The sequence below is a fragment of the Solea senegalensis genome, unplaced genomic scaffold (assembly GCF_019176455.1).
Source record: "Solea senegalensis isolate Sse05_10M unplaced genomic scaffold, IFAPA_SoseM_1 scf7180000013439, whole genome shotgun sequence".
Taxonomy (NCBI): Eukaryota; Metazoa; Chordata; class Actinopteri; order Pleuronectiformes; family Soleidae; genus Solea; species Solea senegalensis.
In genome coordinates, this window is record NW_025320824.1 from 1,405 (window position 1) to 73,493 (window position 72,089).

General features: G+C 40.0%; 1 protein-coding gene across 1 annotated transcript; it reads right to left on the bottom strand.

Moving 5' to 3' along the window:
- Positions 1 to 2,242: 2,242 nt before the first annotated feature.
- acbd6 (acyl-CoA binding domain containing 6) lies at positions 2,243 to 30,352 on the bottom strand. The gene is made up of 8 exons (XM_044015421.1): positions 29,865 to 30,352; positions 29,596 to 29,660; positions 28,882 to 28,978; positions 26,351 to 26,430; positions 22,335 to 22,440; positions 20,024 to 20,113; positions 5,387 to 5,417; positions 2,243 to 3,149 (listed from the first exon to the last, which is right to left on the bottom strand). The coding sequence occupies exons 1-8, from the start codon at positions 30,141 to 30,143 to the stop codon at positions 2,995 to 2,997; spliced, it is 903 nt and encodes a 300-aa protein (XP_043871356.1). The 5' UTR covers positions 30,144 to 30,352; the 3' UTR covers positions 2,243 to 2,994.
- Positions 30,353 to 72,089: the final 41,737 nt, after the last annotated feature.

A 72,089-nucleotide genomic window follows, 5' to 3' on the forward strand; every position in this document is an offset into this window, starting at 1 on the left:
CTATGTTTGCTGTAATGAAGGCCTCAGACTACAGTGCAGTAACCTCATTGCTTTGGTAAATACACTGACAAGTCATATGTATTATCATTTTCCCCAACATAAAAAGGATAAAGAAGAACAAAATGCTGATTCATGCAGCAACACAAAGACAAATGAAAAACAGAACAATAAGCAATAACAATAATCTTAAGTGTGATGGCGATAGCTGTGCAAACTGAACTTTTATTATCTTTTGGTTTATCAGAGGTCCAAAATGTCAGGTTTCTATGTCACTGGAAAACGGAGACACTTTCTCTTCACCATAAACTACATACAAATTATTAGAAATAAGACACAGAGAGAGAAATCACTCTCTTTAAGACACAGAAAGGTTTAGAGGCAGAGGGATTTCTGCTTACTGTTGGGTTCCCAGCTGCACTTTCTAGGTGGATGCATGTGTGTGGGGATGCTGCAGTCAAGTTGGGGGGAAGGGGGGTGGGTGGCGTAAATAGTTGCATTAAGAGCTGGCCAAAGCAATGACATGGCATTGCTTTTACAGAAGAGAGAAAGAAGAGGAAAAGCAAAACGAGAAAACCAACAACAAACAGCTCACGGGCGCTGTGCAGAAAACGCAGATTAAATACAACAGAGCGCTCACTCCTGTGTCTCAGTACATTTACATGTCTTTTAACCACCTATGTTTTCCCCAACAAACAAGCTACACTTAAGTATAAAGTTGCAGAAACAAACAGGAGCACTCAAAGCAAAGTACTGGTACCTCAAAGCTGTAGTGAGTAAATGTAGTTTATTACTTTGCACCTCTGAAAATACATAAACATACAGAGCTGCTGAATACATTTAGGCCTGTGTGTGTGTTTGTCTGTGTGTGTCTGTGTGTGTCTGTGGTTTGGAGATGGAGGGAGCTGCAGTGTCAGAAGTGAAAAGCTCAGAGGAAAATTGAAGCCCCATAATGGAAGCGTAATGGGCTTAGTGTCAGAGACTTGCAGACGAGCCGGGGGGGATGCATGACTGCCGTCACCCTCTCTTACCTCAAGCCAGTATAACGTGGTTTAGGAAGCAACGAGGAGACAACAACGGGCCCCAAACAGGCTTTAGAGATACACCAACAGTCTAATGGCAGGATGTGGATGGAATTCATAACAATGAGATGATCACTGGTTGTCTCTTTGTGGGATTGTAGTGCATCACGTCCCACGACTCCGGTTGAATACTCAAAAGGTTTCTTCACAACTCGTGTAGGCTTCCTCCTCAGAATTCATGAGTGGAGATGCAAAAAATAAAAACAGAATATAGCTGAATTTTACAAAAGTAAACGGTGATACTTCATCCCATAGGCCCTTGTAGCTCATGTGATTTGTAAAGTAGGGACACAGCTACAGATAGAGACATCACATGAATAGATCTGAATTCACATCATGTATTGCACAGTTCACCTGCACCTTCTTTCACAATACGTACTGTAATATCTGTCAAGGCAAAAAATTGAATTTGAAGTGGTGCCTCTGGTGATGACTACCAATGCTGGATTAGCTGATCTACTGCTGTCACAGATCTCTGAGTGACAGACTGCAACCAGACGAGTGGAGATGGTTATCTAACACCTTGTGTCAAAGCAGATTTCTAGGGTTTTAAGTAAAACGCTGGTGGAGGAGGGCAAGCACGGGGCAAGCCAGTGTGTTAGAGAGCAGGGGATTAGGCTTTGTCCTTGCTGTTGTGTACAAAATGTGCTTTTGCATCTTTGTGAAGCTGTAGTTAAGAACCAGGAAACCAGATTTATTTAGTGTATTTTCATGTGGCAGATTGAGTGTGTGTGTGTGTGTGTGTGTGTGTGTGTGTGTGTGTGTGTGTGTGACCTGAGGCAGAGGAAATGTGCTGATCTGAGGACTGGCCTGAGGACAAACAACACAGATTTGATCTGTTTTGTGTTGTTTTTTCAGAGAAGATCCAACGAACTGTCTGATTAACAGTGAGTATGATTCCCAAGAACTTAAATTAAAACAAATCAGAAAAACAATGTAGTGCAGCAGTATGATATTGCATTTAAGGTTCACATTATAGCCATAATTTACTGTGTTTTCTATTTTTTATAAATATTTATTTATTTATTTATTGTGGTGGTCACTGGTGAGATGTGAGCTTGTATTTCAGTGAGCCATCGGTGAAGTAGAACGCCTTGTACACAAACACATGGTGAGGTTAAGAAACAGTAAAACGGCGACTATGAATAAAAAGTCAGAGAAAATCAATTTATTGAGGACTTTATTGATATTATAAGTCAAATGATAAAAGCATTCCTTGGAACATAACAAACTGAATGAAAAGACCTGCAGTAACACAAGTTTAACCAGTCAAAACAAAGAGGCCTGGCTAGTTTTCAGACCTACATAATAGGATTGAGTGACATGTAGAATATCTTGTTTGATGTTTTTTCTGAAATTCATAATCTTTGAGTGGATAAAATAAATGAATAGGAATGTTTGTTTGGTGGTTCCTCCAGGTGACATAAATACGTGATAAAACTAAATACTTATGATGCTCAAATCCCGTCATTCTGTTGGGGCCACTGCTCACTGATTTATGATATTGCTTGCAATGGTCTCATACAACAAAAGATTTTGCTACCTCAGTAAAGTAGAGTCTGAATCAGCTATTGTCTCACAGTAATCATCCTATCACCCAACCATATACTTGGCACACAATCAATATATATATATTATTTATATTGATGAAAATATACATGGGGTGTGTTTCATTATATGTGTCTTTAATGGGGGGGGAGGGGGGCTAATGTTTACACATTTAGTTAAGCCAACAAAATCAAATTCTCCAAAGTTGTTTATACATAAAAATCAATTAAAACTTCTGGAATCCTGGTCTACTGACTGCTGGGGTTCAACAGAGTCTCTTCAGGAATGAATGGATGATGGTGGGGACGTGAGTGAATGAGTGGAGCAAGGGTCAGACTAGGACACAGGTGGTGGGTAGAAGGGGGATCTAGCCTTTTGGAGCCGTGTACTGGCGAAGGAGAGAGGAGATGGCGCTGGATTCAGTGACCTCCTCAGGAAGAGAACCCTCTATGTCTTTGATGGAAGGGTCGGCTCCAGCGTTCAGCAGGAGCTCCACGATTTCAGCAAACTCGCACGCAGATGCTGTCAAAAGAAAAGACATGAATAAAAGATGACTTTGAAGGAAAGGAACAGCACTAAAGGGGAGATTACAGCACCATTTAATCACCGGTACAGCGCGATTTGGTATGGTTTTTCCATTAACATAGTATCTCCTCAACGTGGGTGGAGTCATCATAGCACCGCCGTGAAGTCGCTGACACACACAAACTAGTGACTTGTAAAGCAGTTGTTTTCGATGTACTGAATCATTAGAATCAGATAATTAAAAAGATAAGTTCAGTACTTCCTGCACGACTGGAGCACAGACTATGTCTGACACAATCACTGAACTGAAATACAATAAATTGGAGACTTCCAGTGATGACACTCAGCACTGATTAGTGACTGGCAGTCTGTCAACGTCACGTTTAGTATCAGCTCAGCTCGCTTGGAACCTCGCAGGTACTACAGAAAGTACCAGGTACCAGGTACTATGACTAAGGGAAAGGCAAAAACACGTGCCAAGTCGTGCTGTGCCGTGCCAGAACTGTATAGTGGCAAAGCATTTTTAGCTTTGCTTTGGCTGTGGTTGAGGGATGTCAGTCTGTCAGTCCGCAAGGAAATATCTGAAAAACTGGATTACCACAAAATGATGTAGCAACATTCAGAATTACCAGAGGATGAATTCTACAAACTTTCACCCCTTGACTTTTTCCCTAAAGCCATTGTCAGATAAAAAGTAAGGTCCGGGTTTCGCGGCTGTTAGTATGATAATGTCACCATTTAACCTAAAATAAAACTCTAATGTGTCTACAGCTTTTCAGAGCTGCTTGTGTTGCTGCAGTACTTTTTAGAAATCATTGACATTTTAAATATTATTCTTAACCAGATACATGTCCTGGTCAGTGATTTGCCTTCTTTTCTTCTACATATGCAGTCTGATGCAGTATGTATGCATGTACAGTGTTGCAGTTAATGAAAAGGCCATTTGAGGTCCCTGTACTGACAATGGCCTGAACCTGTGGTTTCCTTAAACACTTTTGTGCAATTTGTGCCTCGCTAAAAGGGTCTTCTCTCTCTTTATATTGAGGAAGCATGCACTCGCTTAACCTAGTTAGCAGGTCCCTGCCTTCCCAGTGCACCTCTCACCCCACCCTACTGCTCTCCCTACTGAGTGCTCTTCTCTGTTGGTGTCACTCTCTCGCTACTTTTAAAGCACAGACTCATGATTGCTGATGTCAGCAGCTGCAGTGATTGACAGTCAGGCCTTTTAACCTCCAGCCCAGGGGTGGCTCGCTCGCTGGCCGGGTGGCAGGAGCATACATGAGATATGACGATACATCGGAATGTGTGTGTGTGTGTGTGTGTGTGTGTGTGCAAATTCGAGTCCCGTCTATAAGTAAGTGCCTGGTTTGTGACACTCAAACTCTATAAGGATCACTTATCCTTCAGCCAAATCAGACTAACAAAGCTTGGCTTATTTTTTCAGCTACGCTTGCAGTCCTCGAAACAGTGTTTTATTTAGCCGGCGGTGAGTGTGCGTGTGGCGGCGTGTGTCTCGCCTGGGCCTTGAGCTGTAAAAAGTGGCTGGCCCTCAGGGGAGCCGTAGAGGAGGAGAACAATTTATGGTGAGCAGTAAACCCTCAATTAATCACTTGCCAGCTACTGTGGCCCTGTGCAAAGAGAGGTGGGAATGAATTTTCATTCTCTGCTATTTGTCTCCTGGAGTTCATCGCTTATGTTTATTAGTCATCTTTTTATGCCCCATCTTCAGGGCTTCCTCAGCTGAGTGTGTGTGAATCTCTGGTGTTAGATGCAACATACAATACCAACTCCAATGCCACCGAGTTGGGGGACAGATGGTGCAGCTACCCACACACACACACACACACACACACACACAGGCTCAGAGGACAGGGGAACCGCCTCTCAGGGACATGTGTGTTGGGGCATGAGAGGGTCAGGGGAGTCTAAGGACTGCTGCTGATTTCCTTTGGGAGGCCGAGCGATTATTACACACACACACACAGAAAAAAAGTATAATACACACACTTGCACCCACAGGACACAGAAACTAGGTTAAAACCAGTTGTAGGAATTAAAGATGAAGGATGGCAAACAGAGAAGTAGGAAGAGGATGAAAAGAAATGACACATTTGAGACAAATGCAAGAAAAGAGCGAGTCTTAGCAGAAAACGAGCCAAAAGCAAATCCTGCCTTTATGAAAATGAGTGCATAATATAACATTCTGTAGAAATTTAAAGTAGAAGTCTCCTTACCATAATGTAGTGCTGTTTGTCCTTCATTGTCCTTTAAAAGATAAAAAACAAGTCTTTAATATAACAAGCATGCAACTGGGGAGGAATAAAATATAAGACTAAAAATCCAAGAACCATATCAAGAATAAAACATACAGTATATTCAGCTATGAGAGAAAGTGGAAAATTGCTTTGCACAAACTTTCCAGAGTCAACAGGAAAACCTTTAGGTGATAGAATACTAAATACCTTCTGTGTGTTAGCTGTGGACATATTTTCATTGTACCAAAGGTGGATTATGAGAAGATGAGATATTGATTTGAGGGACACATGACCTGCAAAACAAACCTTTCAACCTGTAGGTGACTTCAAGCTCTGATCAACTTGAAATAACAAGCAACTACAGCCCAACACATGACAATACCTCCACCTGATCTGAACATCCAACATCTGACCAGTGGAGCCACCAACCCACATCCAAAACTTGGGACTATTTGCGCTAGCTTTTCTTCTTGCCCAATGAGAGAAAAAGTGCACATTGTTGTATTTACTAGAATTAGTTAATGCCAACAATCGCACAAAGGAGTATGCTACAGTATATGTGGCTTCAGACACACAGACAAAGTTTATAAGTGGGATTTATTCACCGTCCTTCCTTTGGAACATAGGAAACAGATTAAGGAGAAGAAGGGAAGGAGAGAAAATACACATACTGTGCCAGGTTTTGAAAAATTATAAAAAGATTTTCACACATGGATTGAGCACCACAGGATCTAGACGTTAACCCTACTGAGAAACTTTCGGATATTCTGGAGTAGACTGAGCACAATCTTAATATACGATCTTGGCTAAAAACACTGCATCAGCTTATGCCATTGCAGATGTACTGTACGTTGTTATCAAACATTTGAGTGTGTGGCTTTTTTTGGCCAGGCAGTGTGGAATATTTCTGCGCTCCTTCTAATTAACAAATTAAAGGTGGAATTGATGTGACTCTGACACACAGCAGCTCAGGCACAATACAGAGAAGAGTCCAAGGGTGACCAGAACATAAGTGTTGGTGGTTTGTGTGTGTGTGAGTGTGTGTCATTCAAAGTGTAAAATGACACATAGGTTCAAAGAGTCAATAGTAAAGATATAATTATTTTACAAACTGTTGGACAGAGATAGGGAAGTGTGTAGTGTATAACCACAACTACACACATATTATGCATGTGCAGGTATAATAAGACACATATGACATGCATCCTCAACAGGAGATTGACTTTTTAATCACTGCTCAGACCTGCCTTTGCACCTCATAATGATGACAAACGGTCAAAGTGTTGCCTTGTGGACTAAGAACAAGAGCAGCTGCTCAGCCAAGTACAATGAGCCAGCAGGCACGGTGACATTTGCTTCAGTGCTGTAAAATGTCACTGAACAGGAAATACTACTGAATTACTAAAACTGTTAGAGTGAATGTATTAATCAGTCTTTTGTACCTTTGCCCTTCTAACAGCGAACCCTCTTCCCTGTTCTGGTCTTTTCCTTTACTTTCTACCAATCCTTTCTTCTCTTTTTTCTTTGAACCTCAAAAACACACCTCCCTCATGTCTGTCACTGAGTCATCTTTTTCTTTTATCATTCACTCCTCTCTTTCCTCTTCTCTCTCCTCCCATTACCACATACACCTTTCTTGCTCTATTCAATTTATCATCCTGCTCCCTTTTTCTGTTCAATCCCCCTTCCTTGTTCCCCTTTCCTCCTTCATCTATTTCCTATCCTCCATCTCTGCCTGGGCCTAGTGCAGAGTGATCCTATTGTTGTCTCTCTCTCCCTCTCTCTCTCTCTCTCTCTCTCCCTCACTTTCTCTCTCTCTCTCTCTCTCTCTAGGGGCAGCACTTTGGGGACCTGCTGATTGGATTAGAGCTTTCTATTCCCTCTAGGTGGATCACAGAGCACAGATGCAAATCGCCACCAGTGTGGAAAGTGCACCATAGTTAACTCAAGACAACAATGCTGTCAGCCTGCGAGTTGAAATGTGTGATGTACTGCAGGCAATGTGTCGATCTCCCACAATAAGTGTAGAGCAATGTGAGCAGAACTGTTTGACATCAACAAAGGTACAATCTTATTTCAGCATCCAGGCCTTTTCCTTTAAGATAAAATTCCATCCTCCAAGGAGGGGAAAAATATACTCAGCTAACCGTTTAGTTTAATGCATAAAACACGCACTTAAAGCAAACTAAGCACAGAGGGACAGTGACAGATGTTTATAGCCGAGGCCACGTGAAAGATCTCAACGCACATTAATACATACAGTTATAATTAAAGTGTAAGGGGTTTAAGCCCTAATCTGCAGCAAGCGTTAATCTGGAGTTTGTTGGTCAACAAGCACATGCACACTCACACAAAAAAAAGCAAGACTTAGTGACACATAATGCACAAGAGATAGTTATGAATAGTTACGAAGATACTTGTGCTAAATAAATATGATTGGGTTATAAATAATAATAAATTAAATGACTTGAATGAAGAAGTTGCTCATATTTGAGTTTTTCGAGTTATGGACTGAAAAAACAAAACATCTGAAGAAATTAGCTGCAGTGTGGGAGTGAGGTAAAAAAAAAAGAAAAAAGATAACGGTGTTGTTGCCTGAAAATGTGCATGTTGGTGCAGAGGTACGTTGAGCATGCCAGTGTATGTGTGCAGCCCACAAGCTTCTCATATGTTCATGTGAGGGGTCAGCGGACTGTCCTCTCAGCGTTCCCTAATGCCCCTCGATCCAGGACGGAGGCTTGATGGAATCACAGGAAATTGGATTCTCTTCCATTTGCTTTGGAAGCAGCCCGGAGGAGACCCCACCCCCCCACCCCCCACTTCACTCCACTCCCACCTCCCACTCACAATACCTGTAGTTAGCAACCATAGCATGCACCCGTGCACCCCCCCCCACCACCGTGCACCCCGTTTCCATCCCATTACTGGGGCATGTCGCACCGAAACCCCTGCTTTTACATGTCATCCAACGTTTCCCCTTGCGGTGCAGAAATGCTAGGCTGGCCGTCAGCAGAGTGCTCAATAAAGCAGCTGCTTGCACAATACCAGCGGCGGAGAACCAAACCAGTGTAGTGTATCACTCTAATGGGGTGGAGCAATATGCTTAGGAGCAGCATGGATAGGGATTGATCTATTAGTACTATTGCAGTTTTGCTGAATTTAAGTCACACCAATCTATCATTTCTACCACACAAACGATGTGAAGCAAGATGGATGAAAGAGAACAAGGATTTATGGAGAGAGAAGGCAAACAGTCTTCTTCCCTTGGCTCTATTCCTTAACAGATTAAAATAATACTGTAACAAGAGGGAAATTAGTCCGAAAAAAGAAGAAATTTGGTCAGACGTGTGTGCATGTGTATGAAAATATACACTGCAGTTTTACTAAAAGTAGAAAAGCCTGCAGAGGATTTTAACAATCAGATATTCAGACTGCGGCCAACCGGGAAGAAGCAGAAATCTGGCCTGTCGCTTGGTTTATCTACACAAATGGGCGGTCAAAGATGTTCATAAACTTGTTTGATACATTAATCTGCCTCTCAAACAATGTGACAAGATACTTCAAATGCTCATCCCACTCTCTTCATACCACGATAAAGAAGAGGCTTTAAGGACTTATTTGAGCTCAGTCAGGGATACAGATAGGACACAGAGGTCCCGCGAGTCTGTGTCCGCTCAAAACTAGGATTCAGTCTGTTCATCTGTGTCTGAGCCAGGGAAGAGATTGTGGCTAGATGTCTGTCAAATCCACCACCAGCTGTGGAGTCTACAGCTGAGAGCAGTGTGTGTATGTGTGTGTGTGTGTGTGTGTGTGTGTCAGTATTTCTGTGAATGCTTTGTCCTTGTGGACTGTAAAAGCTTTCATGTTTTCATACCCTGCAAATCCAACAAGTGCCAACTGGACTCAGTATGTGGCGGGTGATGCAGAGCAAAGGCCTCTGCGAAGATTTAATTTCCTTAATACCATTTTCCTTAATGCTGCTAAACTGGGTTTCTTTTTTTGTACTATCTCTCTCATATCTCTTACTGTACATGGGAATGGTGTCATGCTTGGTAATAATCAGTTAAGTGGTATTTATTTTAAGATGGACAAACCATTGGTGCAACGTCCAGGGTTTTCTAATCAATAAATCATCGCGACAACCATTCTGAGAAATTAATATAATCACTGTATACAAATAAGACCTTAGTGAGGATGATTGGCATTCATCTTGGCCAAGCAACAAAACCTATGGAGGGCTTCAATCAAGTGTGAGATATTGCTTCAAAATCTTCCAGTAATGAGATATAATTGATTATTTTAAAAAGCTGTTATAATGCAACAGCTTAATGCTGTGGTGTCCTATACTACAGTTCATTCAAGTAGAACGTGAATACCTGTTCTGTGCATACTGGTCTGACAGTTTTGGACAAACAATACATTATATGCTATTGGGGTTTGGTCAGGTTTGGCTGGGACAACCTTGGTAGAAATCGTGCAAGTGCTTAGGTATGCATATGTGTATGTGTATATACATATACATATATATAAATGTAGATGTATACACACACATATCTGATTATAGATGTCATCTTCCTTTAGAATTTACCTTAAAAAATTAAAAAGCCTTCCACACCACTGCATCTATTCATTTCCCACCGTTACTTATTCTCTTTCTCAATCGCTCTGCTTCTCCATCTGTCAGTCATTTCTCTTTTTATTTCTCATCTTTCTGTGTGACTAAACTTTCTTTTGCTTTTTTCTCCCCATCTCTCTCTCTCTCTCCCTCTCCCCCTCATATTTCCCCCGCCTCCCCCTTTTCTCCCCCTCCTTCTGTCCCTGACAGCAACATTAAACAAGTGGGGAAAAATGGACAAGCAATTATGATTTATGATCAATGCATGCAGCAGCTGCTGACTTTTATAATGACAGTAGTCGGGGGGAGGGAGAGAGGGGGCGAGAGCGAGAGAAGGGATGTGTGTATGTATCAGTCTCAAGGGTGTGTGTTGGGAAGATGGGGGCGAATCGATAAGCGACTGGGATCATTGGTATGCAGATTCCAGTGGATAGCATTATGATGAGCAGGTGCCATCAATCAGAAAGCAGAGCACAGATCTTTGCAAGATGGAAGATGGGTCTCATATCTGTAACCAGAGTAGCTACTGAGGCACAGAGTTCACCAGTCACTCCCAGAGACTGGGATAACCCACAGATCACTACTGGGAGATTATTTTGAGTCACCAAATACATTTGTAGAATCTATAAGCCCTTTACTTAAACACGTATTATTGTGTATCCTTTGGGAATGGTTGGTTTACCAATTCAAAATAATATTAGGTGTAGAAATGCCATATTAAAAATGTCAGAAATGTTATATATTGCACAAATTAGGGCTTTCATATAAAAGGTTAAACTGCGACCAAAATGGTGAAAATGTCACTTTTCTACATGTTTGTTGAATAAGTGGTTTGATTTTTTTACAGCAATGTTTGTGGACTTTGGTCCCAACTGAAGTGAATAGGTTGTGTGTGGCAGTACAGAACTGGACACGCACTTGCATACATGCTTTAGGTACGAGCAGGTAAACACAGTCACTTCTCTACAGGTTTTTTTGAACAGGAAACAGTGTGTTTACATTTACAGTATATTCTGGACAAACAGTGACATTCCCACACTTGTGTACCCACTTAAGCAAGTATACCAATATGAGTGTGTTTTCAGAACCCTAATTTAACTTAGCAACGTTTCTCATCAGTCAAATTTGGCAAACATTATCCTGTGGGGGGACAAAGTCAGAAGCAAGATTTTAATCACTTTACAGGAGGCAAGTAAAATTGCAAAATGCAGTAGATACTGGAAAATTTCCTGATGAAAAAATTTATCGCCTGTACTGATTTCAAGATAAATAGGTGGTAGGTTTTATAATAAAGGATCAAAAAATATATTTAAAGACATGGTTTGGGAAATGTAAGCAATGTTAATGCAACATGAAACTGATGCACTCATGCTTTTACAATAAACAATACCTGAAATCTTTAAAGTATAGACAGGGCTGACCTTGCACATGAGCTTATGTTTACATATATGGTCCTGTTTGTGTTTAGCCAACAACATGTGCTTTGGAAAGGCCTGCACACTTTGTTAAAAGGATCTAGAGACTGGGGCCAGCACTAATTGAATCGAGGTCTCTCTGAGCAGAGAGAGGTAACCTTGCCACTCAGCGTGTGAGCACTGCCACCCATGGTCATTAGCCTGACTCCAAGCTCACTGCTCCTCACACCTCAGAGGAGTGTCCTTCAGGTGCCGGGGTGATCCCCCCTTTCCCTTTGTTCCCCTAGTTGCCATCAGGAGCATCAATGTGTGTGGGAAAAACCTAGAATGAATCTGTGGTCCATACAAAGATGACATGGGGGGGATAAAGGGGATTTTATACATTTAAAGTGTCAGTTGTTGTCGAGTTTGGAAGAAGCCCAAAAGTGTAATAAACTGTAAATGTCATTTATTTTCATGCAGTCCACAAAAGGCAAATATGATTTTCTAAAGCGATGCTCAGTCGCAGTTGTAAAGGCTGAACATACATGAAACCACAGCATACACATTTTCTCGACTTTGTCAAAACTGACCTCCTGTCGTTCTTTCATTTCCCCAATTCACCATCCCCTTAATTTGCGCTCCTGTTCCTTTCCTGCACACCGTCTTTCCTTCCCCACTCCCCTCCCCTCTCGTCACAATGTCGCCAAGCTTGCTTGTTCCCGCGGGACACCTTAGCCTCCATTAAGGCCATCAGAGAGGAGGATAAGGTTTAGGCTGAGTATTAACATCGCCAGAGGTCCCGTCTGTCCTCCGTCGCCTCATCGATGATGTTTAAAAAGAAATATATGATATAAATAAATATATAAAAGAGTGTAATATGAAAATCAATGGCCAGGCAGCAGGGGCTGCAGCTGAGGCATTTGGAGTGAGGGACTCATAAAGCTGAGTACTGCGGGAGACTGATGGAAGGCAGAACACTTACTTTGTTTATTCTCTCTCCTCACCCCCTTGTCCCCTCCCCTCACTGTCTGTATCCAGCTCTCACTCTCTTATTCTCTCCCCACCCCCCTTCTGTCTGAAACGGTCGAGGACAGCTTTAATGCTCCTGACAATTTATGTGGATGGTTAAGAACGATGGAAATCAAATAGTTGAGTGTAGGCAAGGCCCAGTGAGTGGCCAATAAGAAAGAAACAACAGCTGATGATGGCAAAGAGGACCGTTACCTGCTTGAATGGCTCTTTAGGCTGCACTATTACTGTCAAGTTGCGAGCTCCTTTTTGAGTGCTCATATTACAGATTCATAACTGTATCTGTGTGTCCGATAGGCCTTTTTAACAGAGCACAGCAACAGTTTTCATTTCACCGAGTCCAGCTAATGTGCAGCGCGTACTAAATATGGGTCCCATAAGAACAGCTTACAGTGAGGCTTATAAAGTGTCAAGTGCTGTGTGCGGTGGCTATGGCAAATTTTATGCGTGTGCATAAACTTTATCAAGGTGTGCTCTGATGAGATAGAAAATGATTACTCAATTCATCAATAAGCAGAAATTTGATGGTGCAACTGTTTTGACAAGTGCCAACTCATGTGGGTCAAATGCTGGCTCGTCCCAGCTTCTCCAGTGAACTCATTTGCTGCTTTAATATTGCAAACTCAAGAATTCTGCAGTACATTTAAAAGACGTCTCCTTGGATTCTGGGAAACTGCATGGAGCAGATATGCACATACTGTATCATACAATATGAAGATTTAGGACATTTAGGAGCAACAAATCCTTGTGCCGTCACAGGATACAACTATACATATAGTTTATATGTTATGAGCAGTGTTGTATTTATAAATATCGTATTTATAAAGTTATAAAGTTTTGACTTCTTCCCACTTCCCTTTTGAACATGGAGAACTTAGTTTGAGTTATTGCTTGGTCTTTTGTTGACGCTTGTTTACATTTTTTGTTTGTTGTTGTTTGTATTTTATGTATACGTTTAACTCATCATCATCATCATCAAGGTAAATAACCTCAGAGCAATGTATGTTCAGTGCATGACATACGCAAATAAATAAATCATATAAAACACTTATAATACAGGCTGACTGATATGCAACAATGCTGTTATTACAGAGATGTGATCAGAAAGGCAAATTGAGATCTATAATTGTATACGTCTACCTCATGCCTTTGTTTACTCTATCCTTCCATCTTTCTTTGTACTCCATTATATGATTTGAATTCACAATGCATTCCTTCACCTCACTTTCCCACCTCCCAGCCGTTTCTTTTTTAAGACCCCATACATTCAGGGGATAGGTTGTACAATAGACACACCCACACACACACACAAACACACACACACAATTATGACAAATCTTGCTGAATATTTGTTATGACTGGGTAGACCGAGCCATTAGTTATAGGAGGCATTGCTGGGAAAGGGGAGGGATACAAATGTGTAATAATGCCTCCACCAGAGAATTTCAATCAGCCCCCATGGACTGCATGTTTGTGTGTGTGTGTGTTTACCACTGCGATCACACAACACACAGGTAGCAGAGGACACAGACGAGAGGTTTCAGTGTTCTTTGTTTGCTACAACCACTGACCGAGCTTCACTGCAATAAGCTCTAGTGTCTTCAGAATCTGCATTACAAAGTTGTGAATATTAATGACTTTTACTGACTGTAACGGCTTCAGCAAGAAAATGTTATAAACACTGATGCTGGTTTACTTTGCCTTTTCATGAAAAATGTGCATGAACAGATGGTAATGCTTTCGATTTGTTCAGTTTGATTAAAATGGAAAATTTACTCTGACGCGCTTGATTTGTGAGCTGTGACTTTGGCATAAACCGAGAAAACGTTGTTTGAGAAGCTCTTTGAAACACTTTGAGAAAACCTTTGATATTTGGTAACTGCAGTGGTTCATAATAATGAAAGAGTCAGATGTTTTATAAATGATATAAATAATTTTTTTTTCATTAATTTGACACAGACAGGCATGAACTAGGGCTGCAAATAATAATCATTTTCATAATCGATGAATCGGTCTATTATTTTCTTGATTAACTTTGAGTACTTGTTTGATCCATAAAGTGTTGAAAAATGTTGATCAGTGTTTCCAAAACCTGGAAATGATGATGTATTGCTTTGTCCCCAAACCGAAATGATTCATTCTGAATGATTTCTTTGTTATATGAAACAAAGAATCCAGAAAATATTCACATTTAAGAAGCTGAAAAATCAGAGAACTGCTTATAATTATTGAAAAACACTCAAACCAATTATCAAAATAGTTAACAATTAATTTAGTAATCAATTAATCATAAATTAATCGAATAATCGTTGCAGCACTAATGCAAACTAGACGATAAACCTATAGGAAAAAGTGTGAGGTGTTATCTTCAGCAGTGACTTGAATAAGATATTGAACATTAAAAGAAAAAACAAATAAAACATCATATAATCAATTATTCTACTGAATGGCAACACAGTTTGAATTTTTTGATAGCATTCCAGATATTCTCCAGTTATACCTCCACAAATTGGAGGATTTTTGTGGTTTCCAACAATAGATTCTCAAACAATCTTGTAAACCACTTTGGGTTTCTTAAATGAGATATTTATTTTACAATTTGTTTCCTTGAAAAACAAATATAATGGGCAATTTCACCAATGTCTACAGTCAAATAAGCAAACAGATTCTTTCCTTTATTGAAAAATGAAAAAAGTTGAAGTGCTAAGGAGAAGTCCAAGATGTTACCTTCACATGGCATCAGTCTTTTAAACACTTAATTATTCATATTAAATGTGTGGAATCATGTTGTTCAGTTATAAATAATAACTAACCAAAATAAATGAAGGAAATGGTTAGAATCCACCATTCTAACATTATCCATCTATCTATTCATTATGTTCACAAAATCTCAAAATAAAGGTATCACAGTCGGAGTGATTTTTGAATCAGTCATAAAATAAGAGTGATCATAATGCTGTACGTTTCAAATCTCAACTCATCAAAGATCTCATTCATCCCAAATTACTTCTCTGGCATCCTGTACTGCATTTTCTTGTTTCTAGCCTTTATTCAGTCATGAATGCATTATTTTCCTCCATTATGTAGATAAATCCACCCACACCACTCACACATCCATGGGTCCATACCCTTGCAGAAAGACTATGCCTTTAAAAGTCCACCATGTTGTCTCTGACTTTGTCCCAAATCCAAACTCTCCCCAGACAACACTGTGGGATGCACATGCAGACCATGTGTATAAAGACTTGTTGTGTGCTCTCTAGCCACCAGTTATAGGCTGCCCAGTCAGATATTTATTACTATTGATCTAGCTGGTCCTGGCTGGAGACTTTTGTTCTGCTACTCGAGGCTCTGACCTCAATTAAGTTATGAATTTCTATCTGATAGACTGGGAGCGCTTGGGGCCTGCAGTGGCCGTGCTACCACGCTGGATTAATTAGAATTAGCGGTGCTGCGAGTTGCCCTCCCCGCCTCATGGATCATGTTGTTTTAATACAAAGTAGAGGCAGCGGCAGGGACGGATGGAGCGAAGAGGATGGGAGCTTGGGGTGATGAGGAGAGAAGAAAGAGAAAGACAAATAGGAAAGCAAAAAAAAAAGTGGATCTATTAAAAGCATGTGTGGCCATGAGCTTCAAACCTGCATTTCTTATTTCAATTATCACCTCTTCCAACTTAAGGCCTTAGCTACATTTCCGTCCTACCATTGTGTTTGGGTTATACCAACCTGCATCTCACCTTTCCATCCTCTTTGTCAGCCTAATCCTGCTTCTGTCACTTACCCTGTGAGTAATCACTTTAAGTCAGACATTGTATGAATTTACTCTCGGCCATTCCTGACAATTGTTGTAGTCTGAAAAACACCTTTGGGACAAAGCCCTGCCTTTTCCATGCCAGTTTCCACAAATGGGAACATCCTTTATATGAATGTATTTCCATGGCAACCAGGCGGCTTGCTGGGAGTGTCGAAGAAGGACCAAAAAAAACAAAAGTTGAGTATGTGTGTGGGATGAGACTTATTGTAGATTTGGGGTGTGGGATTAGAGCGTCTGGAAAGACAATGACCACAGGGACTGTGGACACACACACACACACACTGACTAGACCACTGAAATAACATACTATGCTATATCTAATTACGTACAAATAAGCATCTTAACCCAAATCTCCAAATTCTTGTGATTCTTCACATTTCTCAACTGCATAGTTTTTCAAAAAAATACATGTTCTCCGCCCGTGAATGTGGGTTTCCTCCGGGTTCTCCGGTTTCCTCCCACAGTCCAAAAACAGGCAGAGGTTAATTGGACATCCTAAACTGATCATAGGTGTGAATGTGAGAGTGAATGGTTGTACCTCTGTTGGCCCTGTGATGGACTGGTGACTTGACCAAGAGGTTACTCCTTGCCTTTCGCCCTTTCGGTGAGATTGGCTTCAGCAACACTCATGTGGAGTGACTGAACAGTTAACCCCAACTAGTATTTAAGCAGTCCAGCAACCTTTATCAAAATACATTGATTAATTCAATGTGTGGTGTTATTGAACTTAAAAAATGGGAACTAAAACTATAACATCGTTATATATATACACATGTAATTGCTACGGTAATCTATTGTAGCTCATGTAGGAACATTTAATCTAGCTGTAAAAATTATTTTAGACTCCACTGAACTATTTATAATAAACCTCAAAATAAAGAATATATCAGTGCTTCATTTTATCTTAACACAAGGCAGCATCAGAAGAGTTTCTTTTCTGAAATTAAACTGTTGATGGCCACAGAAGAGGGTTAAGAGAAAACTGAAATATGACAATAATGAAATGTTAAATGAAATGTACTACTACAATGTCTGCTGAATGTGAATTGTTTTTGTCTAAATCAGGAATTATCCAACAAAAAGATAAAGTAAATTATGTGAGGAGATTTCATTTTTGTTAATCAAATCATTTGGTCATTACTCAAACATTTGACACAAACTCCTGAAGTCCAGAAAACATTCATATTATTACAGTTTAAACAAATTCTACTGTTAGAGCTTTTTCCCCACTATTGACCTGATATGAAGGAATGTCCAAAACTTAAATCCATTCCTCTTAAATCCATTCTAACACACGGAAAACACAAGTCCAGGGTTGCAGCCTTCATTCTGTTATTACATGAAATGGGGTTTTATTGTCATCTTTCCCAGTTGGTACCGTCTGCCCCACATTCACCGAGCGAATCAGCTGAGGGAGCAGTGATACAGTGGGGAGGGTTTGAGGGGGAGTTAATGTACAGTACCAACACCGGGGCCTGATATACAGTTGGCAGGTGGCAGGGCTGTGATCTGTGTATTCAAACACACACAGCTACCTATTGTAGTCCCATCCTTCCTTGATCCAGGATTAACTATCAAACAAGCCTTTAATGCAAGTTACCAGGGTTTGGGAACAATTCACTAAAACAATCAGTTGATTAATTTCAAATGATTTTCCTCCTCTGCCAAGCAAATAATACTTTTTGTTTTAACTCTCGCGTCCCCCTCCCCTTTTTAATCAACAAATTAAGCATAAATCATGTTTGATCTTTATTTACTGGGTGCACAGCAGTTGGTAGAGGTCAAGAGAGATTACTGGTTGCTCTAATAGCCTGCAAACAACTCAGACATTCCTCTATTCTTCTCATGAACACATATAACCTCTAATACACTTTGTTTCATGGGAAAGGGGCCATGGACAAAAAGGACAGATACATAAAACTACTTTTTTTTTTTTTAAATCAAGCTTCAATATAACTAAGTTGGTATACTCCTTCTCTTCTTTTCATCGTTCATTCAACAAGAAAAATAAACAAAAGGATGTTCAAGTGAGTTCTAATGAGAGGCATATCATTCTGTAAACTTTACATAGTGAGATAATTTGGCATTGCAACGGAGTGATGTGATTTAGCCGACTATATTTTTCTCTCGGCCACCTCATAAATCTGCCACCAGTAACTGCTGCAGAAGTCCAGTTTCTTTAATATCCACTCCATGGCCAGCTTCCTGTGACACCAGCTAGACAGGCAGAAAGGTCCTGAGAGTCTGAATGCATGAATTCAGGTCATGTCTCTGCCCTGACTGGCTGCAAAAGCCTGACTCTGAAAACATCAGTTTAACCTTTCGGGCACTTACTTAGGCATATTTGATCAACAAAAAAAAGCAGCACTGGGATAATATTAAAAAAAGTAAAATCCATCCAAATTCTTGACATTTTTTTAATCCTCTCACTGTTTGCTTTATAACAAATGATATATAGAAAAGAAACATTGGACTGCTTCCCTGAATGCTTTTTGATACAGAATGAAGTAGAATCTCACAAAGGTGCTCGAGCAATAAATTAGAAGTCTTAATTCAGCCATCCAGTGTCACTGCCTGGCCAAAAAACTAATGTTCTCTACTTTGAATGCTGAAAACTCTTGGCATTTTAAATTTCTATATAATTCAAAATGAAACGATAGATACATGACTGCTATTACTCTACACCTTAGCAAAGGGAAAAAAAACTATACATCAATCCTGCTCTTCTGTTATTATCTTGATATGGCTTTAAATCATCAGTGAAGTGTTTCATAGTTATTCCACAGTTAAGTCTTTTATGAACCATTCGCCACAAATCCAGACCCCCTCCCTGCTGCATTCACAACAAAAGAGGCCGCGCATGACAACAAAAGAGAAAGTCATTTGTGAAATGTCCTGATTATGTGGGTTGTGCAACGTAAAACAATTTGCCTGATTACTTCCAATTGATTCAGCCGTACAGTTAAAGCTTTAGTGTGCAGCCCCGTGAACTACACTATGTAGTGCGGCTGGGCAGGGAAGAGGAGTAATTTCTCCGATGTGCAGCTGAGCCAGCTTACCACCAAAGCTAAAGCCTCCTGGATGCAGCTAAACCTTGCAAAGAGTAAACACTAGAGCTAGCTACCAGCTAACTGTGTCTGTTAAAGCCCTGGGGGATTTGTCTCTGGCATAAAGTGAATTAAAGGTGACCTTCTGGAAGGGATGGAGATAGACAAGAGTGGGGGGTGCTGAAGATGTCACTGTTTGCTTTGGGTTCACTCATGTGTTGAGTACCGTCTCCTGCCTCTGACTTCATCTACTCCAAACACTGATGACACCTGCTCATCTACACTGAAACTGACCTCAAACGTATTCTGTAGCAACTTTTAGGAAAAAAGCAAAGACATTATATTGCATAAACCTTAAACCCTAAACATTTAGTCACAAAAAACTGTCCCAAAGTAAAACATTACAATCAAGTACTGAATGTTGTGCAGTTACAGAAGTGGACTTACAAATAATAACAATAACAAATACTTTTGGGAAACCGGTTACGAGGACACTCTCATTCTGTGATTACGGTGTTTCAAATGGGATTGGGAACTTGCACCTCTTTGTGCACAGCCTCCTAGAACTTATGGGAAAGAAGATACTCTCATTCCACAATATAAAATATTCTGTCTATTTATTCAATATTTAACACCGTAGAGGTTGAAAGTCTCTATAAATTATAATTTCGTTTTAAGATTTACCTGAAGAAAGACGGACAGACATACCGCTCACCTGACTGTTGATATCTGCTTTGTGCTGCAGTAATACAGACACCAGCTCCTTGTGTCCTCTGTCACAGGCCCAGTGCAGGAGAGCCCGGCCCTACAAACACACAAGTGCACACAGTGAGAGACAAAAGCACTAGGTGTGTTGTAAAATGCACAACTTTGTAGAAAAGTTTGACTAAACATTTAACATGGAATTTTTAAAACTGTCTTTATTGTTTAAAATGTCATATCTGTTTTTGTCATTATGCCTTATGTGATTAGTTGTGCAACCACTGAGAACTTCAGACCAACAGTTCCACAATGATGAGAAACAATATGTGCGCTGCTCTTTTTTCAGATGTAAGGTGCCTGCAGAGAATTACAATACAGAAACCTGCGTGTGTGTTGGCGCTCAGCACACACACACACACTCTTTTAATGATATGCTGCTTTCCCGGGCCAAACACGGAAAGGTCTAAAACTGGTCCTCACAAAGATGGATATACAAGTAGAAAGATTCACATGCATCTTCTCCTGTGGTCTAAGATCCTCATTTTTCAGTGAGGCCAATTAGGTAAAGCAAACCTGCCGAGTCCATTTCTGTTATGCAAATGATAGTGATTCCCACAGCTGCATGTTAAAATGGATAGTTATGAGCCAGGACAGAATAACAACAAATTGTTATCTCGCTCTCTCTCACACACTCTCCTGCTCTCTTGCAGGTGTGCTGCTGTTGACTGCTCATCACATTTACACAGAAGACCTGACTTCCAACAAGACACTGCTTGCATTAACAAGAGCCTGAATGTGTCAAATGCAAAAATGAAGCCTTCAATCTTGAAAACACATTTACAAAAACTTTTGTTTGAGCTGGCAGTGACATTTAGAATAGTGAACACTGAGAAGAAACTGCTTTTTAACATGGAATGTAAAACCTGATATAAGAAATGCTCTACACACTCTACTTCAATGAGTAAGGAACAGTCTCCATTCTCCTTATTTGAAAATAATTTGGCCAACTCCTCTGCCTCTGTGTATGTATATACACAAAAACATGCAGATGTGTTGAATATCTGATAAACAGAAAAGAAATGTGAATATTATATTGTTCTACAATGTCCTATATCTTTGGAAGAAAATAACAAAGCATCCAGTGAATTTTATGTGAAAACGTGTGACGTAATTACTACATACACAGCTCAATACACAGCATAATCTGACATCATCAGTAGTGACTTTGAGAAGGACATTATTTTACATATCATACAGAAGAACACACTGTATCCTGTTATTTTTTGGCTCCATGTAAAAAAAACTATTGTATTTACCTGAACCTTTGATTTTGTGTTAGTGTTAACTGTTATTTGATTATAAATGCAAAGGTTTTTTTTTTTCTTAGGTAAATAGGTTTACAATATTTAAGCAAATGCACCCAGGAAATATACACAATTACAATCTGAATAAGTAAGCAATGCGTTAAAATTAAAAACATAACATAATGACACGTTGGGTATCTACTGATACAGAGCCTCTTTCTGTGTCTGTCTGTGTGCTACAGAAGCAGACCAGGCTACACTGCTGTAGAGAAACTTCACTATTGCCCTCTGCTGTTGAGCAGTCAGCACTGCAGGTGAACTCATGACAACAGTACAGGACAAAGTTCTTCTGCTGCTGAGGACCATCAACCATCTGCTCTGTGACTGGGAACTCACCAGTCAACTGCCTGCTTATCTGGAGAACAGCTGTGGTGACAGAGAGGCATGGGAGTAAGCCATTATCCGGTTGATAACAAATCAACGACAGATGAGTGAATTTCAGGGTTCAATCAGGAAAAAACACCTCAAAATAATAGTAAAAATTGTTTTTTTAATTTTAATTTTTTTTTTATTTTAGATACTTTATTAATCCCCTTAGGGAAATTATTGTCTGCATTTTGACCCATCCTAGAATTAGGAGCAGTGGGCTGCCACACTAGTAGCGCCCGTATACCCTTCAACCAGTGGAGTGGTTCCCACATGTTTGTGATTTTAGATCATTGCAATGCTTGTGTAATGAGTACACAAACAACACTCTCCAGTGACCTGAATTTTTCATGATACTTCTCTATTTTCACCTGCCCTCTTGCACAAAAGGTCAGAGTAGAGGAGAGTAACTCAAGAGCTGGACAGTTCAGAAAGATAAATGTTTTCCTGATGCTGGGAGTCGAACACGACTCCTGTAGTGAAAGGCTGGCTGCCCTATTCTACTTCAATACTGTACATCAACACCACTGCATTTCTCATTGCACTGGCACAGTTTCACTTTGCATATCTTTAAACACTGTGTGTTGGAGTTACCTCTTCGTCTTTAGTATTGACATCCACTTTCTGGGAGGTGATGGCCTTAGTGATGTGGTCGATGTTGTTTTCTCTGCAATAGTCGAAGATGTTCTTATCCTCTTCCCTGAGAGTGACACAGAAATTCACAGGGGGAAAAGATAGAAAAAGAGAGGGAGGGAGAGCAAAATAAACCATTACTTTTAGTGGAACTCTACACTGAGAGTGATCACTTCATATCAGGTACTGAAACTCATGTTAAATTAAAAGTCTTGCTTATTTTACATGCTTATTTTATGTGGTAAGCATTCTCTGAAGTAGAATCAGGGAAAAGGACAGAATTGTAAGGATCACATACATCCAGTCTGCCAGGTTCTGTGATATAATGCTCAAATTCCATGGATTTAAAGTGTGCGGTAAAACCTTTAACCTAGAAACTGGCACTGGTGTCATTTATTTCTCAGAAGCTTTTCCTGCCAACATGGTGCACATGATGTCCAGAGCTGTATAGGACCCACATTAACCATTTGTTTGTGTGTGGTCCATGTGTATACATGTGTATACATGTGTATAGGTGTGACTTGAATGACATCTATATTCATATCTAATCTAATTTTTGTGATTGTGTATATTATATAACCCTACACAACATCATTTGTTCATTTATATGTTTGTGTGCTTTATATAGGAAACCATGTGCCATGTGGCCGTCAGGCCAGTCTCGTTTGACCATTGACGAAAGACTGATGAGCTACAGTATTGATTAGCTGCCAGGGTAGATGGATGGTGGCCACACATCAGGGACACTTGGGGTCACTGTGGCCATCAGACAAGGAAGTGGGCGTGGCTCAGCATGAAGATTCATGAATAAACATAGAACTGGTAATCAGGAGTATGTAAATGAATGTGCTCATACATAACCTGGCCATGAAAAAAGAATAATGAGTTATTCATGATTCATCACAGGCTGATAAGGAAGCGGCAGAGAGAGAAAGAGGGGGGATGAAGAATGACAAGGAATGACAGTGAAGGAGAGAGAAAGCATGCAGGTAAAAAAGATGAAGAAAGGGAAGTGTAAAGGTTCATTAAAGAACTTTATATCTGCAGTTAGTCTTTTTGGTGCTGTATCTCACAGTAAACAGTAAAATGGGCAGGTGTATTTTCCTTGGGTGGAGCTTTAAGTTGTAGATGGTGATGTTCGTGAGGCAGCGGAGCTTACTGCGATGGAAGAACCTTGCAGTGAATCTCTGAGCAAACTGTTGGTCTTGGAATGCAGTTAGACCATTGGTTGTATTATTCCTGTTATTATTGCAGCTTTTAATTCATAACATAAGTAAATAGATTATTTAAGGGTACTCCACAGCAGTTTAGCCTTGCTATTGAAAGGACAATTATAAGCACTTGTGTTCTGATAATTGCCTATAATTGTAGACTACTTCATTACAAATTACAGACACCATAAAAAAAGTCAAATATCTGACCACTCAAGTGTTAAGACCACATCCCACAGTGGCTCCTGTGTGGCAGGACCCAGGTGTTCGCTGTGGGACATTGTGTGGCAGAGCTAGCAGGCGTCACAGTCGAGAACTGGGAGGGGGGGTTGGCCTTGAGGATGACTGACTTACAGTGTGGGAGTGGTGCAGAGGCGGGTATGTGGGGTCTCCGTCACACAATAGAGCACTAAATTCAATTAATATGAATGGCCAGCCTGGTTAAGCGGGAGGGGAAGGCGTAAAGCTCTAAATGAGATTTCACCCTTTCGCTCCCAGTCACCCTGCAGCCCCCCGTCGCCATCACCACCACCACTGCACCCTGCCTCCCACCAGCACTCAATCCAGTCCCCAATGCCAGGAGGTGATTAGAGACAGATATATAATCAGAGCTGGGAGGAGACGAGTGGGAATACTGCATATGTGATGAGCTATGTTTTTGTCATCTGTAATGTTTGTGTTTATTGATGACTACATTCTATAGCATTATTGGCCCTTACCTAACCTAGGTGCTACAGGGAAGATTCACCAATATTATATTTATTGATCTATATTACACAAACCAAACCTCTGCAGTCGAACAATCTGAGACTGTGGCCATTCTATAGAATAATTTAAGGTTTTAGTTTATTCCCTGGTTTTGAAACATAGTTATATATTATATATGTATGTATATATATATATATATATATATATATATATGTATATTTCAAGATTTCTGCCCCTAACTTGTACAATAGATATGAATGGAGCTTGGTTCCTGGTGTGAATAATCCATAAGCTCATGCTACATATGTTCTCAAGAAATGTCTTGGAAACATTGTGATAACTGACAAAAATAGTCAAGTTTTTATCCATGGGTGTTTTCTCTGCACAAAGAGATTCTGATGAAAACTGTTACAGCGAGGTCTGTGGATTATCAACAAAAGCATGGCACTGAATGGAGAAATAGATGTTACTATATAGAGCTGGGCAATATGTCCAAAAACTTTATCACAATACAGAATTTTTAAATCAGTCAATATCAGTTATCATCATGAGAAATGTCAGGCAAATAAAGATTGGTTTTCCTGAGTGAAGGTAAAAGAAATCAGTTAATATACTGCAATATATGTTGTTAAAGAATTATTGCCCAGCCCTATTGCTTGTGTGTGTTTGTGTGTGTGTGTGTGTGTGTGTGTGTGTGTGTTATGAGCTCACGTGTGTTTCCAGTCTAGTGTACTGGCAGATATGTCCTTCATCCATCAGGCTAAATTGGCCACAGTAGTGGAGAACACTCATCTACCTGCCCCGAGCTTCACTGATCAACACCATGGCCACACCATCCATCACGCACAAACACACACTCGAACAAATACCTGGGCAATATGTCATCCCATCTCCTATAGGACCCTGGTCAACACTCTCAACATGGCTGAGCTCCATATAACTAGGAAAAACAATGAGAACTCAAATAACTCAGAAATGGCTTCCAGCAAAGTGCACGGACAACAAAGCCTCCAGTGTTTATCAGTTTCCTTTTACAAGGTGGGTGAGAAAATCACAAATGTAGCATTCAAAGCCTCCTCAGTCACACGCTGATCAGCTCAGTCGGCCAACAATATTGATAACCAATCCTGCTTTTGTCAATATACACACCACACACACATTCTAAGCTTGAAATGAGCACTGAGCAATGCAATTAACTCTCTGTCTGGTTAACAGGTGCTTAGCTCTTTAATATGGAGTAGGTCTGTGTGAGTGTGTGTGTGGGTGTGTGTCTGTGTGTCTGTGTGTCTGTGTGTGTGAGGGAGAGGAAATTGAAATGCAGCGGAGCAGTGATTGTGACAGTTCCAGCAGGCTGTGCATGAATTTGGATGCAATTGCCTCGACGTATAGAGGCAAGTGTAGGTTTATGTATGCACATGTGTGCATAGGTGCGTGTACATGCCGTGGTAATGATTTCCTCCTTCCAAGTTTCCCTCAGGGCAAAGCTGCAACTGAATATCACCAAAGGGAGCACTGTTCTGGGAAACCTGCTGCACCAGCCTCCCTCTGCTGTACCCAGCCTGTCTTCATCACCACCCTGGACTACCCCCCAAATCGTAACGTAATTAAAAGGGGAGAGACTCTGCCTGGCTCTACCCGAGACTGTGCATACTAATCACACACAGTCATTTAGGAGGAAAACCTGCAGGATTCACACATCTCATTTTCATCACCAAAAGAGCTTTTTTCATTGAAATGAAGATGAGGTTTTTAAGCATGAGTAAGTCTGCCAGGCAGAAGAAAATGGAGAAATGTTTCATTAACATAAATCAGAACTGTATGACGTCTCTGGACTAACTGCATTTACGGTCTGTTGAATATAATCTGATACAGCAGCAGGACCATTGGTTAACAATACCAAACTCAGACTGAGTTTACCTATGTGTTAAATGAGTAGAGATCTACAACTAGAGGAAAAGCTGAGTCTGTTCAAGAACCCTTGCCAGCTCTGTGTGTGTGTGTGTGTGTGTGTGTGTGTGTGTGTGTGTGTGTGTGTGTGTGTGTGTGTGTGTGTGTTACCTGATCATCTCTTCTTGGTATAGAGAGCTAACGACTGCTCCTCCGAAGCCTTTTCTCCTTTCTGCTCCCTGAGCCCTTTCCTGTCAAATAAAAAAATTCAGATATAAAAGAGCAACATTCACCATTCACCTCATACATAGTTAACTTTGGAATGGTAAAATATGCATAGCTGTTAGTCACAGTTAACAAAATTACCACACACCACACACCTATTCTAGTTTGGTTTAGACCTGCAGCCTGTGTTTCTGTCCTACATGGACATAGGCACTGGCCAAGCTATTTTGTGTGTGTAATGCAGTACAATAGCGATGAATCTATTCACCGTAAAAGGCTTTACCTATAGAATCCCCCTATAGCCTTCACAAAGGGAACACACACAACAGAGATAAAGTTCAAAATGTTGTAATTTTCAGATACTACTCTCTGTGGCTTTAGACATGACCTCACTAGCAATAAATACGCAATAACATGCAAGAGAACAGCATTAAATATATTGCGCCTCAATTTGTGACTGTTGTTAATCTTTTGTGTATTCATGGAATTCCATATTACATTCAGTTCGGCCAAGACTTTATTACCCGGCCTATTCTTCACTGACCAACCTTGACTCACAAAAGAACCCACACAAATCTGATTTCAGAAAATAGGGGGAGTAGGGAGGAACATGACAAGCGAAGCAAAACAACTGTGCATGCACTTTTGGTTCAACCTAATTCACTTCAGAAACTCAGAATATTCGCTGATGCACTGGCCCTGCTCCTCTGCAGTGTAATGTAATAAAAATCCAGTGTCTGCTCAACAATTGAGACAGAGCAGAGGTCATATTCTGGCTATTATTCTCTCCCCTGCTTTTCTGTCTATGTACTTGTACTTACACTATTTTAACTGTGCCTCCAAAAGAATAGCCACAGCCATGCTAAGGTGCTTTGTTAACACTAATACAATTAGCTTCTTTTCAGGGGGCATTGGTGTATTTGCTGGCCTGTGTGCTGAGCTTCTTTCTGGCATTGTGCAGCTGTGAGGCAGAGTCAGTGAGTATTGCCCAGAGTGTGGTCGCAGACAAAAGGATGTGTCAGGATTGGACATGTGGTTGATAGTGGCACTGTAAAAGTGACATAAATACAGACAGAGAGAAAAAAAGAGCAAGCATGGAGGTAATAAAAGAGTGAAAGGGTAGAGAAGAAAAGAAAGTGGTGAGGCAATTAACTGAGGACAGGCAGGTATTTCAGAGGTAAAGAACAAGGAGAAGATGGGAGGATAATGGAAAGAAAAAAGTGTACTTTGTGTACTGTATGTAATGTGGGTCAGACACACATACATTCAATGATGCCATAACAATCAAATAGCAACCATCTCAACACACAATAATGTTGGCGTGAAAACAAATTAATATATTTTATTTCAGATTTTGCCTGGCAACACATTTTGAAGAAATGCCGTGCTTTACACCTATTGTTGCCAGCTGCTGTAAACTTCACTTCAGATTTAGCTGGATTAGGCTACTATAGATCATCCTTTTAGAATAGCTCCTTAAAACCTGACAGTACTTCCCTTATGATAGCCACTGTAATCATGCACAGAAATCATTTGGCATTGTTCAACGAAAGCAAATGTATTCATTTATTTACACTAACCTTGAGCATAACACATTTGTTCTTTTCAGTGTTCCATTAATAATAATCTTCCCAACAAAGCAGACATTACAAAGTTGTTGTTGTATATCTGAATGCTTGCGCCTCAAAGGACAACCTGTCCATGGCAACACATCCCTCCTGGCAGTCCACTGACTCCACACGGGCATGCATAGAGATGTAAACAAATTCTCTTGTGTCAATGTACGCGTACACACGGACTGAAAAAGCCATACTCTGGCAGTTTCTTGCATTATTCATATTCCAAAAGTCAGATATTGAGGAAGACAACAAAACATCCTCATGTATTTTTCATGCAACTTGTAGAGAATAAAGAGCCACTAAAAGGGCTGAGACAAAATGACAGTGATACTGACCTCTATTGACAAAAACACTGCATTGCATTTAAAAAGAGCTGAAATAACTGAAGCAGAGATACAGTAAATTGAATACTTTGTGTATGCTAATTTGAAATACTACCTGTGGCTTTAAATAAACACAGGGTCAGATGGGAATTTGTTGTCATCAGGTGGGCAAGGGAAAGGTTTAGCATAACGGAAGTCTGAAGCTTCTTGAAAAACATTACAATAATCCAGTCACTGTCGTATCCAAATATACCTCCATGTTCTTGCTCCTAAAAAAGTGTGTCAATATTTTATTTTTCTTTATTTAGAAGATGAATGAATGAATACTTATTTGAAAAACACTTATTTTGGAAACCACTGAAATACAAATACTCACATGCCACTATGACTGTTACTACTACTACTACTAATAATAATATTAGAATTAATAATAATAAAAGTAGTAATATTAAAAGCACTGCTTTTTGATACAACAAACAACAGTATATGCATTTGCCAGAATCAGCTTTAACTTTTCAGAGAGAGTTATTATTACCTTTGTGCTGCCTTCAGGGTCTAACACGTTGACACAGGAAATGTACTCCTGCATTGCCTGCTCTGCTTCCATATCTCCAAGCTGTTTCCAGGCTTGCCTGTAATAACAAACCATCACAATAATCAACACTGTAATCATCAGCATAAGCATAATGAACAGATTCACATTTTTATCTGCACTAGCTATTGTAATGAAGTACAGTGTCTTTAAACGTGGATGAAAGCTGCGATAAAAAGTGACATTTCAGTATGAATTTTCAGTTAAACTGAAATGTTAAATCATAGTTTAATTTGTGAATACAATTTACATATGGGTATTCTGGAAGTTAACGAGTTTATGTAAAACTGCACGGAACAAACACCTGGTGCATTTGCATTTTCGGTACAAATCAAATCAGTTTTATTTCTATAACCAAATTTACAAATCACAGTTTGCTTCAATTAACTGTACAATCTATAGATGATACAACATCCTCTGTCCTTAAACCCTGGATTTGTGTAAGGAACACCCAAAATAACTTTTTAATAGAGAGAAGTTTGTAGAAACCTCAGATAGAGTCACTGAGGAGGGATCCCTTTTCTAGGATGGAGAGACATGCAATGGACATACGTACAGAACAGCTCAACAAAAGAAAACATCCATTGTGACAAAAATAAGGGAATGTGATGACAAAGACAAAACAACCCCCAATAACAAAGTGACAAAACTACATACCATTTCCTCTGTCCTTCAAAGTCGAAAAAGCCAGGTTTTTGTGTATTGCACTTTCCCACTTTGACCTGTAAAGTGTAAAAGACTCTGATTAAAGAGGTTTGATAACAACAAGGCAACATAAAGATATGACCTGTGTGATCTTTAAAAAAGAGGCAGTGTTGAAACATGGGTGTTGAGTCTTCACTGCATGTGGCTTTCATCTAAAGTCACATGACGCAAGGTTGTGAGGACTCAACACTGACCTCAACTTCATTCAGTCTGACCCTCACCTGTTTATAGCGAGCATACAGGTACAACAGCTGGTCCCTGCTGGCCGTCTGAATCAGATCTCGTACGCGGTCGGCTGCAGACTCAAATTCCATCTCCAGCCCCTCGCCCTCCAGTCGATCCCCCATCTCCGCGGCGCTGCAGTCAAATTTCCCCAAACCCAGATCCGAGTCGGAGTCTGACCCTGCTCCGCCGAGGGGCTCCCCTGTATCGGGTCGAGCTGGGTCTGTACCTGAGCCCGTCGCAGTGTCCGGGGAGGACGACGGTGACCCAGAAGCCATTGTTATTGGTGTCTATAGCGTGTCGCCAGATACGACGAGCGCCGTATATCCGTGTGCAAAATATTCAGCGTAAACAAAGACTAGCAGTCCGTTTTTTTTGCTCAGTATTTCAGCGGCTATTTCGTTTTTTAGAACGTTATCGTTGATAATCAGCGACAGTCGGACTGATTCCACCGTTGGTCCGTCTGCGGTACGGTCAACTAAAAGTCCCGTCTTAATCACCGTCTAGCGAGAAGGTTCCCGTCACATTCATCTAATCGGTTTTCAATGTTCTGCAAGAAAAAGTCTTTAAGCAACAACAACAACAAAACAAAACATCTGTTTATATAGATTTTATCTACTGTGAAATATTTTATATATTAGCCAACAAATTATGTTTAAAAAAATATAGTGTTTTGTTGCTTTGTTGTTTATGGTATGATGTGAGATTTCTTTGTCAGTGGTGATAAAAAAAAGAGTCAAAGAGCGGTTTATTGACATTTCTTTGAACATTAAATGTCCCCTGTTTGTCTCATAGTATTTGAAATCTTTACCGTTTCCTCTCTTTACATTTTGTAGCTATAGTATGAGGTGCCATAATTGTGTGTGGATGTTAATACCACTGTGAAGGGCAGAAGCAATTTCATTTTATTCTGAATACAGTCATAATAATATCTTATCTTGTCTACAGCCCTTTAAAATAAATCTGGTTCTGAACTTAATTATCACATCAACATTTTCAATATTAAACGTAAAGGGATACTCTCCTACTACTGCAGTTAACGTAATGTTATCACGAAACATATTATTTAGTTGTTGTTTTTTGATTACTTGATCCCTGAAGTAAAATCTGACACGTGACAGACAGTATGTAATAGCGCAGTTTGGCCAACAGATGTTGCTGTTGGAAAAGTGATGAAGTGCTGGATCGTCATCCGTCCTTTCTCTGCAATTAGCGCCAGTCTCGACATTCACACACCGAAAACGAAGCTCTACATTTTCTGCCGCTCAAACTCACACTATTAACCTTTCAAAGCGTGACTCTAATTACCTTTGCAACTGAACTGCATAATGGGATAAAATATCTCCTGAGTCGAAGTCCTCTTTTTTCCTTCAGCCAAGTACCACCTATAAGAATATGATATCAAATATTATTATATCTAAATATATAGGATCACCCCTCCATGTATTGACTTTAGAGGAGTTTCACTGTAAAACGATTGACAATTGATAAGTAACCTGTTAACTACTTCAGATTAAGTAGTATGTTGTTAAAAAGGAACTATGTAGTTGACGAAGTTAAAATTTGAAATAACTTATAGTCCTTTTTCAACCATTTACTTTCTGATCATTTAATAATATTTAATAAAATAATCTGGTCTAATAGGCATCTATAGCTCCAACCCAGACCATAATACTTTTACTTTTATGTATCCTGTTCTATAACTCAAGACTGAATTCTGCACAATAAGAATTGTCATTATAAGAGAGGTATAAATACAACTAATTTGATTGAGGAAAAAAAACAAAAAAAAAACATTGTTGTAATGGTTGTATTGTTGTTATTAATAGTATTAGAGGCTCTGTGGTGATGGACACTAAATTTGAGTTTAACTCCAGGATTGAATCCGCTCTTATACTATAATGTGCAGACACAACAAGCAGTAAAGGCTCATGGTCAGTGGTGTATTTTTATTAAAAGGACAGACGATCCCTGACCGCACTGGCAACACTTTCTTTCACAGGAGGTCCCAGCAACGCCCGCCCGCCCGGTGCGGTTCCACTGCGCGCTCTGCTGACGCAACCACGTCGCTGTGGCTTAATGCGATGGCGGACTGCAGTGTCCCCAGACCTGCCCACTGTGCCCAGGGAGGGACGGAGCAAAGTCACTGAGCTTTTTCACTCTCAACTGTTCCGAGAAACTACCACCTGTTCAGGAAAGAGGGGCTGCTGTATACTGCTGTGGTCCCTCCCGTGGAGTTAGTATGCGGGACGGGATCTGCTCGGAGTGCACCGACCGGGACGAGTCAGAAGTGGAGTGAGGAGTGAAGCAGAGTGCGCTGCGCTGCGCCGCTGACGCACCGCGTGTTCGGAGAGCAAGTTAACTGACAGAACGAAAAAAAAAAGTCGCGTCGACGGGGAAAAGGAAGAGCCGCTCACGGATTTAACGCAGGAGTGAGGAGAACACTTATTCCGGCAAAATGAAATTCGCGGAACATCTTTCCTCCCACATCACTCCTGAGTGGAGGAAACAGTATTTACTCTATGAGGTAAAGTCAAATGTATTTTTTATTTGACATAAACGCCTTCTGGATATTTAGTTCGAACAAAACTCCGGTGTCATATAAATGATATTGCTGGGGGGAAAAACCTGAAAGATAAGAGACAACATCCACTGGAAAGTGGTTTAAATATATATATTTGGTAGCTTATCTGACTCATGAGAGCAATAAACGACAGGAAACGTAAGGGATGCTCGATTGTTTATGGAGGGGAAATTGACTGCGGTTGTTAAGAGCCACGGGGAGCATTCATTGTGTAATATTGTTGTTTGCTGACTTTACAACACATAAATATAAATACAATGAAGAGGTTACTGAGCAGTGGTGTTGCTTTCACACTGGGGAAAAATATTTTTCTCTTTATGTTTAACCATTCACAGTAAGTTATATAATGCTTTTTGTTATACATTAGAAATATCCTGCAAGTGTTAATTACTCATTATCACATTTTTATAAAAAAAAACTCTTTCAAATGTTTGATTTGAATGCATAATTTATTTTCTCTTATGTTTCATTTTGTCCCTCAGTATATCTGAAAGGATGTAGATGAGGGGGTTCCATAGCAGTTAAACCAACAAAATTGGCTGAACTATGCCATTTTTATTATTTGAAAAAAAAACAAAAAACTGTTAATGGTCATTTCTATCATATTCAAGCCATAGTTGCAAATATTCAAATTTGCATTTCTAATTATTCATTGGCATAAACTAGTGAGAACTGATTGTGGTCATATTGTTTTTGTTTTAATTCAACAAAATATTTTTGTTCAGTTTATAGCAGAAATGTTTATACCTTGGATTAAAACAAGGCTTATTCTGTCAGGGTATTGTGTTGTCTGCGGATTTAGAGGCATCTTTGTGTGCACACATGGTCTTTGTTGGATGGTGTACAGTACTTACGGAGTATTTTATTTTCACACCCCCACTTCTTTCTGGCTCTATGTTAAGAGCTGTAGTGCAGACATGCAGTGACAGGATAGACTGCTCCATTCCATTTAGCTGTATGAATTATAGACAAAGAGCCTGTTCTCTTCAACCCTGGCAACCTGCATCCCAGACTCAGCAGAAGCTCACTGAGTTGGGTTTTATTTTGGAGATATGATCTGAATATCACACTTCAATTGAATAATTGCAGCAGCAGCAGACATTTTAATTGTTCCAGTCTGATATGTTGTCTTCACCTGTGTCACAAAACCATCGGCAGAAAACACAATTTAAGTGAAAATGTGTTAAAGAGATATGCAGTGATCCCACTCGGAAGAAGGCAATTTTACAATTTAATTGTCTTTAGATTTAATATTAGCATAATTACACGGCTTTTTCTGGGTTCTTTGTCCTGTATGTACAGACAGACTGCCGCATATTGAGCCCAGGGACAGATACATGGCCATACCAGCCATTTTACACCTTCAGTGTTCGCTCACACTCACTGACCTGAGATGGATGATGGCTGATTTTCTCTTTTATCTGCATTTATTGGTGCCACAGAATGATGATTGTTTTTTTTATTAAATTCATACATAATTTACTATTTTGTTTATATGCTTCACATGTTCGTTATTTTTTTTACTCTAACTGCTTTTTGAGCAGACTTTATCATTCTATATCTTTAATTTCAACTTCATGGAGAATTAACAAAATGGAACATTAATGAATACAACTGTAATCAGTCATTAATGCATGATTCAAAAGGGAACAATGCTTTTGTGTATCTCAAAAAAACCAGGATATGCAACAATATACTTGTTGCAAATCATACAGTTGTCACATATACAGCCGTTTTTGGATTATTGCTCCTCTATCCAAACATTTTTTTTTTTTTTTACATTTTCTCAAATCTGAATAATATGCTGTATAGAGTTAGCAGTGAGGATGAGTTTGTGTGTATTTGTGTTTTTGTGGCTGCCTTCAGTCTTTGTCTGACCTCTGCCAAACCCCATTACCTCCTGAGTGGGTGGGGCTGGTAGAGATCAAGGAGAGAGCCTACACCTACAGATGATGGACATCTTATTCAAGGCTCTGAAAAAAAAACAGTCAAGAGACAAAAGACATACATGACGTTATATTAAGACGACGAAAGGCAATTCACTTTGTTGAACTTGGTCACTGAAATAAAAAAGACCTGGAATTATTGCTGTGATGCAACACAAGCAGTCCAGCGGCCTGTACAGATATACCAAGGTCCATTCTGCAGACATTCAGTTGTTATTTGAAGTGGTAAACATCACAATCAGCCCCTTGCATGTTTATTCAGCATCAGGTGTTGCAGTGGCCACTGCAGTACAACTGCTGCATTGTAATCCAGCTGTCTGTCTATTAAAATACATAATCACCAGTTATTCCAGGGGCACAGGTCATTTTTTTGACCTGTCGTCTTTGCTTCAAAGTGCCTGTAGCTGTAGTGAATGCATTAAAGCCCCCTGCATTCACATGAGCGGTGGTTTATAATTGTATTCCTGCCTTTGTGTGCTAGTTGGGTTAATTAACCTATGGCACACATTTTTCCTTCTTTTTTTGAAGGATCCTACTGTGTGGAAATCTACATGCTGCCTATTCAGATTGGTCAGCTAGTTTCTATGCAGAGGAAGAGGATGCAGCAAAATCACTGTTGCGGGAAATGCAGAGCTTTGGCAGAGCTTTGGCTTGTAGGCACTTCATGTAGACGTGGAGGCATTGACAAGAGTGATTGAGTGATCGCGTAATTAGGTGTTTGCTTTATCCTGTGGGATTGTAGTAATAAACCGATATGGTAAACAGCAGTTTGGTATGGAGGTGTGCAGGTCCTGCAGATTCCAGCAGCTTCTGCCAAAGGGCAGAGGATGTAGACGGTTTGTCTTCCAATTTATTAACGCTATATATAACTCTATAAACTCTCACTGCCAGATTCCTCTCAAAGTATCTTCAGTTTTTGTTCAAGGACTTGACATAAACTTGCAAACACGCATCACAAAATTATATTACATTATGTAGAATGCATGCAATTGAGGTATGTGCAGGTGTGATTGTGTGTGGGTGAGAAAACAAGGCCACTTATATACATTTACATTATGCAGTCTACTCACTTAGAGAGGAGGAGGAGGAGGAGGAGAGCATTTAAAATTCCAACTCGCAAAGTGCTATTACAGAATGTAGATTCAAAGCAGGTGCCAGTGTGATTTCAGTGAGTGATTACTGTTTGTTCAAAGGTGAACCGCCTTGCATTTCTCTAATCGAGTCATGTTGGTGAAATGTCTTAACAAGCACAGTGAGCTTTGTCTTGTGACAGACAGCCTTAATGAAACGGTACATTAAATAAACAACATTGCACATCAGCTATAGATTATGCAAGGGTGTGATTCATCAGCATGTTCTACAATTTGAAAAATATGTATGCGACAACATGGCAACTGCTGAGAACCCCCCCCCCTTTCCTGTTCTATACCTCCCTCCTTCCTACCATCCTCACCTCATCATTCCTCCCCCACTGGGAGGACATCTGGTCCCCGACCAGACCTGCCCTCTGCTTCCCTCCCTCTCCTCCTCTCCCCTCAGCATCTCTTCCCAACCTCTCTACTCATCTACTTGCAGGGATCCACTTAAATACAGAGCAAGGGATTCAAGTGATCCACCCCTGGCTTTTTCTATTTGAGCCAGAGCTATCTCCAGACTAATCATGGACACTGTCCTCAACCATTATGAAAATAATCTCAAGTATACCAAAAGAAGGGTGGCATGCAAACATTTCGCTTAGTTTCCACTCAACATGTCTCAGCTATTGAAGGATTGAATTCCATTGACAACGTTCAATCAAGTGGATACTTGATGATTGAAGTAATCCTCAATCTGACAAAGTGACAAGTCTGGTACTTGAGGTCCACGTGTGTTTGTCTGAGCGAGTGTGTCATCATCACATTAATGTTTGGTCATTGTAACTGATGGACCCATTAGCCTTGGCTTAGTTATTATCTACAGGTTTCACTTCTGATTATTGCCAAGCCCAAAGGTTTATCCCCATTCCCCAGAGAGCCACGCAGACTCAAATTCTCGTCACTGCCATAACCATGGTGATTCCTCCATCTTAAAGAACACCTCACTGTCAGAATCTGCATGTTTGTTTCCCACCAATTACACGTAGAGTGTGTTGTGGGGACTGGAGATTAGGGCTGGGCTGGGCTCCAGCGCTTTGTGCACACTCAGGTCTCCTGTGGTTTCTTACCAGACAATGTAGACAAATAGCTGCAATCGCATGAAATGTTTACATCTTGGATTAGAATCTAGTGTCTGTTTTAATTTGTGCATGTTCGTTGCAGATGAACCTGTGTATGAACAAGCCAGGCTGCTATTAATACACAGCAGTTTCTGAGTGGTTTCTGCCCACACACAGAATCAGTCACCCTGTGCTCTCACTGCCATGTTACAAAAGCAGCATTCTCCACTAGAACCTGTAAAGTGGACAGTTTAATATGTTCAGAGGGAGAAATAAGCAGTGAAACGTGCAAGTTGACAAATGTTCTCCTGTAACTGTTCATCCTATTTGCACATTTTACAACATGAGTTTAGTGAGGCATCATATGAAAAATGAAGTCAAGTCATGGAGCAGGTTCTAGGGTAATTGTTGTAAACATAATGATTTAATGATTCATTACTTAAGCAATCTTGAGAAAGTTTATTAGACTTTTCTTTTTATGGCAGGGCTATTAAGTTCCAGTGTTTTCTGTTTTTTTTTTTGATTGCTCCAGTCTTTTCTCCGCACTAAAACATTCAGATTAACCAGTGCTCAATTATCTGTCAGTTTACATTTTCTTCAAGATCAGTCTTATCCCAGAGAAACCACTCCTTTTAACCACTGCAGCTTTATAAAATTGCACAAATTGATGTCAAACTGTCTGTCCCTCATATCTGTTGGTTTGTCTTTCCCTCCGTCTTCCCCCCGCCCCCTGTCTGCCACTTAATTGAACATGTGTGCTTTGAACACACTATCACAGATCATTTCAAAAGTCCAAACAACAATCAAGGTCATGTGAATTTTGAACTGTTGGCAGCAACTGTGTTTATCCCCTGTCGTGTTTAATCATTTCTCTGGCTGTGTGCAATTTCTACTGTTGCTCTGCACTTTCTTGATTGGACATATTGTCATTAATAAACTATATTTCAGTAAGCAATAATAACCCTGTCAGATGTGGTTTAGCAGATTTATTTCATACATTTCTTTTTATTTCTTTCAATACCTGTTTGTAACAAGTGTTGTCACACAAGTGATGTGATGACAGCTGTGAACATATGGAGAAAGTATTTAGTTGATGGCTCTCAAATGGCATTAGAGGGTTTAAGTGCTACTTTCACAGCAGATGATGCTGACTATTGTGTAGTGTCTCTTTAATCATGTATTACTTTATCTAAACTATCTATCCATCCATCTATGGCTTTATCCTAGGAGGATTGTGGGGGGTGCTGTGCCACTCTCAGCTGACATAGGGCAATAGTACACTCTCACACCTATGGTCAATTTAGAGAGATTAATTTACCTAATCCCCATATTGCATATTGTTGGACTGTGGGAGGAAGCCGGAGAACCCGGAGAAAACACGCAAATTCCATGCAGAAAGTCCTTTGCTCCAACCCGGGTCTTCTTGCTGCAAAGGCAAGAGTGCTAACCACTACACCAACCGTGTGACCCCACTTAATCTACTGTATATACTTTAATTACACCTTCATCTTTAGTAGCTTTGGATCAAATGTGGGGAAAAAACTCATGTGGTTCTGATACTTTTAGAGCTGCAGCTAACAATTATTTTCATAATCGACTAATCTGTCAATTATTTTCTCGATGAATCGCTTGGTCCATAAAATATCAGAAAACCTTAAAAAAAATGTTGAACGGTGTTCGTCAAACCTGAAAATGATTACGTTCTCAAATGTCTTGTTTTGTCCACAAACCAAAATGATTCACTTTTAATGATTTCTTTGTTATCCAGAGCAAAGAAATGAAGAAAATACTCACATTTAAGAAGCTTAAACAATTGGAAATCTTACTTGAAAAAAGCTTTGAAACGATTTATCGATTATCAAAGTAGTTGTCGATTAATTTAGTAATCGATTAATCAATTCATTGTTTCAGCTCTAGATACTTTTTCGTGTCCTCGTAGCCCTCGAACTGAATTCACATTTACTTCATACAGTGAGTGCTCACTCTATGCTTTTATCAATTTTGTGCAAACGACATGAATTCTAATAAAGAGGAAAAAATGTTTCTCGTATAAATATATGTTATTGATGGGTCAGTGTTTGCTGGTTGTTGCAGAAATTCTCACCAACTGTTGCTTTTTGTTATTAGGCGTTCAAGGAAATGCTGTATGCTGCACAGGACCAAGCTCCTTCCATAGAAGGTAAGAAGACTCCATGTTAATACAAAGCAACATCGCCCCCCCCCCCACACACACACACACACCCACCGACATAAACATACCTCTGTACTCACTGCCCCCTTGCCCGTGGCCTGGTTGGGCACCCCCAGAATAACAGCCCTTCATGCTAAAAATAGAAATTCACTTCTCGCATGCTTCTACTCCACAGTCTCTGGTTCAAGCAGACAGCAATTAGTAAATCATTACCCTCTGTCTAAGTTACTCCTGCTTTGATTTACGGACAGAAGGAGAAGAGTGAAGGGAATAATAATTAGTAATGAGAGAAAGTGAATAGCCTGGCTAGTGGTCAACATAACAGGCTAGCGCTGGACTTAAGGTGGAGTGGTTCTACTCAATACAACACTGATAAGGAAGGCTGATGGCTAAAATTAAGCTTTGGCATTAGACTGCAATTGATGTGTGATGAGAGAAAGAATGTAAACCATTTGTTTTTATTTTAGATGCCTGTATGTGGAAGTAAACAACTCTCTTCAGTTGCAGGCTTGAGATACAGTTCATGTATCATGCTGGTGTCATGCAGCTCTTCATATGTGACAGTGAAAGTGTGTGTGTGTGTGTGTGTGTGTGTGTGTGTGTGTGTGTGTGTGTGAGTCTCTGATTGTGGCCCGTCTTTGATGCTTGTGTTACGGTGTGTGTGCACAGGCCCAAACTAAACGTATGTATAACATGAGTAAGCATGTTGACTTTATGTTGGACAGCGCAGTGAGTGTGTTTTTTTTTTCCGTAAGTGTGGCTCAGTCTTAGTGTTGCTCAGTCTTTTTCAGTGATAACATATGAGCTGTCTCTGTTCTGAGAGGTGTCTCGAGAGGCTGTTAGCCACTTAAGTCAGGCTGTACATGGATGATAAATTATTTCCTGTCTCAAGTTTGAGCTGTAGTCATAGGTCACTGGATTCCCTCTGCTCTACTCGTGGCAAGATAGGTGAGTGTGTTTTATGAAAACGGACAGGATCAATCAATCGGTATAAATTCATACTGTGTCATTAATCTGGTATCAGTGTGACGTTCCAACATGGCCCCACTCAGTCACCTTGATTTGTGTCCTTTTCACAGTTTTCTTACCCAGTTCAGAATGGAACCAAAACACCACAACAGGGAGGTATAGTCTGTGTTGAAAATAGAAATTCCCTTTGTTGAATTTATGGGAAATAGAGGGCAGTCATAAAGAAAACAGCATTACTGAGGCCTGTCAAGAACACCCGCCTGTAGCAGAGGTTCATTGACTTTTCATAAGAGAAACCAGATTAACAGCTGTCATAAAATTCCATCTTTCTGCAGCAGTTTTTCTTCAGAACTATAAGACTCAGGTATGACTGGGTTTAAACTGGGCCAAAACAACACTTTTGCAAATAACATCAACACAGACTACCGTTCACATCTTGTCACACAAAACAGCCAGAAACCATCAAATGCTCCCAGTAGAAAAGGTGGAACTTTCAATATTTTAAACTACATTTTACACTGTTTTTCGATTATATTTAATCTGCTCGTTCAGTCAGAATGTGTCGTTGTTAGGATTTGATTCATGAATGCATGTTCCATCGCTCTCTCCCTCTTGCTCTGTTCTGTCTTATTCATTACAAAAAGCAGGGTTTTGTTATTCAGAGGATGTTTCCCTTGCCTCAGGGAAACTGTTTACTGGGTCAGAACTTCTTGCTCTCCCACTCTGCTCTTTCTCTGGGCATTCCACTTATCTGATAAAGCTGTGTTTTGGATAGACGCAACCTTGAGCAGCGTTTCAAAGCCTGTGCCAGAGCGATTGCATATGAGAATGATCGACTATGGCATGGCCAACATTTAAAATAAGTGTGTGGGGATGCTTTGGGAATATGCCACACAAGAGCCACTATTTTAAGCACCATTTTATGACACATTAAACATTCAAAAAGATGGATGTACATTAATTAAAGAGCATGCTGCACACAGACATGCTACAACACATGGACATTACCATAGCTCTGCTCTTCATCTGACCCTTCACACATTGTTAATAATCTTTTGTTCCTGTTCCCTCCTTTCCTTGCCTCCTTTGGTCCTTGTGTAATTATAATTAAAACATGCTGGTCCCTGTTATGTGAAGAGCCAATGGAAGACAACAGCAGCTGACTGGCTCTCTGCTTCCCCTTGTTCCAACCATTACAATGAGTTATGCCACAATCTAATTCAATTACCCTGTGGATTAGTCCAGAGATCTGAGGACAATGGGCTCAGATAGACACACAGCTTTATGAGGCACCTGTGTGTGTGTGTGTGTGTTAGTGTGTGTGAGTGTGTGTGCATCACTTCAATTCATGTTTACAGGCTGTACATGTCATATGTGACTGTATTTATATTGTAAAGCACTTGCACGAGGGTGAGCTTTTACAGTCAGAGTCATTCATGTGCTGCTTCATTCATTCACCCACTCAGTCATTCATTGTGTATTTCATTTTGTTGCTCTGTAAATGGTCAGTCTATTACTGTGATGGTATCTGTGTGGAGCTGGGGCAAGGAGGAGCCGTGAGAAGATGTTAGCGACAGCACTGTTAGTCACACAGAGGATAAGGGCAGGGCTCGTGTCTGTGTACTATTACACACACACACACACACACACACACACGCACGCACACATGTACACACACACACACACTGTCCAAAGAGGGGGATGGTTTGACCTAAACCTCAGAGAACCCGCTAATGGATTTTTCTCTGAATCAGAAGGTCTGGATATCGGATATATATGAATGAATCTATTCATACATCTATTCAAAAACTATTATGAATGGATGATTCCTCAGGTGACACTATAAAGTCTTTGTTACCCAGTAAACAGTCATGAAAAACTAAAGTAAATGCATACCTTATTTTGCTTATTGTCTTGTGGCTTGGCCGACGGTGGCCATATCCCTTTAGGGCTTTTCATGTTTTATGCAGTTAAATCAATAATGTTGTAAAAGCTGGCAGTGAGGAAATAAAATGCTTGCAGTATTTCATCGCGAGTGAAGAGTTGCTTTATCATCTCTTTCCAAAAGAAATGTCAAGGTATTTTACTACAAACTTGAGTGGCTTTTATTATGGCAGCCTGTGGCCAAGGGGAAAGGGAACTTGACTTGTAACCGGAGGGTCGCCGGTTCAAATCCCCACCCGGCCAAAAAAGGGCTGGGGTACCCCTGAGCAAGGTACCCAACCCCCAATGCTCCCCGGGCGCCACTCAGTGTGGCAGCCCACTGCTCCTAATTCTAGGATGGGTCAAAATGCAGAGGAATACTTTCCCTAAGGGGATTAATAAAAAAAAAACTAACTATTGTTCATTTATTTTTCAATAAAGGGAGGTATTTTATCGTGTTAAAATAGGGTGACTGTCTACCTTAAGTCTTGACGTACAAATGCATATGTATGCACACCTGTACTGGTGTACCTTTGCGTAAGTCTATGTGGGTGATTATAAACATCCTGATGTATCTGGCATATGATATAGCCCCTTTCAGGTCATATCATGTTTGTGTGGACCATGAGTTCAGATAAAAAGTATAATACTGACTTCACAGTTACATTATCAATACATTACAAAACGTGTGGATGGATGGATGAAATAGTTGTTTCTCTTTTACTCATAAACCAGAACATGGCAACCGTAATGTCAGAAGATGACTGTTCCATTTGTACCATCACGGCCCCCTGCTCTCCACTATATACAACCTGTCAGTTTTTTTTCTCCCACACTTCCCTTGATGCGTAATTGTCCCACCTCTTTCAGCTTTTATAGCTTTGATTACAAGTGAATAAACAGAACAGTAAACCTGCACACTGTGGCACCTTTTTCTGCTCTGTCAGCATTCCTTTTTGCTCCGACCACGTCTTAATGAATATTTTTTTTCTCATGTGCATTAGCCGTCGTACCTGATTTGTATAATGGACGCATGAATCACAGCCACAAATCACTTTATCCGGCACCTACATGTATTCTGCTCTTTTCTATTGTTGTCCACGTCACATGCTTACCCGCCATTTTGTCTGCTGTTGTTGACGAACATGATGAGAGGCTAGTTGAAGGCTGCCAGCCTGTGTAATACGGTGCTGATTGTTATTCTGCTGGCGTGTATGATGGAACAGCAGCTGTTATTATGGTTGTTCGTCCCCCTTGGAGTCCGTATTCGTCCTGCCATATTGATTGTTGATCTTTTTTTTTTCCAGGCAGTTTTCTAAAAGTACTGATGCAGCTATGTTTTTTTACTTGTGTTTAAGATAATGCCTGTAAAAAAAACAATAAAAAATCTGATTGTATGTATTGTATTAGAAGAATGAACAACTTCAATGCAGGAGATTAACGAATGAGACATTGTCTCTTTATCCACTGGAGCTCAAGGATACATGAGCAACACCAAGGGGAGCTTGGCAGGGAAGCACTGTGTGCGGTTAGGAAGACAGACAGATTTAGACAGGAAGAGTTAAGCCAGTATTCAGAGGGTGATAGGAGCAAGAAAAAGGAAGAGAGATAAAAGGATATACAGACAGGTAGACAGGCAGGAGGGTTCAGCAGGACAGTGGCGTGGCAGCCAGGATCTCCCACCACTCTGCATTATTGATGTGCTCTTTGACAATCGGCTGCTGCTGCTGCTGCTGCTGCCTGCTTCCGAGCACTAATTGCTGGGTTTTTGTGGGGGATGGTTCCTTTTTTTTTGGTCCTTAACCCTCGTAACCCCTTGCACATAGACAGTGTTAAACCACCTAAAAACCTAAATTAGAGCAACAGTGATTATTTAAAAGCAGTGAGCAGAGTTTATTGAGACGTCTTAGGAAGACAAATGCTGTTTTAGACAACATGCTCGTGTCAGTGCCTGTTGCCCTGCTCCACATCACTGGTATTTCTGGTATATTGGGTATAAGAAAAGATGCTTGAGGCACTTCCTTGGAAATTAATAGTCCACAATATGATCAAATAATTTTAAATCAGGACATTTATTGAGCACACACAGTTGCATCCACAGTCAAACGTATAAGCCACTCGAATTTTAGCTCCTAGAATGAATTGAGACCGATCTCGAATGGAGGTGGCTGTAGATTTTGAAATTGGGCCTTTGATGAGGTTTCTAAGGGTATTAGACCAGAGGGAAGCAGGGTCAATACAATCCAAGGATCACTATTCCAAGGTCATGGACTAATCGACCTGAGATAATGAACGGTGAAAAGGGTGATAGGTAATTGAACAAAGAGTGGGATGAAGAATGACAGCCAGCTGTCCTCACTTTTTTTGATGTGATGATCACTGATGGAATGAAGAACATAAAAAAAGAGGAGGTTGGACAAACAATGATAAACCTCAGTGACCAACCCAAAACACATAGAGGAATCTTACAGACAGTAGACAAACAGACTGAGTGGGCCGTCCCTGGGCTCCTCTCCAATACATGTTGCCCTGCATTAGCACTACAGCCACCCACAAGAGAAAGACAGACAGAAAGAGAACCTTAATAGATGAAAGTCTTCTATCCATCCATACATTATTCATTGGTGAATTAGATCTTGCTTGAATGAAGTAGAGAAGAAGAGAGGAGAGGGGGAGAGAGGGAAACGTATGGGATGATTGAGAGAAAGAGATCGAGAAAGTAGATAAATGTTGTGGTTTTAGGGAAAAAAAGGGGACAGGAAGTTCAGGTGAAGACGTGGCACCAGAAGAGGAGGTATTTTTAGATTTGGGGTATTTGATAGCAATCTGGGAGGATATGATTCCCAGCAATGCAAATGTAGTGTTTGCTAAAAGGGGTAAAGTGATTTGAGCTGTTGAGAAAAGCTGGCAAATAGAAAGTAGTAGAAGCACTTGTGTAAGAAGAGCGATGGGGGGTTACATCAGGGAGGTGAGTGGTACTTGGGCCACATCCATACGACTATGTTTTCATTTTTAAACAGCGGTTAAGATAAAAATAATCTGCTTCCAGTCAAGCGTTTCAGCTCGGTATCAACAGTAATCTGTGTCCATACGAACACGCCTACAAGTGTGTTGGTGTAAACAAGAAGCAGATTTTTCTGAAAATATTACAAAGAAGAAACAACAACGGTGGAAAAATCTATCAAAGATTTCTGTTTTGAGAGCGATGACGATGTGAAACTGAAAGTAAGCGTTAGGCGAGTTATTGCTGATGAAGAGGTGAATGTGGGTAACTGTGCCCCCCCCGGACCACAGCCCCATCTTTTCAAACTAAAACTGGGAAAGCAGCATTTTTAATTTAATTTTAAAGTTCTTAATTTATGTGTCTCTAAAATGCTGGTATAGTGTGGACGACAGGTGTATCCGTAGTAGAATTTCTATGTTTCTAAATGAAAAAGGAGAATATGTAGCTTTAGATGATGGTGTCTTGTTAGAGTTCTGAGTTCTTCAGTCACTGACTTGTTGTTACTGTGCTACTCATCCCTGAACATTGGCCACTGTAGTTGTAGATCTTGACATCAATGAGGTCTGAACATGCTGTCACTTAAATGAAGATGACACTTTAAACGCTACACCTTCAAAGACGATGTTAGGCACTTATCTTAAATGTGTTTCTGCGACAGAGCCTTAACTTGAATGTTAATGTGATCTTGGAGAGCTTTAGTAAACGGAGACAACACTAATGATCTGGCTGTATGCCAGTTGCACAACCAGAGAACATACATAGAGCACATGTAGTGATCGCAACAATCTCAAGCATGGGAGGCATGTGAATGTAATGAGATCTGTCTCTGTTGATTAGAGATCAGCTGTCGCCATCTCAGGGGTTTGGTGTATTTGCTTAGCATTAGCAGGGCTTCCAAATCATAATCCGGCCCCTGATATGAGGTAAATGACTGTTTTTAATCTAAAAAAAGAGAAGCCTAATAAAAAGCTTTGGATGTCAGCCAGACTCTGCTGATCGGATATGATGATCAGTCAAAGCTGACTGCATGTTATGATCTAGCATGGATTAAGACTAGGCTGTTCTGACAGAAAGTTTTCTTTGATTGTATTGTTTGGCTGAAAGTGAAGAAAAAATTGATTTTGGATGTCATGCACACTCATATGGCTCCTGTGCCGCCATCAAAATGAAAGGTCAACAGCTTGGATGGATGGATGGATCAGATCAAACACATGTGACCTTGTCTCAGCTGTGTGTGTTTTTATGTTTTTATCTTCCTTAAGCCGTCGCTCTTACTGCAAAGAGCTTGCCGTCTCTCTCTCACACACACACACGGATGTTTGTAGAGACGCTCACATACATGCGCGCACACAGACACATATGGAGCTGCGGGCTACATGGGGTGTGGGTGTGATTGTGTGTTATAGATGATGACAGCAGGGCCATATGCTGATGTATTTCTGTTTTTTTGTTGTTCTTGTGCTGCTTTTAAGGTACATGAATTATGCAGTGTCCACTCTAATATTTGCTGTAACCTCTGTAAATGTGGGGAAATGAGAAAGTGCTTATTACAATGCAAACCTAATTCTATAACACAACAAGATATTTTCAGTGTCACCTTTTGTTTCTTAAGCTTTTTTTCCCCAGTTATTTAAATTAGCTCTATGCACTGTGACAGAGAACTTTTTATATATTTGTTTTTTATATTTGTTTCATTTATAAACATTCACAAGTAAATGAATCAGATTGTAGGCTATTTTTATATGTACAGTTGTACCTATAGTAGGTAGTAGTACCTATATTAAGTGCAGCCATAAATATTATTATTATATTATAACATTCATCATGTCCATGTCTGTTTATTTTGCACATGGTTTGTTTATCTAGTCATTACATATTATGGTTGTTAATGTCTTCATAGTTTGTCCTGATCCAGTTTTTCACAGTGTTGTAAATGTGGAAAAGCTGCAGCACTCACTTACACACAGTGGAAAATTGCTCCACAGTGGGCTGCCTTTAAACAACAGAGCATTTTCACTGAAGGCCGTTTGTCTTAATGGCACTTCGCCGTCTCCTCTAATAGTAGCTCTTGTTGTTTCAGGTGTAGAATTACTGCTCGTCTTTTTGTCTTCCTTTAGTGGAGGTGGTGCCCGGTACATGTAGGGTTTTTCTACATCGTACACACAAAACAAACATGAATTTTTTAAGATTATCAAAGCAACAATTTTTCATTGGTTTCTGCTGTGGATGCTATTAATGGGCATTCATATGCATGTGGATGGGTTTGCACTGTATTTGTTAGAATAACAATGACACCGTGTTCTTCACTGTACCCATGTGCTGCTTCGCCTCAGCCAGAACAGATTGTAGTGAAAATGTGCCGCTCATACGAAGCTCATATGAGATTGTCTCATCATCCCAATGTTGCTGTATTGTCTCTCTCACCTGATTGTCAACACAATCACAGGCCTCGGCACTGCAGCTGGCAGCAGAGAGATCTGTTTCAGATTTGATATTTGATGGAAGCATTTCTCCGGCAGCAGAGTTTGACTTTAAATTGAGTCTGGTCTCATGGGGGTCAGTGTCAGTGTGTATGATTGCATCTGCAGGTGTGTCTGTGTGTGGAAGGTAGCGGTGGTATATATTTGTATTTGGCACGGTCTCAATTTAAGGGTAGGGTAACGAGGTAAGGTAAGCGTAGCGAGTCCTTCGTCTGGTACCATCTGCACTCTCACCATTAGATGGCAGCAATTCTTACACACTGTACATTTAGGTTTTCACACTTGCATTAGAGTAGAGTAATGCTGTTAATGCTTCATCACCTTTTTTAATTTACAACATAATATATAATGAACTGAAGTTTGACTTTAACAAAATAGAAATATCACAGATAAGATTTCATCATCATTTTAGTTGTGGGCAAAAGTGTAGCAGAGGCGATTCCAGGGAAGTGAGACCTTGACGGATAAAATGAGGGAGGAAGCATGAAAGAAAGGAGAGAGGTGACATTGGTGGTAATTGGAGTAAAGGAAGCTAAAACCTCAGGGAGTCTTCTCTCCTCTATTTTTCCCACATCTCACAAAAGATGTGGGAAAAATACTGAGACAGTGAGGAGACGAGTGTCCACTCAAGGTCTTTCGTTTGCTTATTCAATACATTTGAATTCAAAGTCATTTTTAGATATACTTGCCAACGATGGCAGCAATAACTAGTGGTAATTTATTTTTAATACAATTGAGGTTAGAGGATATTTCTCTCAGGGGGCAGAAAAATATTGGTCCAGATATAATTTCTCCTCTTATTTACACTATATCACAGTCTTCTAATCCAGGGACACGAAGGGAGAAAGAAACATATTAATAATTTACAGCAATTGTTCCCTCCTGGACAGGCTGTCTGTTTTTATATTAAATGTTGAATTATTAACAGTGTGTGAGATTGAAAAGCTCGCAAATCTACCTTTGGATGCTCATGAGTGTTCAACTATTGTCCCCTCTCCTTACTGGCAGCCAAACCAACAGCATAAGGCACTGGGTTTTTCTTTATTACTCTCTTTTTCTCTTTCTTGCACACACTTACAGTACACACTTACACTGATAGGGCTGGATTTAAAAAACAAACAAACAGATTTTTCGAATTGATCTTGATACTTCAAATCTTTAGATATATCTTTTGATATGTGCCATTTCCTGCATCCTCTGCACAAATCTTGCAAGACTATAGTCTCACACTCTGGTGGAGCTAACATACTTCGGTGTTGTGACTGTGTGCTCAAGAGGACAGTTTAGTTTGTTTGTGTCCTCCATTGTCACCACAAAACAACATAACATAACATTTCGACTGTGATCATTTAAACCTGAACCTATAAAAACAGCTTGAGTTGGATTTATCACCCACAGCTTCACTGTAGAGTTGCACTGTGTGGTCATATAAATGGATAAATGGATTTAATGTAAATGTTAATATATTCAATGATGTTGAATATGAAGTTAGAGTGATCCGAATTTTGCAGAATTAGTTGTGTGAAAATCTTTTACATAACCAAACAAGTGGTATGGTATGGAAACTTAAATATCTCTAAATGAATCAATGTCAAATAGAACCTAAATTTAATCAAACTTGGACCTTGTGACTCACATTTGAGGCAATTCAGGAAATCAGTAGTGATACCCTGCACTAGTCTTATACATTTCTATCAGAGTCACCATGTCAGGACTGTTGCTCATCATTCTCAATTATTCCTCTTAACCGTCCCTACTACGATGTGCTGGCCTCAGGGAGTATGCATCATTCATATCCCTCTCAACATGTGTCTAATCTATTCACGATGTGCATTAATAATAACCAAAAGCACCAGTTCTGTAGGGGTTGAGATCTGTGTGTCTGTTGCATTTGTACGGCATGTTTGTGTCTGATGGTATGTGCTGACTTCCTTCCCAGTCACTTAAAGAGGGATCCTCTTGACTTACAAATGGCCATTTTACAGCATCACACCCCTTAGTGGTTTTTCAGTAGAAACAACAGTTTGTCTCTGTTTTGCATTTTGTCCTCAGGGCAAACTGAATGACTTCTTCTCGACAAGTGCCATCTGATAATTAGGGCTCAAAATCACCCGATTAGTATGCAGCTCAATCGTGCAGAGAGCAGCTCATTGTTCCCCCCGGCAGGAGCTGCAGCCATTTGTAAGAAGATTACTGGAATTTCTTGTTAATGTTTTTATGAGAATCAATTGTATGCACAGTCACTTAAATTGATGCCTTGTTAATCTCAGAAGCATTTGTTTTATGTAGCCAGCAGGTCTGGTTGCAGATTTGGTTAGGCCCCTTTCAGGATGCGTGGTAATGTTTGTCAAAGCATGAAGTCCCTCGATGGTCGCAGGAGTGGCTTTGTGTTTCACTGTAGGATTGCAATGTTGTCTGTACTATTATGTGAAAACACAAAACCAAGCTGAACTGTCTCCATCAGTGTTACCATGGCACCAAAGAAAGACATCAGAATCACTTGAGCCTTGTTTCATTCCTGCGACATTCAGGACCCAAACACAATAAACATAGAACATGTGGAACAAAGGGCTGTGGTGTTAGGTGTTATTACTGTTCTGTGAAAACATGCTGCCATGCCTTTAAACACAAACATATGCAATCATTCCTTATCACAATGGGAACCAGTGCCTCCTATCTGTATACGACCTGTATACTTCCATATAAGTGAAAATGTATATGGTATATTTTATCAGTGCATGTTGCTGTAACTATTGGCCCATGGATGAAGACACATTTCTGGGGACAATGAGCATTTGTTGATTCTCCTGATTTCTGCTATACCATAATAATTTATACTTTGACACGTTAGTCCTGGTATGGCATAATATATACTAGGGAAAAATGTCCTGTGAAAATAGAGCAGTGAGTCTACACTGCAACTTTACATTTTTAGTAAGACGTTGTTTTGTCTCTGCTACACTCCCTTAGTGAATCAAAGTGTGTATGTTTTTATGTTTGTTCTGCTGAACCCAAATCCATCCACCCTTAGGAATAGCACCTTGTTACTGTTCATTGTCAGGCTTTAGGAGGACCAGTCACTATAGTTCATCCTCTGACACAAACACACTCACACGCTCATGTTCCAAACACCAGAGAGATCTGCGGGGATGAATGATAACTCAGAGCTCCTGTGCTCACTGGTGGTTGACAGACAGAGGAGACGCCTCTTGGCTTGGTGCTGCTTTGTAAACTCAGCTTGTATCTACTTCATGCTGTTGACCGACACACACATCCTCACACACGCTGCACTGATGAGAACACAAAAGAAATGACCCTAAATTTGTATGTCTTGCACACACGCATGCACACTTAGAACTTGTTCCCACTTAAAATGTTCTTGATTAAAAGCAAAACACACTAGTTAGCCTGAACACTGCTGAAAGTTTAATCTCATTGTTTCTGTGAAGAACTTTTGAACAGCTTTGAAAGCAACATCGCATTGGAAAAACAATTATCATTTAACTTGTAATAACTTGGCTCCAATTTCGGCCCCTATATTTTTTCAAAGCTCCCAACTGCTAATTTTAATGAATTGCTTTATTGCTTTTTTAATTATATTTTTTTTGAATCTATGTTCTTCCTGCCCAAGTAAATCACGTTAATGATATGACTCTCAAGTACAGTACCACAAGGTTAGTGCGCTCCTAATCACATTGAGCCAGGAAATTGGTCCTAATCATATCAAGTATTGGATTCCTCCCTGCCAGGATGGTGAAAGTAGAACGGGGAGTACGATGCCTCATTCATAAGTTAGAGGTGCTGTATTACATCAAAGAAATGGAAATAAGAGTTGTGGAAAAACTAAATAGAAGAAATGCATTCAACTTTAATCTGAATTAACTTTTTGGTAGCACAGCTGCGATTGTGACTTTACCACAAAGTGATACTATATCCAAGGTAAATATGAATCGGTAAATTAGGCTTACATTAAAATCAGTATGTTAGGTTGTGTCAAAGTTTTTCTTACTCCTATTATATCTTTATTCACATGTCCCTCTTCTATTTTTCCCTATGCATCTAGTATTCACAGAAAATAAGTGTTTACCCAATGTGATATGTTGTATTTATGATTTATGACTTTTCACATAATACTGAGTGGCAGACGTTCCTGACTGGAATGTGAACTCTGTCTGACTGAGGAACACAGGCACAGCAAAAATGTGTTAACCATATCTGAGGAAAATGCCTTGTTTCATGTCTGCTATGTGTGTGTGCGCGCGCCTGTGTGCATCAGCGGAATGTCAGTTTATTTTGTGCTCAAAGTGAAGCTGGAGAGTGCCACTCTTATCGAGAGACTGCAGCTGCTGGTGGGAGAATATCGCGGCAGCGTGGAGGGACTTCACACAAATACAAACACACACATAAACACACACACACACACACCTGTTTTGTTTCGTTTTTTTAACTGCCAACCTGACAAAGACATTCTCTCCCAAACAAGCATGACTAACTGCAGCATGTTATATTCACCTGCAATATGATAGAAAGGATTCTCCTGGGAATGGAGGAACACCTCGTTAAGTTGTGCACTAATTAAGCTGCAACATGGAAACACATTTTGTGCAAATGTGTTATTTGTACTCTTTTGATACTAATGATACTAGTAATTTGTGAATCTAGAGGGCAAGATGATGGGTTTTAATCCAGCTGTTATAAATGTGTGTGTGTTGGTGCAGGTGTTTGACTTTGTGCCACCAACATGACCATCATTATGTAACATTTAAATTTAGTTTGAGAAGAGAATCAAAACAGCAATATTGCTTAAGTCTTTCATGATATATGATGACATCTCAGGCAGTGGTGTATTTCAGGCTATGGCAGCATCCATGCCGTCAGTGTCCTGGCTATAGTGTTACCTCTCTGGCCTTTTCTGTTAATGGCATGGCCACCTTGTAGGTTAATGGATACTGAATTTTGTTCACCGCTACAGTCCGGCTTTGCTGCATCTGCTATGGTTACAGTAGCGGGGCCTGGGCTCTTACTCTGCTTAGATTAATAGCCCCAGGTTGGACTATTGACACAACACTTATCTTGTTTTTATGACTCCAGTGGCTTCTATCACTAAACCTTTGAGGCACACGTGCTCAGTCGCACACACAGTCACCGCACACAGACACGCACCTCACTGACGCTCCTACGTACTGTTCAGTTACTGCATACGTCTTGTAACTCAATTGATGTTTCCAGTGCAATCCAAATAGCTCCGAGCTCAAGATGAAGTGAAACGCTTACTACACTGAGGATCAGACTGCAGAGAGACAAACAGACTGGAAACTAAGTTTTCATGAAATTACAACAGAGCAGCAGTGCAGGACCAGGATGCTACATTGCAATTATACACATATGTCTCGACACATTATGTTTTAAATAACTACTGAATGTGTTTTTTACTCTAACCTTTACATCATCACACTGCGATATATAAATATTATTATGTACTTATTTATTATAATTCAATATTTTCTTCATGTACCAGTCAACAGGTCAAATATAACCTTTATTTTAAAAGGTTTTAATTGACTTTTCTTATTTGTTATAGTCTTAATTATTGGTCGTAAAATATGTAAAGGCAATCTCAGAGTTTTTGGCAAAGGAAATTGTACAATTTACGATATAATGTTGATGGTTTGTTTTACAATAAATAAAGATATTGTGTAAGTTTGTATTTCTGTGACACAGTCTTGATGAACACCCAAAGATGCTTTACACTTGAGAGCAACTTGGGGATAAGTGTTTTGCTCAGGGACACATCAGCAGACAAGTGGAGCCTGGGATTGAACCCACAACAACTGCACCACCACCACACCAAATCATACATGTGGGCTGGAATTTCAAAGCCCACATGTATGGCAATAGGCAATAGATTCAATCCCACCACCACCACTAACACGTTTTAGGTTTAATTGTTGTGGTAGTAAGACAACATGCCTTCTCAATTACATTTGTTTTTTACTCTTGCTTTTAACTTAATTTACAGAATTATTAGTCATCCAGATGATTGATATTGTCTTAATAATAGCGATTATGTCGCCTTAGATGAATTGTCATGTTGCAGGAACATACCTGCCAAAATAATGACATTCCCAGCCTCAGTGGTAAAAAGAAAATATCAGTATTCAAACATGCTGGCACTAAGACGATAGACACTGAAGTCACAGACATTTCCGTAGTGTTATTTTAAGCATGTAAGTATCACTATCCGTGGGCTACCCTTACAGTTCAGTAGTCCTTAGAAAGCAGCAGCTATAAACAAATGAAAGAGAGAGACACAAGTTGTTCAGAGCAGGTAACACAAACTCAGCGTACCGGTAGTGTTTATATTATTATGCCTCTTCGTAGCAGATCAAAGCGGAAGAGAATGAGCATGAGCAGATGAGATGTCCCTGTGGGCTCCACTTCCTCTGTACCTGCAAGTTCAAACAAAAAGAGTGAACCAATCATCACAGGAACAGTCAGCCACGGTTAGGCTAACAGATTACCATGCTGAGGCTTATGTTTGTTGAAATTGTTTGAATGGGAGACAGTGACAGGAGAGAGAAGTGAAAAGTGTGCGTTACAACCTATTTCATCTGCACCACATGTCCCCCCCTGTGTCCCCAGCCTTTGCTCAGGTTCCTCTCTTGATAGGTGTATGTTCTCTTACACACATGCATGCACACACTCCCTGATCTCGCCTGCAAGTACACCGGCTAATAATAATACGCTCTAATAGAAATGTGTTTTCACCTGTCGGAGCCTAATAGCTTTTGTTGCAAGCTGCAGAGAGTCACACCAGTCACAAATGGACATATTTAACTATGTCGTTACAAAAATCAAAATGTCCATTGTTGTGTTACTTTACACTTCACACATTAGACATTGGGCCTCATTCTAAAACAGTGCATGCACACAAATAGAGCGTAAGTATGAACTAATGTAGACACACAGGCTTTTATCTAAATTCATATATGCTGGAACAAAATCAGCCAGCGGCCAGTGGTGATTTTGCGTTTGCACTTATTTTCTGCAGAGAGTTAGAACATTTCTGCACACATATTAGTAAATGAGGCGCAGGGTTTTTTTCCTCTGGGATGGATTTGTTTAAAATTCATGACACGAATTGAGTGAGTGAGGCAGAAGAATGTAGAAAGAAGCAGATGAGAAAAGCACTTGTCCTCCGGATAGTTGAACAATAGGAACATGGAGACTGAGTGTTTACATACTACATGAGGAATAACTGAATTTAGCTGTGGCTGTTTTGTGGAGTAGCTAATGGGGATTCATTAAAGGGAAAAAGTTCACTTAATTCATTTATGTGAAATATAGCTGTTGAAATTATTGACCAGGAGCTGCTTCTCATAACAGAAGAACTAAGTAACAAGTGAAGTCTACAGATTCTTAGTTCTGATTAATTCTGACTGTATTGTATCCGTTTCATCAGGTGTTTTTTTTTTTTTACGCCTCAGAAAATCGGGCCTGTACTCTGAGGTGGTTAGCCGAGATAATCGCTGCCCACTGATCAGTCAGGATTGGCTAAGGTGGGAGTTGATGCTTACAATTGGTTGATGGTGGTTAGATGCAAGCCGTCTGGTTGCCTGGATACAGCCATCCCTCACAGTGTTAGTGGCCTTGGCAAAGTGACGGACAGCATAAGTGCTCTGCAGAGAATGTGTTGCTTCTGCTGAGAATCTCTTCATCTGTCTGTATCACGGCTCTATAGCAATGTCTGTATCTATACAACGCTCTCATTCACAGACAGTCAGACAGACAGACAGACAGACAGACAGATAGATATTTTTGACTTGTTCAGAAATAAAAAACAGTAAGACACAGTACTGCAGTTAGGCCTGCACCGTGAGCCTCTAAGTGTTGCATACTCTGGCTGTGCTCCAGACTCTGAGCTCAGCAGACCGACTAATAAAGAGGTAACAAATACACGTACACAAACACGCTCTCTCTCTCTGACACACTGCATCTTGTATTTTGACAAATATAAAGTTTTCTTCTCACCCACATGAGATCTGTTCAGGTTGCTTTGAAATGAACAACACAGATGATGTAAATAGATATAGATTACTACCCTTTAAATTACATTTGATGTCTTAAACGTCTAATTTTCAACGTTATTTTATGTATAGATTTTTAACATGGAAATGCATTTTGCATATTGAAGATTCAATATTCTACATAGCTAAGCCGATGATACTTATGTTGTAGTTTTGCATGAATGGTGCTGTATGATGGTTGAAACTAAAGTTTTAATCCCGTTTCAGGTGCGTTTGAGGAATAAAAACAACATAAAGCGAGGGAGAGAGATTTATGGCAGAGCTTTGCTTTCGTTTATCTGTGAACAATCAAAGTAGATCAACTCGTTAAAATGAATGTGCTCGTGGTCAGTTGAGTGGCCAGCAGAGCATAAACAGACTGGTGTCCTCCACAGCTGGACCGTATTTAAGCAGGACCGTTACGACCTGCTTGAACACCTGATGTGAGTTGGATCGGTGAACCTCACAAGGCATCAAAGATCAACACCTCCGTTACCTTAGTCCCTCCCTCGCTGTTTGCGTCTCTCAAGGCCAGTGATATTCTCCCGTTGTACCTTTGCCTCAGTTGCCTTGACAACTGTTCTCTCGCTGGGCGGAGTACCACTCACTTTCTCCGTGATGGCGCAATAAGTGCTACAATTATGTAAATACTGTTCAACCAAAGTGTTTTGCAGCTCAGACTCAGACTATGACTGAAAAAATGCTCTTGGCCTGATGCTTTCAGCTCGTGCATTTCTACACGCCACCGATCATGTCTTTGTTTTATAATTTTACTCTTTTATACAATATTTCAAGGAAGGAGACAGATGAGGGGGCATAAATTAATAAGTACGTGACTATATATGCAAATGACACAGTGTACTTGCGACATGGAGCGGTATGAGGAATATTTATGCACTGGTGAAGAAGAGGTGTGACCAAAAACAGCATCTTCTTCACTCAGTAATTATCCAGCAATGCGGCATGTTGACGAAGCGTTGTAGTGACAAATTTCTGAAATGTGTTTATGAATGGAATCATTTCTCAGCTGCTTTTATCTGTTCACAGCCAAACTCTATTGTTTCCACAATCCTGTTAGCTGTGATTTAGTTACGGTGAACTTTTGTTATTGCTTTCAATAACAACCCTGTCCCTGAGAGACAGACTCTCTGGGACTGAGACGTTTACACCAGCAGTGGTGCAGCAGAGTTTGCGTTTGGCACAAGCTCATTGCATTTGTGAGGCTTCAAGTTTCCCTGGAGAGTAAAGGTTCTGATCCTTCTCCATCAGTATGCTGCCATTCTTCTCCCTGTTGTTACTCTTGTCTCTCTGAATGAGCAGCTGTGGAATCTGCTTTAAATGCAGAAATGTCTCTTTTTTTTTGTCTGTTGCAGACTTTATCATGGTCTTTTTTTACAGTTTTGTTTGCTTTGCTTGTTTTCAACTTAATATGGTGTAAGTTGAAGCATGTGTTTCATGGTGTTTGACTGATGTGCATGCAGCCTGTCATTCAGGTCATTTTCATTTACAGCTACACAACTTATACATTGACTATACTAGATGCTACAGACAGCATCCAGTCTTATTTACTGTAGTAAATGAGATGGTTTGAAGTTTCAGAAGTTTCAGTTTATCTGAATTCATCTCTCTGTAACTGAGCTGAATCTGTGTGGGGAAACACTGATGCTGGGACTAAATTAATACAATTTATTTTTATCCGTTTCCATTTACATAACACACAGAACTATCAAAAATACAATAAATGAATGGCATCCTTTACCATTTACTTTTTGTTTCCATTTGCAGTTTCCATGTGAAAATGGTTTGTTCAGCCCTGCAGACAAGTAATGGTATATTTGTGGAACCTCATGATTAAGTTGTTTGCTCGGTCTGTAAATCACATTTAGTTTCCACGACTACAGTTCTGCATGCAAATCTAACTCAATACACACTGCATCTATGTATTTGAAATGTAGCCCTATTGGGTACTTGATTGATTGATATTATCATCATTATATCAGTATTGGCAGATATTGGTTTTAAAATGTATTATCAGATATTGGTAAAAACAGATACGACGATGACTAATGACTTCATTCATTTTGCTCAATGAAGAAAATGTAAATCTATCTGCTGACATGATTAGGTAAAATATTATGTTAACTTCCCTTCAGAAGAGACTGATGTATTGGTATCGGTTATCAGCCCAAGCAACCCGATATATCAGATATCAGATATCCCTACTTATGGATATAATTACATTAGAATGAATCTCTGTTTGATTTTGTTTTACAATGTATGCAATGATGTAATAATTGGCCAATATTAACTGCTAACTCTAAAAGTAGGTCTCATTGGACCATGTTTGTTGATGCTGGCACGTGTGTGTGTTTGTACAGTAGCAAATGTTTTCTTTTAATGTGCTCTTTTGAACTCAGTACTGGTCTTTTGTTGTCTGTCTGTCAGTCAGTCAGTCGCACCCACACACTCTCTGTACGACACCCTTCAAACCCCCATAACTCCCCCAACATCTACCCATTGCCCCTCTTCATCTCCCATCCTCCAGCCATCCTCCAATCACAGCCACTGACTCTTTCATCTGTTGGAGGAGTGAAGTACGTGTGTGGGTGTCTCTGTGCATGTGCACATGTCTGTCCCCACAGTTTCTTGGACAACAGCAGGAATATAAACATATCATTTGTTACATTTGACCTTCCATTATTGTGTTGTTGTCATTCATTGTTTGACTGGCCCATCGTGAGAGACGATGTTGCTGCTGATTTGTGCAATATCTGGATTCTTATTAAAAATTAGCATCTCTTTTTTTTTAGCTCCTCATTTTGTCGAGTTCTCCTCCCTCTTGTTGAGGGATCAGTTTTGCCCTTTGTGTCCTTTTAACTGTCATTAGAATACTAATAACCACAATACCAGCCACAGAGGACCTGAGGTCTGTAGTGCTAAAGGTCACCACAGACAGGACGCTGCAGGAGCACACACCAAAATAAATTACAAAAAGAAAAAAAAATCAATTATTGATCTTGTCTGTTTCATAATTTATTGAAATATCCAGGTTTTAAAGCTTTTTTATGTTTTAGAATTATACATATATTCATTTAAATTAACGTAGTTCATAACAGTCCTAAAGGTGTGCTCTATTTGGGTCCAAGACTGTACATATGAAGTCTAATGAAGAGACGTAACATAGGTGTACAGATTTTCTTGTTAAGGATTTTCCAGAGGGACAAGCGGGGCATAATAGAATTCCTTAGATAGACATCCAGCTGTATCCATGGTAATTCAACGAGGGCACTGCACCCATTACCCGGGCCGTCCTTCCAGGAATGTATACACAACACACTCAGGGCCTCGTTAAGCATTGAAAGACTAATTTATCCTCCTTTAAGACTTAAAACAGAGTAAAATGAAGGTGGATGGAGACTGGAAGGGCATGTTACTACAAAAACAAAGCCCTGTGATGTTTTCCTTTGACTGCATGGTAAAGGCATGCTTCTATGGTATACATGCAATTCCTTATTCTTCCATTGTAGAATGTCATAGGACATATACTCTTTATAACCTGCAGTTTATGCTTTCTCAACACTATTAACAGATGCCTTGTTTGTCGCTCGCTCGTTTTTTTTTTTTTTGGCATCCGTCCATCTCCTGCTGGCCCCAAGGCCAAAGTCCACTCAGTTGTAATCATTCCTCTTTAGCCCGCCAGCCCACGCAGGACCTTTGCACTGTCACTGCTACTGCTCATACTTGGAAAACACTCCAGCAGTTTGGAATCCAGGAAGGCTGCACATGCTGACAGACAGCTGAAGTAGGAGATTCAGCTGTCTGGTGGTGTGAAGATGAATATAATTCAAAGTGAATGTGCTTTCAGATAAAGATACAAGTAATTATTGCCTGAAATCCGTGTTTGCCTGAAGCACCATACAGGCAAAGGCAGCAGCTAAACTGCGTGGATGTGTGTTTCCTTTATAGCTCTCAGGCTGTGACACGAGCGCTGAATCATGTGAAGAGTAATTACAGTTGGTGTGTGTGTGAGAGAGAGTGACTGTGTTATTGTGTTAGTATATGTTCACAAGCAGTAGTGGCAGTATGTTTATCATAGTAATACATTTATAGTATGCACATACAGGGATTACATGACATTTCCATGGAAGAGTTCTCCCCTGTTCTGCTGTTCAACATGTTTCACAACCACACACACACCTGATAAGTGGCTAAAAGCAAAGAAAGCCCCAGCAGTGAAGCTGTGAGACAATTGTAGCTTTTAAATATTAACAGACTTATGCCGTGGGGCAGAATATTAGCTCCTAAATAGATGGAGGTATGTCTGTCTGGCCCAATGCACCACTCAGTCTAAACTAACCAGAATCTTACACAGATGAAAACATTTGTCAGATTATAGTTAAATTACTGGACGTTTGCTGTTAATAATTGACAATAGTGTTATTTTTGAAATTCAATTCATATTTGTACTTATGTGCAACATGTACATTATAGTTCATTTCTTTGTAAATAGTAAATGGTTTGTATTTATTTTTCGAGTCTCAATGACCACATAGAGCTGCTTTAGTTTTTGACATTCACCCTGTCACACGGCGTACCTATGTCCGGTCACATGCCACCGCCACAGCGATCGGGACACGTCGGCATGTAGACCAGCAGAGCCGGGAATCAATCCCTCCAATGTCCGGTTGAAAGACGACTCACTCTACCACTGAGCCCCCATCGTCTGCACAATTGGATCAAATCTTTCAACAGACATTCTGAAAGGAAACATAGAGGTTAAAATTAAAATCATGTGGATCGATGTAATAAATAAAGCACGAGGCATATGTGGCTGGCAGAAACCATGTAATTAACTGGGTCTAATGAATTACCTCCACTCTTGTCCAGCTCCACCTCATTGCTCAGCCAGCAGCAGCAGCAGCAGCAGCAGCAGCAGCAGCAGCAGCAGCAGGGCTGGTACCTGTAGATCCAACATGGCCCCTGCTGCCACATCCATCACAATAAAGGTGTTTGTGTTGAGTGAAGCTCTGCTCTGTGGCATTTTAGGGTCCTTGAAGGACATTTAAAGGCTGCAGTAATGAATAACCCATCAGCAAGGCTGGGGCTCCCAGCCACCACGGGGGCCCTGCATGTCACATCCATCATGTTGCTGGGGTTCAGCTCGGCACAAAGAACTGAGGTCCAGGTGTATGGATGCTTGTTTGAAGTCTTCGGTCTTAGGTCCTTCTGTCAGGATGGAAGTGGCACTAATGTGCAGCAGAATAGGGTTTGAATATTTGTTTGTTAAATTTAAAAGATGGAAGAAGAAGGAATGTTGGAGACATGAGGAAAATATAAGAATGTCGATGGGGGTGGGAAATCTGTTGGGGGTGAGAGGTTCTCCTGGTCTGGGGGGTTTACACAGAGCTGCAAATCCCAGAGGACACTCCCCCATCAGCCCACCCTGCATGCTTTTATTACTGCCCTGATTAAAATCACCCTCCACACACTAATGTAGCTGTTATATATGATCTCCCTCTCTTGCTCAGGTATACTTAGATCCATATTGACAGTCCCCTGTGATCTGTCACATGACTAGCTCCCATGGTAACGAGCACACATACTTATTAGCATACCTGATAGGCAGTGCATACTGTTTCTGTCGCCACAAATCTATGCGTCTTTTTTTTGTTATCAATGTTTTTAATTATTTCTGAAAATAAGAAGTCAGAGCTAAACTGTCACCAGACAGGGAGAGAGTGTTATATGTACAATATACACACATGAAGAAATACACAAATCTATTGTTGAACAAGAACATTATCTTCACCATATCGACATAACAATTCAAAGTCCTGCTGTCAATTATTCAGTCAGTTATTGTGAGCATCAACAGTTAAATAATATGGAAATGTTTTTGGAGCTGTATTCAAAGACAAAACATTCTCTTTACCTTAAACTTATTATTCATGTTTATTTTGTAGTAATTATACAAAGCTATGGCAGCAGTTACTGATGTGATCATCAGGTATGGAGACAAAATATGGAGCTGTTTTTCTTCCTTCTTTATCAGTGATGGTATTTTCTGAAATACGTCTCAGGCCAGACACACACACACACACTCACACACACACACACTCCCAGCAGGGCCTTCAATATAAAAGGCTTTTCATGTTACTGTGCCAACAAGTGTTGACTCTGCTATGTTAAGGGTGAGTGTCAATCTAAAGAGCAGCATGTTGCCAAATCCATCGTCCGTCTCTCTGTCTGACTCATATTCACCACTATTTGTGAGTTGCCTTTGAGCAAAGATATATTTGTGTATTTGCTGAATTTTCCCATTTGATGTTTTGCTGTTGGACCGGTGTGAAGGCAAGGCCCCACCTGCAACTGAATTTTGAGTTTTAGAATGTATTTATTTGAACATGATGATATAACACAGCAAGAATACATAGGCTGTCAAATTTGAATTTAAACAACACACATTTTGTGTTTAGTTCAATCTTTGAAGCAGTCAAAGCGCGAGAGAAAGTCTGAACACTAACAGAGTATGTTACTCCGATCCAGCATTTTGTTCATCCTTTCTATACCTTTGTTTTGGGTTTTTCAGAAGATCTGATTAAGCTTGTTTATTTAATGTTCTACATGTTTTCATGTTTGCAGTACAGTTGTTCCATAGATTAACTCCTTTTGCTGTGATACATTAAGGTTTGGCATTTTTGAACAATTATATTCCTCTTTTTTTTTTCTTTTCTAACTCAATGCACGATATTATTGACACAATATCAGTGTCAGGAAAATGTATTATTGGATATCGCAAACACGCCTAGATTTGCGGATATGACTAATGACTAAAATGGCATGCTAAAAAAGCGGCTATACCTCCTTGACTTCCAGCGGCCCCTACAGTTTTTCAAGGTATTTTATGCTTATTTATTTTGCACAATAAAGATATTTTATCTGCTGTGACATGAGTATGAAAAATATCATATTAATTTCACTACAGAAGAGACTAAATGGCCTCTGCAGTTGGGCAAAACTGTTATCGGCCCAAGCGCTCTCGATATATTGGCATATCGGCAAAAAGTCTGTACATGATTTGAACTAACATCCTCTCCTCTGATGTCTTATAGGAACATTCATCTATTGGCCTACAATGCCTTTTTATTTGGTCATCTATCATGGCCTAACACTTTTCAGTCTCGATTCCCAGCCAGTTGATGTGTGCTGCTCTCTTCCCCCGCTCAGTGAGATGTACAGCTTGGCCTAATCAGAGATCAGAGTATTGATTACGAGCTGCACAGAAAAAGGCTGTTGCTTGCCATGCAATACAGAGGTACTGAGTAGGCCTAATCAACACCTATTGATTATTTCCTGCTGACTGCTTCCTTCTGGTATGCAGCTTTATGTTCAGCATGCCTGCTGCGAATTGTGTGTGTTTTCTGTTGTTTTGTCGCCGTGGAGATGTAATGTAATGTAGTCAGACTTAACACAGGAATAAATTGGCTCTAAATGAGTTACTGTGAAGCTGCATTTTATCAAATAATCAACACAAATACATTCAATCATGTTGCGATCACAGAGCCATGTCCAGATATGATTTAGCACACCCGGACACACACACACACATATGGCATGAGGAACACCTGCTCATTCACATGCAGGCACACAATCAAATCGCGATGTGAAAGCAATTGGCTGCAGCAGAGGAGAGGCCAACTCCCAGAGTTGGTTGCTAATGGCTACAGGATCCTGGGGAGCAGGGGAGAGATGTCGATAATGACAATGTCACTCTCAGCCAGCCAGATCTCAAAAATGGGACAAGACACACACACACACATTTACTCAGATGGAAATGCAAGTCTGCTGGCTGGTGCATTTATGTATAACACACACACACACACACACACACACACACACACGGCAGACAAGAGCTATTTTCTAGGTGGCTGCGTGTTATTATAGTTGTCTGAAAGTGACTGTGTTCCAGAGGGCCATTTTAGCTCTAGGTGCACTGGTTGAACCCACCTACTGCAGCTACTATAGTTGTTTTATTTATATATTGCTAATAGTTTTTACTATACTATCATCAATTAATAATATATAACAGAATATATTATATTATAATTACCATGTGTTTCATCTTGGTGTTTATTTAAATTTTCATCGAGGCTTTTATAGCGTTAATCACTTTCACATCATTGTGTACACCGTCCATTTTATAAAATGTACCCGCCCTTTTCTTTATGTCCCCCCGTGTTCCTCTCGCATATTATGGATGCTGTGGTGGTACGACAGTTCATTTCCGTCTTCAATCCATCAGCCCCGTTAAGTATTTCCAGGATCCACAACAAATTGGCTGACATTAAGCATTTTTGTCCTTGTAATATACAAAGATTTTAATCTCGGTATGTGCATTATTCTGCAGAACGATAATCATAATAATTCTTTCCAGACAGAATGACGGAGATCTTCTTTGTCAAATGACTTGTTGTATGTTCCTTGTGTAACAGCAGACCAACATGATGTAGATACGGATCATCTACTCTTCTCTCATAAATGAACGATGCTTAATTATAGAGAAATTAAATGAGATACGTCCAATAGATTGTATTATTGAAACACAATGGTTGCATCATTCCACCATTACCTTTAATCATCTTTGTCAAATCTATAGAATTACAGCCATTCATATTCCATCAGTAGTTTTTGTTCTTTTTGAAAATAGAATGTTGATATTAAGCCTTCCTTCTGACTCTACATCACTGCTACATGTAGTGCAATGCAGCAGAAAACAGGACCCTGACAGTTTTCTCTGTGGCCTCTCAGTTCAGTCATGGCCCTGCTATTTTCTGAATGAATGCAGTGCATCTAGGATGTCGCCCATATTCCTTCCACATGGTTGCATATGGATCAACAGGACACGCTCAGTGAGGAGGAAAGACAGCGAGAACAAAGAGAATGGTGAGGGGAGATAACCGTACATACTTCTTCAAGAAGACTGGGAGATGAAGCTACAGTCAGAAAAAAGCTTAGCTGTAAAATGAGACACCAGCGACACGTTCATCCATTTCTGATGATCTATTTCCTCCGCAGACTGAATGATGATTAATATCAGCCACGGCTGTGTTAACACTGAGAGCAGAACATAAACCTTATTGTGAGCCTAATGAGGCATGACCATGTAGAGCAGCCCTGACTAATAGGGTTAAACTGTCAGTCGGCAATCCTGAATACAGACTGAATTACTGCTCACAGCGTTCATGTAGTTTCCTGCGCTTCGATCACTCAGAGGAGGTAGAAGAAAAAAACAGTATTTCTGATACAGAAGAATTTCCAGTTGATCCCTCATTGGGCCTGTAGCTTCAACATGAGTCAAACAACTAGATGCATTTGTTTATTATTTGTTTTTGCATTTTTTACACTATGTAGATTAGCTCCTCCTCCCTTGACTCACCTTCCACCCTTCATCTTGTCTCCCTTGTCCCCCGCCCCCTTTCCACATTCATCCTATTTCCCTCTCGCACAACCTCCTTAATTTTTAAATCAGGTTTTGCTTCATAAAACCTTTATTTTTTTCCCGCTCATTGAATCAGTGAATCATCTTCCAAAAGCAGCCTGGCATTTTTTGTCACTGATGTCTGTCCTGGCATAATATGTTCCATTTTATAACGTTGTGTAATTTGTGGTAGTGACATAGTGACAGATCTAAAAATAACTGGAACCTCTGATGCCAAAAGGTTAAAATGCACCTGTGGAAGGCACCAGTTCACAGACAGATGGTCTGGCTGGTTTTAACACAGATATTTCATTCAGTAATTGGAACACTCCTGTCTTTCGTGTTATTATGGAGCTAACAGTGCTGGAAGTGTAGTGGCACTGACAGGACCCACTTAGTGTTTTACCAGTTCCTTTTGATTTGGCTAATCCACAACAGAGGTGCAATAATGGACTCATTGGCTATTCATTTTGCTAAATCTTATTGACAGCACTTTAATGTTTGTTTCAGAGGAGATGAATATCAAAGTGGCGCCAGAACCGAATCCATAAACACATGCTTTTACTTCCTGTTTTGTGCCCTGGCAGGTTGCAGCACACTGGCTCCCCAATGGCAGATAATGGAAGAAATAATTAATACCTGCAAATGCTTAATTGTGGCTTAAATATTGTGTGGGAAGTACTGTCATAGTCGATGATGTGGTAAAGTTACACCATAGTTGTGTTTCAGAATGTAGATTTGCAAGAGTGCTTTGAGACTGTGTGTTTAAAGGTGTTTGTGTTAATGTATAAGTTAAGTATCTGAGTCCTGTGTTAATTTGCAGGGATTGTTTGACATGTGCATGAGTTAATTTCACTCTGGACTGAAATAAACTCGTATTAGTATTGGTTAAGAAGAAGAATAACCCTAATACACGAGTGTTTAAAGACATGATTTTTTTTTTCAAAATTACAGGGAGATGTACTCTAATTCAGTTTTTCAACACTTTAAAGCAGTGTTTTTAGTAAAAAAAATTGTGTAAAATCTAAAAAAAATCAAACATTGTAATTGTACATACATCATAATAACATTGACTGTTTGAATCACACCTGATAGTTTTGGATTAGATTTAATGTTGAGTTAGGTATCTGTGTACATACTGAGACATTGATACTTCCACAGGAGTAAAGTCTGTGTTCAGATATTGCAGACTGTGTAACTTGATATTAACAATAAAAATCACATTTAAAAGCCTTCATTGAAGAAGCTTGGCATGCATGAGAAATGTGACACATGCTAATCAGAACATACCAGACAGTGTGGACTAGACCACAGGCTTCATTTGATCTTCTTCTTGTCTAATACACTTATACAAGTCATTCCTGGCAGAGAAATTAATCTTAAAGGTTCAGAGTGTGAAATGGATGTGAAATTATTTTCAGCTGGTAGAAACTTGGAGAGGTGTGGTGAAGTATATTATGGTGCTACACGCAACAACAGCAATACATTTTATAATCTGTAACTTTAAGAAAGTCTAGATCTCTAGATTTAGGCTTCAGGGCCTAAGATGCCTGATCAAGTGTGAGAAATGTGACTGAAGCGACATTCAGGTGAACATTTCCAATTATGAGATGAGTGAAACAACATTTCACTCTTTTATCTGTTTGCCTTTTCCTTCAGTCCATATCTGTAGAGAGATGCAGAGAGTCAGAAAGACTCAGAGAAACTATCCTGATCTTCAAGGCCTTTGTGAGAGGTCAAGGTCAAACTTTTCCTCGCTCGGACTGGCAAAGATAAAAGTTCACAGTAAAAATGTAAAAATAATAAAAAGCTGGAGAGGAAGGGAATGCCCATCTATCCTGTCACTGAACTACTAATCACATGTCTCTTTCATTTTTGTTTTCCAAGAACATTATGGACAAAGCAATAATTCTGTGGAAAACAATTGACCCACTTCATGTTTGTTCTCAGAAACTTTGCCTGTTAGTGTCCTTCCTTCTGGCCACTGTCTAAACAATTTTGTTTTTGAATGGAGGAATTCACTCAGGTAATTGCTACACAGGCTGCACAGTTAAAATGTTTGCTTCTATATATGCATGTTGTCCCTCTCTTTTAGGTAAACTCATACTTGATTGGTGTCTCTTTGCAAACCTCTGTTGGACAATACCAGCGCTCAATGAAACACTATATGGGTTTTTATCATCTATTTTCCTCTAAATGGGAACAATTAGCAAAAATGATAATGTCTGTTGTTGTAATTGAGGCCATAAACTCTGCAGGAAAATGTCAAGTGTAACCCCTTGGTGGTAATTCAATATATTTTTACTTCTGCGTAGGCAATCTTGGGAGAACTGAAAGACTACATCCACTTTTTATATATGATCGTGGTCTCAATACAGCCTGAATTAGAGTAAAGGTAATGATAAAGCAGGGTGTGCTTTGATGTGATGTCGCGTATGGTGTCTTGCCAGTTCTTGCACTCTAATTTAAATATGTTCACTCCTGGTTTCAAAAAACCCAGATGTCAACAGACAAATGGTTTAAAGCCTCGAGGCAGAAATGCAAAACCAGTATCGTTTACGTCATTGTGTGTTGGCACTTGTGTAGACGTGAAATCAAATCAGTTTTACTTGCATATATTCTAAGGCCAGTAGCTTACAGTATAATAAAAAACAAGTGTCAGTGGAGAAAAAAAAAAAGAGGATGGGTCAGATATTATAGACAGTACATTGTAGTTGTTCAGCATCAGACAGTAAGGTGGCACTTGATGCCAATATCAGTCACATCATCTCACCATCTCAACTTATACCGTGACATGGTTTTCACCCCGTGTACAACAATTATTTTCTGTTTTATCGTCTCCTACTGTATATCTGTCTCTTATGATCGCTCTCTTTCTCCCTCTCTCATGTCATGTTTCTAGCATGTCTAGATGCTGTGTGTTTTCCCTCAGCTCCCCGGGATCTTCTCACACCCCATCTGGCCTCTTACTTGTACTCTTTCCCTCTCACTTGGCTGCCGATCGTATACCCATCACACATGCTACACACACACACACACCTAATAAATTAACACTTATCAGAATGTGTTGAGCATTCTCTCTATCTTATCCTTTTCTCTGCATTTCGGGTTATTTTTATTTATTTTTGTTGGATCTGTTTAGTTTGCAGTCTTGCTGTAAAAAATAGTACAAACAATAGAAGGGGGGCTACAGCAGCTACAGTAGTTCCTGATCCTGCCTCCGGCCCTCACAGGCAGACAGTCAAACCCAGTGAGTGTGCATTCCTAATGCTCCCCTGGCCTCGATGAGAGAGATGATTGGTAGAATTAATTGTGGCCAGAGGGCCAAATGGGAATAAGTGAGAGAAAAGAAAGAGATGGAAGAATGGAAGGAGGGGGTGAGAGGGGGGTACATGGCTGGTTTTTAGTGTTGTGTTTCTGTAAAGCATGTTGGAGTTGTTTTATGCTCTCACTCAATTTTTGTTGTTTTCAGTCCTGTTTAATTTTATTAGTTTGTCTTTTTCTTCATTTCTGATTTACACCTGTGTGCTTGCAGGGAAGAGATAAGTGAAGTAATACAGCGACAATCATAATGTAATGGTCTCCTCCGCTCCCAAGACAGCAATGCTATCATGACATGGTTTATATCCCGTGATGTGAAGCCATTAAATGAGATAAATAGAGCTTAAAATAGATACATTTGTGTGTTTGTGTGTTTGTGTGTGCATGTGCCTGTTTGTTTTCGAGGATGTGAAGCACTAGATGCTTTGTCCTCTCACCCTCTCTATCCTGGCTCCACTGTAATGACAGATGATATCGGAGCTCCTAACTCAGAGGAAACCAGACACCAGTCTTCCCCTCTTCTCAGCACCTCTCTACCTTCATTGTCTCTCCTAAATCACCAAGAAAACAGGTTGATTGACGCATATAATTAAATATAAATATAATAAAATAGACCACAGATACATTAAAGCATACATTTAAAGATGAATAAACCAAATACTGTATATACTTGTGAAAAGAATGTAACACAGTTCTAGGTCATGAATGGTGTGGCACAGGTTGTTGGTTGTTGTTGTTGTTGGTGAATCTTTGTCACTGTCAACAGCTTAGAGGGTGTCCATGAAGGATTTATGTGTTCATGTCATAGAATGGCTGTGTAAGAAGTTGGGGTGGTGTGTGTCTTTGTGGCTTTGTGAGGACCACAAATTGTAAAAAAAGAACAACATACGTAGTGAGGGCATTTTAGCTGTTCAGGGCTTTTGGGTGATTAAGACCTGGTTTTAGGGTTAGGGTTACAACTGGGTTTAGGTTAGGGTTAGGCACTTCGTTGTGATGGATAAGGTGAAGGAAAGGAGCCAGGGAATGCATTACATCTATGATGGTCCTCACTATGACTGAAGCACAAACGTGTCTGTGTGAATGTGTGTGTGTGTGTGTGTGTTTTGGGGAGTGGGGGGTTAGAGTAGCAGGGTTGTTGGGAAGCTGTCTCATCATTTATTTATACAATCTACAGAAGAAGGGGTTAGTAGAGGGAGGGGGGCTGCCTTCTACAAGCCAGCATGGGAATACTGCAGGTCAAGAGTTGTTTTTCTACCTACCAGCACAATTCTTTGTCTGAGAAAGTGAAGCCAGTGAATAAACACAACATACTGCACTCTTCTCATTGCGATTTTGTACGAGTGTGTGTCGTTATCTTGATCACAAATCCCTTTGGATCCCATGATGCTCCTGCATCTCTTGTTGATTTCAGTTGAGCTCTTTGTGCCAGTTGAGTGAACATTTCTTAGTTTAGTTGAAAAATAGACATTTTGTTAAAAAATATATACTTTTCAACTCCAAGGCAAGCAAAGTTAATTTAACAATCATCAGCTAGTATTATTTGATTGTGGTTTGAAATTCCATGGAGTGGCAAATTTGAGTTTGACTCCAAATTAAAACTAAACAACAAATAAATGATGTTGTTGGATTGTAAAAGGCACCACACATACAGTATTTTGGGGGCAAAGAGAGGGGTCAGCTAATTGTTTTGTTACCTTGATTAGTGAGAATGTACTTCATCAACTAGTTTTGATATGACAAAACAATGTGTAGGCCCTGAATGCTGATTGTCACATACTCAAGTCATGGTTGTGATGTAGTGTAGGTTAGTTGAATGTCCCTAAATCTAATCAAACCACAAATAGATTTTATGTCTGTGCACCAACAACAGCCATGGCCAGAGGTGTAATGTTTACAGGTTGTCTGGTCATTCATTCATTCATTCATTCATTCAATCTGTGCCTCCTCATTCTTATGAACACATGTAAGTAAATAGTGGTGGAAACATCGTCATCTCATATGCCACAACTGATTAGAGTTTTGTGTTCAAGGTCAATGTCATTGTGACACATTTAAATATTCTAATCATATCAAGTTCTCTCTCTGTGGATCTTTAAAAGCTAAAGGGAATATTGACAGTCAAAGTGTCACAGGTAAAGTACGTTCCAAAGCACAAAGAGTAAATACTCACTCAAAAGAATGAACACATGCACACTTAGGCACAATACTAAAGCATCTACACCTGCAGCAGACTTTTGAACATGCATGGAAGAAAGAGTAAGGGTCATCTGTGTATTATATATGTGACCACATGACTGGAGACCTGAAAGAACCAGAGTAGTCAGTGAACCTGTTCATCAAACCAGGGAAACATGTTGCTTTATAAAGAAATAAAATGCAAATATACACTTGCCTTTTCTGTGAATTAGTCAAATATTTGCCTGACTAGTCAGTAGGTTGTTGAGTGGTAAATTCAGGAGAATACTGAAGCTTTTTGAGGTCTCATTTCCCATCATGGTCAAACTCTTGTCTACTTTTGAATCCCTTTGTTGAACACTGTTGGATTCCAGGAAACCACGTTATCCTCTTCCCAGACAGGTGATAATGAGAACGCATACTGTGCAGCTGAAAGAGAAGCTGTTGGATTTACGTGGACACTGGTGCAATAGATTCAATTTAGGATATTCATTTACATACTAAAGTTTTCACCACGTCTCTTCTGTTGTTTTGTACATGCTGTAATTATTATGGTACACTGAGTCTCTTTTGTGCTGATGCTGGATGAAGGTGGGCTGAGGTAAAGATGACAGAATTGTTTCAGCAGGTGCAGAGTTTCAGATTCACTGTGAGCACCAGCTCTGCCTTTGTTCTTACACACACACACACACACACACACACACATCACACCTGATGCACAGAACTATAAGAACAAAGCTAATGTGCGCATGACTAATACATGTGTGTATACACACAAACACAGCAAACACAGCTACACTGGTGTGTTCACCAGTGCACCACGTCAGTAGGAAACAAAGAGGTGAGTGTGCAGGGTCATAACCCCCACTTCTACCTGCAAACTGCCCCCATATCCTCACTTTCATCCAACACAACTCCACTCCCACTGACACACTCACTCCCTCAGTCTGTATCCAGACAGAAATGTAATAAATCAAATACCAGAGGATTTTTATCTTCATCTGTTTAAAAACAAATCACTTGAACTATAGTATTATAATAGTATTTCATTATCATTTTCTGTAAATGAATTGTCTGGCATAGAACAGGTCAAAAATAATGAAGTTAAATGGATCATTTGATAAGATAAAACCAATAAAATATTTGTACTTTAGATTATTATTATATTTTTTGTTCCACTAATCAACTAACCATTGCAGCTATATTTAACAATTTAAATGTCAAGCCACAATTTCAGAGGTTGTTTGTTTCATATCATCTCTCTCATCTTAAATCTAATGTTTGAGTCATAGGAAAAAAACACAATAGAAAACACAATGGACTTCTCATCTTTTCCCCCTCCTGCAACTCTGTCACTATCCTATAATGCTGTATTTTAACACGTCAGCTGAAAAGGAAATACAGCGTTTTTTTCAGACAGAAGAGCGATGGAAGGAAGTTATTGATCTGACCGTAACTCTGAATGATTGTGCGTGCCGACTCATCCTTAAATCAGGGTTTTACAAAGATAGGTAGAGTTAGTTTGTCATGAGAACATACTACACACCAAAAATAATACAGTATATGCACATCTCGCTAACAGCACAAACTAATAAATGTGTAGACTGTGTTAACGGTCACGGACTGAGTGACATCCAATGGTGAAACTTCAGTTCACCTCCCCCTGTCCCACACAGTACGGTGGCCTTTGCATACCAGAAAGGATGCTCTTCTTCATTTGTAAGCTTTCACTTTAAAACCTGAAATGCTTGCTGTGGCTGGTTTGGCAATGATTTCACTCATGCAAACATACTTATGGGTGGTATGTTTAATTTCTGCCAATGAACACAGCTTAATATTACACTGTGGACCTTAAATTGATTATTGGCAACATCACTGATAGTAAGGAGATTT

Coding starts and splice junctions, on each gene's coding strand:
- acbd6 (XM_044015421.1), bottom strand. CDS start 30,143: ATGGCTTCTGGGTCACCGTCGTCCTCCCCGGACACTGCGACGGGCTCA. Junction 20,114..22,334: donor TCAATACTAAAGACGAAGAG/GTAACTCCAACA, acceptor GTGTGTTTGTAG/GGCCGGGCTCTCCTGCACTG. Junction 3,150..5,386: donor ACAAACAGCACTACATTATG/GTAAGGAGACTT, acceptor TTCTTTTGACAG/CATCTGCGTGCGAGTTTGCT.